The 71,474-nt window shown below is 36.5% G+C and overlaps 2 protein-coding genes across 2 annotated transcripts; one reads left to right on the forward strand and one right to left on the reverse strand.

Moving 5' to 3' along the window:
- Positions 1-3,050: 3,050 nt before the first annotated feature.
- Positions 3,051-33,186, forward strand: LOC140760563 (uncharacterized). Its single transcript, XM_073097567.1, has 11 exons — positions 3,051-3,436; positions 5,151-5,219; positions 8,937-9,029; positions 9,245-9,363; positions 12,605-12,800; positions 13,446-13,621; positions 17,932-18,061; positions 21,546-21,706; positions 22,376-22,467; positions 22,707-22,803; positions 32,648-33,186. Exons 1-11 carry the CDS (start codon positions 3,146-3,148, stop codon positions 32,691-32,693), a joined length of 1,470 nt encoding a protein of 489 aa, XP_072953668.1. The 5' UTR covers positions 3,051-3,145; the 3' UTR covers positions 32,694-33,186.
- Positions 33,187-43,014: 9,828 nt separating this feature from the next.
- LOC140760115 (calmodulin-like protein 6) lies at positions 43,015-43,975 on the reverse strand. Its single transcript, XM_073096941.1, has one exon. The coding sequence runs from the start codon at positions 43,916-43,918 to the stop codon at positions 43,244-43,246; it is 675 nt and encodes a 224-aa protein (XP_072953042.1). The 5' UTR covers positions 43,919-43,975; the 3' UTR covers positions 43,015-43,243.
- Positions 43,976-71,474: the final 27,499 nt, after the last annotated feature.

Below are 71,474 nucleotides of genomic sequence, written 5' to 3' on the forward strand. Positions count from 1 at the left end.
CTTTTGTCCTAGCATCTCTCTCAACTAGTTAGTCGGCCTCTACATCTCCCTCATTCTTCACCAACCAGTGCCACCTCTTCCGTTGGCAATGTCTCTTCTAGCTTCTAATCTTCCGCTTCCGTCGATCCCCTAGGCCTACTTCTCCCCATTTGTTTCTTTATCTTAACTGTCTCTTCCTTCTATACAGTTTTCATCTTTATCACTACCACAATTGTAAGCTAATCGTAGTCTTCAACTATCTATCACATTCATATCCGTAAGCCACCACCACCATCATCTATTCCTGAGCCACCTCTATCAACTACTTGGTCTTCACTCTATCATCACTTCCATCCATACCTAGGAATCCGTGCCTCCACCCATAGATCTCAAGTCCTGTGCATACTTGAATCTCAACCGCTATAAATCGGATCAAGCCGGTTCGTAACAAAGCACTAATACAAAAATAAACTACAAAATTGAATAATACAACTATTTACAATAGTAATAGAGCAAAAGATAAGATATTGTAAATCAATTCTGGCATTTTTACCGCAATAGCTTTGTATAACTAAGATCCATATATCTTCACTAGCTATCCTTCGCTATAAAGCAAAAAAAAGATAACCTTAAATCTAGATTAGCATGATTATTCTAAGCAACCATATAGAAAGTAAGCTATTCCGAGACATATAACTTATGCATAATTTCCCCATTAAACTGAATATATAAAGTAGATAGGAAATACAAATTCCATTATAAACTGCAAAACAGTGACACAAACACTATCACACTTTTTTATACTTTGCAAGTGAAAAAATAAAAGAGAAAAGGAAAAGGGAAAGCAAAGGAAAAGAGAAGATATCAAAAATTACAACCTATGTTTGATCACCCTCAACAAGCCCTACAATTACACAACCTACCCTTCTCCCCCACTACAGATCTCAACAAGTAGCACCGGCCATCTCCCCGTCATCCCCTCCGACGCACTCCCTTGCCCTCTCCTTCTCCTCTTCGGCAATGCCATTGCCTTCGCTAGCGACATCACTCTCCTGTCTAAAAGAAGTATCCAAAGCAAGAAGAAATTCATGCAACTATGTTGAACGATTGATTAAAACACTAACCCTCGACTTCAAAAAATAACTAAAGTTTTCTAGAATAGAAGAAGGGCACGAGAGAGAAGAGGAGAAGAAGAGAAGGCTAATGTTTATCACTTTTGTAGGTGGTGTTTTCCGTCTCCGATAAGGTCTTCTATATCTCCAATTAGTTTTCTATTAGGATGAGATACAGAGCAAAAGAGATAAAAGAAAGGAAGCTTGATGATCTCCGGTTTAGAAAAATATTAAACTTTGAGTAGATTTTATTTTTTACTCTAGTGTTACTATATTTTGGCTTAATATTGTGGTATTATTTTTCTACAACAGGTAATGCCAAATACTCATATAGTATATTTTTACTATGGAATTTAAAATATCATAAAATTACTTAAATATTATGGTATTTTGAGCATCCCAATAGGCCTTTAGTGTCCACATTTAGTGGCAATTTTTTGGCTAACCTCTACAGGAAGTCTATAATTGCTACAACTGTCATTGTAGCTAAGTGGCAGTAAGTCATTTTATTAGTGATAAGTTTCTGAAAACTGCCACTATAGGTGGCAAGATTACTATTATTTTTTTAATATTTTAAATCATACTTTCCACTCGAATAAAAGATTTATAATTAATAACTATTAGTATTACAGTAACAGACAACAAGCAAATAAACACACTAATGAATTTCAATACTTAATAGGATAACACATTGCTCATAGCATCTATATCCATCTCAAAACCACATATGTTCTAAGGTATGGTAATCCAAACTTTTGGTTAATATCTTTCAATAAATAAATAAAGTGGAAATACACAAAAGAAATGATAGAAAAGTTTTAGAGTTCAGTTTCTGGGTAAGGATGCCATTTAAATCCATTAGTCAATTGATGTAGTGTCAAATATGAGATCTAGTTAGCTAGGCATTTGGACTTAGCTCTTAGTCTCTAATTCAATAATCAAGAATAATTAAGTAATATCACCCTATACTTTAAAAAGCATCAAATCAGTCTCTATATTTATAACTAAAGTGAGAATATTAGTTTTTTTAATTAAATTAGTGCTAAAATAACTAAAATATCCTCATTGTATTTATTAGACAAGACATATAGATTTTTAAGATAATACCGTTAAATGGTCAAAATGGTAGTGATGCCTAATTAAATTTGACAGAAAAATTAACAATCTCTCTTTAGTCATAAATATATGGAATGGTTTAATAATTTTTAAAGCAAATAAGGGTGTGATTTTGGGTATAAGTACAAGAAGGTAAAACATATTTAATTCTTAAGTAATTAACAAATAATACCAAATATGATGGCTAGCAATGTTGTGTGCAACAACATTGATTGTGTAATGTCTCATAATATTTGCATTCAGAAGAAGTCTACATCCACCGGATAATAGAGCTTTCTCATAGATACCAAAATTATATAGCAAGGAATTTTATTAAGTTAGCTTTTGTTTTAATCAATGAGAGCATGAAGGCTACATCCGTTGGGTGGGTGATAAAGTTTTGTAACTCTACTCCTATTCTTTCTTTATAATTCTCGTTTAATATCATTCGTTAATTTAAATAATATTAAAAAAATATTTTATTATAATATATAAATTAATTTATAAATTAAATTACTAATGTCTTCTTCAGAGAAGGAGTAGAGTGGAAAAAAAATAATGGTGATAGTATTTTAGTAATTTAATCGATATTTATTTAATCAAAATAAAGTCAAGATGTTAAATTATAATTATAAAGAAAAATGAGAGTTTGGCTTATAAAATCGCTAAAAAATAAGTGTGAATTATAAAATAAGTAAAATATAGGTAGTGATTTGTAAAATACTCAATAAAAAAAAAGATAAAAAAGAAAGAAGGGTGAGGGATGCATGCCAAAATGGTCAATAGCTTAGAGGGTGTTAGTGTAATTATACCCACAAAATACTTAAACCCACATTTTTAATCCTCTCTTTGTGAACACCCCCAACGCTTCTGGTCCATAAGCTTCGTAACACCGAACACCTTCCATCACCACCAGCTCCACGGGCCACACCGCCCACAGTAGACAGAAAGAGAAGAGAATGGCGCTTGCCATCTCCTCCCTCTCCTTCGTCCCCTCCAACCCTTCTCCCCGAACCTTCGCCTACAAGCCCTCCACTCATCGCATCCATTTCCTCTCCTCCTCCCTTTTTCCCAATCACTCCCTCACCCTCCGCTACGCGAAGAGGAGGAAGAGCCGGAGGAGAGGCGGGGGCTTTGCTGGATTCTCAAGCGTCATCTCCGCGTCGGCCGACTACTACTCGACTCTTGGAGTTCCCAGGTCGGCGAGCAATAAGGAGATAAAGACCGCGTACCGCAAATTGGCTCGCCAGGTATTTGCCGCTTGTCCTCTTCGAAATATCCTTTATTTCTTCAAAGGTGCAAATTCTCTTGAGTTTTAGATGCTCTTCCGGTACTGCATTCGTAAATATCTGCGGCGACAATCTTGAATAGCCGTAATTATCTGAAGAGCTGTGAACATTACCAATGCGCCGGATTGCTTACGGAGGATATTTCTTATTTTACATACTGGACTCGTAAAATTTATAGAAGTTTTTCACTTTCTCTAGGCATGGCCGAGAGAAAACACCAAGCTTGCAAAAATTAAAAGTGTTCTTGTGATTGTTCAATGTAGGATCAAACTTAGACTTTTCCCAGAGTGAATTCCCATAGAGAGGGGCATTTCTCAATCACTTATACAGAGTACTCTTGTTGCCTTATCATCTTTGCTAAGGATTCTAGAAGCATGATATAAGGAATCTGACTTAGATTGCAGTGGCGGCTACTTTGATTACAATGTTGTTGATAAGTTAGTAACACAGGCTTAGTGTTGAAGGTATGAGGAGTCATGTAGTCTCAAGAGGGGTGGGCTTTTGCCATCCTTTGAATGGAGGATTTTCCATTTTATTAATGTCCTACGATAGGGCGATTGGTAAATTCCTATTAATCTCTCTTATTGCCTCTCTTTCCTTTGGATCTAAAGAGTTCCATACATTTGTATGTTCTCTTTCAAAAAAATCGATTATGTTTTGGAAATAACTAGATGTAATATGAATTGCATATTCATTATGTCAGGGAAGTTTTAATCCTTGAGATTCTTTCCTCATTTAAATATAACACATTATTTTAACTATATCGCCACTAAAAGATTATTACTTTTATCTATAGTTGTAAGTCATTAAAGAAACCAGTTCACATAGTCACAAATCCTGGTTCAGCCCTTGCTTGAAGGCATTGATTATGAAGAGGTTTACAAGATGAGAGGAGTAGCCAGGGTGGGTGATTTAGGAACTGGAACTAGGGAGGCAATGTTGATGAGTATGATATGGTAGAGCAATAGAGGGTGACTATATTTGTGTGCACTGGTCTGTCTTGTTGAGGAAAGCATTGATGAGAGGGTGTAGAAAGATGGTGGTGTTGTCAATGAAGTGAGAACCCAAAATAGAAATAAAGAGTTGGGTGAGAGGGCACATAAAAAGTTAAAAACCAAGTATATATAATTCTGGTTGCTACACTTTCTATTATATATTTGAAATTCACTTTTTTTTTTTCAAAAAATAGATTATTGATAGACACTTTTCGTTTATCATCTTGTTTTATAATTTATATTTAAATCTATTGGGATCCACCTTCATAGTTTCTTGACTAAAATTTTATGATGGCCGTCAAGCTACCTAACACTACTGTCCTCTTTCTGAGCTTGGAACTGGTACTAAGAAGATATAACATCAAGTGCACAGAAGCAAAGTTGGATGATTAGTGACTTGTTGTTTTTATTTGTTTTTTTTTTTAGATATAATAGAAGATGGACTGTTGAAGATCACCATCTTTATAAAGGAGGCCCATTATGGAGGGCATTATATGCAAAATTTTCTGTTATCTAATCGTGTCATCTCACTAAGCATTTTGAATGGTCAACGTTATTAAAACTAAAAGCGTCATGACCTAACAATGATTTCTTCATTTTTCATAGATCTCTAGATCTATGCTACATTCTTGCATGTTGGATTTGCAACAGCTTGCTGATTTTGTGTTTTATCTGTCCAGTATCACCCTGATGTCAATAAGCAACCTGGTGCAATTGATAAGTTCAAGGAGATAAGCACTGCATATGAGGTATCAGATTTATTCCATTAATTTCCTTCCTGCATAAGCTTAAAGATCCATGGGGCCTGGTGCATAAATAATATTAAAATTGCCAATTCTCTCCTATTACTGATTTAATATTCATGATTTGTGTACTACATTCGTGAATATTGCATGTCGCTGAGTTTAATATGTCATGGACATTCCCAAAATGTACAGAAGGCTTTGCAAATTAGTAAGTACTTGCAGATACAAATACCTTACTTTTTTAATTTGAAGCCAGTTTTCAACTAACTAATACAAGTAAATGAACTAATCATACTTACCAATTTATAGAGGAAAAAATGAGCTTATGTGGAAAATTTAATGTTTTTGAAGAATAGTTGTCTAGCTAAAACAGGAAATGATTGCTAGATTGAGTCTACTTATCAAATATAGTAAAAGCAAATAATTCATATTCATCATATTTAAGAATGATGAGCAACTATCTGTTTGGTAAGCAAAGATGTTTAGATTATTGTATGTTGCTCTATTTTTTATCAAAGGAGAGTTGGCGGCATCACAAAATAGAACATCAAGAGCTATGGACAATATCATACTTATTAAGTCATGGATCCCAAAATTAGTGGATTCTGGTCTAGACCTGAAACTAGTATGGTGACTAGTTTTAGTCTTGGATCGCCATATCGACTGAAACTAATTTTTTTGATATTCAAATCGAATAAAAAATGTATCTAATTGATGTCCTTAACTGCCATCTTTTTAAATTTTTAGTTTTTATTCTCTTTTCGTCACACACACTCTCCACCCACTCTCACACTTTACCAAGTTTATTTGACGGTCAATCTGGTGAGCCCCTCCAGTTACTCTATACTTCGGTAAACTCAGGTGAGTATTTTTTTTTTCTCATTTATCTTTTTTTTATCTACTTTTTAACTTCTCTTTCCTTCCCGTCGCTGCTGTTCTGCAATAGTATTATGCGAGTATAATTTTTTTTTTAAATTCAACGAAATTCATTATAGTTTTCAGTGGGTTTTTTAGTTTTTAGGCTTCATTTTTTTAATTTGCTATTATTGTTTATAAACTTTTCAAAATTTTTTTACATTTTAAATAATATTAAGAATTTTACGTAATTAAAAATAGTTTGATCTGATACGGGCAGCCGATATGGCTGATATGACCAATACAACCGATACTGCCGATATGTGTCATTTTTTCTAATGGTTGATTCCGAGTTTCAAAACTTTGTATTAAGTATGAAATTGGTAACAATTTGTTGGCTCAATGTGTGTTTGGTTCTAGGTTTTGCAAAAAATGAGTTTGCTATTGAAAGAAGGGAGGGTGTTGACCTAGAACACCATAAAGTGAGCCCAAATTAGGCCCAAGTAGAAAATTACAATATATGTAAAATACCTAAATTTACAACAAGAAAAATCTCAAATAACTTATTTTGTAAATTGACTTTACAAAATACAACAACATGAGTATAAGACTATCTAAGTAAATTTGTGTTCAATAATTTTGCTCATGCATGAACTCCTACTGGGTGGTAGTTAGTTTTGAGGTTATGAATTGACACCATAGCAGTCAATCCATTGACAAATAAGCCAATAAATAGACATCTTAATAAAATTAAAATTAATATGCATTGCCAGTTTATTATGTAGATAGTCAAAGATATTAGATAAGTCAAATTTACCTTGTTGCACTCATATGGAACCTGCAAATCACTAGATGAGTACTCTTCTTTGCAAAATTCCCAATAGTAAAAGTAAACTTGGCACTGATGGCTTTAAATCCAGAAGTTGGACCCTTTCCTAGAATGACTAGACAAGCTTCCTCTTCTTAACATATTTGATATGCACCAAATACTGAGTAATAATAATGGTGACCATATGAGTTTCTTCAGGCACATCATGAACCTTTCATTTAATTAAAACTTCAAATATTGAACAACTTACTTCAATTGACTTATTTTGTTGGCCCTTTATTACCAATCTCAAAATACCATCTTTTGTGGTTTCAACTGATCATTGTTCCATCTCTGGTAATTTAGTTTTAGACTATGGATTGAAGTATCGGCCGATCCCTAATCTAAAACGTCTGAGAAGGAAAGCTGATATAATTGATACGGTCAATATGTATTATTTTTTCAAGCAGTCGATCCTGATCTTGAAACCAATATTGGAACCTTGTTTTAGACCTCTCAATGACAATGGACTCAATAATGCCTGATTTTTGAATAAAATTTTCACATCATCATTTGAAATTTGTAAATCTGATCTTGCTCTTTCATCATTTAAAAGCTTAATTCTGAAAGAATCTTCATTAAGAGGACCTTGACGGGCTCTTCTAGCACTTGATTAATAGACCTCCTGATTAGGTTTCTTCATTCAGCTCTTCATATATTTCCTGGCTCACCAACACTGTACCATTGTAGTCCCAGCTATTCATTTGAGTATCTTGATGCTGAAATTCTTTTTAAGGCTGAAGAAGATTTTGATGATTTTCATATAGGAGTATCAAAAAAACATCTTTCTTCTCTAGAACTAACATGGGTTGAAGTCCTTTTCAAGCATTTTGTCATTGAACTATCCTTAGAGATGTTGAAGAAGATGATGGGTTCTTTACTTATACACATAATCTTTAGAAAATTTTCTTGGGCTGTAAATCGTAATTGTCCATTTTGACCAATAGTGTTCTGAAACCAAGTTCAAAATCAGTAAGTATTGCTGGTTTTCAGTCTTGAACAATGAATTTAGGCTTTAGTTTTGAATAAGTTTTGGCTGGAACTGTTCTATCTCAGATCAAACTTCAAAACACACTTCAAAGTGGAAAATTCTGAACTAATCTCAAGGGTACTAATTCGTCAGATTTTCTTGCATCATCTTTCTCGTTAGATCTATCTGGTCCTAAGTTAGGTGTTAGGTCTTAAGAGAAAAGGAGCAAATTTAGAAAAAATACACATCTTAAGAAGAAAGAATGTAAGTTTTGAACTTATCTGATATCTGACTACTAGATAAAATTAGAAATTCATGAGTTGAACAATTTGTTATTTCATCAAGTTGCCTTACTAATAAGCGAGGAGAGAAAATGATTTATCTCTTGGTTCCTTGGTACGTCCAATTTAACATTAGCCTGTTCCTCATAGGTGACAGCATCTGCTTGCAGTATCAGACAGATCTTTGAACTGCTGTGTTTCTAGATTGCAGAAAGATTGTTGAGAAGAGTTTTGTTATTTACCTTTTATATGCAGTTTTTTGATATGGTACCCAAGTCTTTATTTGATTGTCAAGCTACTAATGAGTTTGTGAATCCTGTTTCTTTAGTTGTGTCTCTTTTATATTAACAAATCTGACTAGGTAGAATGTTGTCGAGATCTTACTACTTGCTTTAGCATTACATACCAGAAAATTTGCATTTCTTCATTTGTATCATTTGTATTTTGTAATCAAGAAGGAATAAAGGGTTTATCAGGTTGCAAACAAGGAAGATTAAGTCATCAAAGAAGGATATGTCAGTTATATTTTGAAATTTATAATTTCAGCTCCTGAACATGGATAGTTGGATACAGATGTGAGATATGAGATTGACATAGTACAGGCATACCAATACAGGAATTTCTTAAACCAAGGATGTGATAAGGAATAATCATATGATAGATCATTTTTGGGATGACTTAGATTTTCTGTTATGTGGAATGTGATATGCCCTTTCTTAATCTGAGTTAGATCATTACTTTGTCAGGTTCTGTCAGATGATAAAAAGAGGGCTTTGTATGATCAGTATGGTGAAGCTGGTGTCAAGAGCACAGCAGGGGGTTCAGCTGGAGCATATACAGTAAGTCGGTAACTAAGACATCAGCTGTGATATTTTTATCTCGTTACATCATCTTTTAGCAAGGTCATACTTGATGGCTACTGAATGGCTACCTTTCTAAAGTTAATTGTCAAATATTCGTAGACTGTTGAAGCAACAATACTTGGTGTTTAAATTTGCATTGTGATATTTACTAGCTATTCTCTACTTGATGTTTTTATGACTTCTATTTGCAGACTAATCCATTTGATCTATTTGAGACTTTCTTCGGTGCAAGCATGGGTAACTTTTCTGGTATGGACCAAAGTGCTTTTAGGACTCGCAAACGAGCTGCTGTAAAGGGTGAAGATATACGGTTAGTTGCATAGAATCAACTAATTTTCATTAGAGATGTTGATTAAATCAACTTATTTGAAACTCACAAGGAGTCAGGCTTGGTTTGAAATATCCTCTGCTGCAGTCTTTCTGATGTAGAATGAATGTGAATAACATGATTTCATGGTCAAAATTCAGTCTAATACTGCATCAAAATGGTTTATCTTGTGCTTGCATCCCCACAGCTTCCAAGTTCTAAATACTTATAACTTGTATGCATTTAATCATCTATTAGTGCATATCATATATTTGCTTATCAAACAATTTTGCATGGAATATGTTGTCACTAATGAGTATTCCGTGATATATTTCTTTTTCTTGTGTAGTATATGTAATTTTTCTCTTACAATCAAGTAAATTTTCTGGTCAGCAAATTCTTTCAATTCTTCGGCTTAGTGAAGTATTAGTTGTGCTTCGTTGGAGTTAATAGAACAGGAGAAATGCTTGAACGGCAAGGGCCTATCAATTTAACAGGAGTAAACTAATTAGTCAGCAAATATGTATTGAAATCCTAGATCTTATTTCAGATGGCAGAGCCAGAAAATTAGGCTATCAGTTTGTTTCTTGTGCCAGAAGAGGATGGCAAGAATACTAGATTATGTGTAGTTATTGAGATACCCCCAATCCCACCATGTGACCCCAACACGTGAAGTTTCCCTCATGTGAGATACTATTGGGGTAGTTTAGGACTAACCACATCAGCATCATAACCAAGCATAACAAGAGCTGGTGGGGTCCTCAGAAATAAGAGTATATGCTGAAACAAGATACAAAACAGGAGTATACACCCCTTTATACATCACTACTCCAAAAGAAGTAAAACAAGTTCTAATATCTCACTAGATGAAATTGCCACAAAATGCTCCTTTCTGCAACCATAGTCATCTGTATTATTTATTAAACAAATGGGGAGGCTAACACTTGCCAAGTGGCAATTATCTCTTGCATAATAAGATATAAGAACAAGCACATCATCATATAAACAGTATATAGGTGATTATGAAACAACCTCTGTATAATTGGACTTAATTGATGACAATATATTTCCACAAGCCATCCTTGACTCTAGGTCCACCGACTCGTCAACCATACTCATCCATGAAAAACACCTCCAAGAGAGGGTAAAACATAGCGGTAACATTGCATATCCATATTTGACGAACCATTGACTAAAGACCTTAATCGTAAGCCTATCACCACAAACACTACAACTACTGAGCGCCGATGCAAGTGTTCACAACATTAAGCCACTGGCTTTGCAAAGGCGTTCTCACCTTTTGCCAATCGGGTATCATTAGATCTTCGTTATCTTACCCTTATACATCCAATTTTATTACCAGAAGGGTTTAACTCTTGTCTACGACAGTAATTGCCCATCTAAGCTTGCTGAACAAAATGCTTAATTGTCTCAAATCCATAGACTAGGATTTCAAGCATGGGTTCCAATATATAATTCTAGTATATAATTTCTCCCTCTCCTTGACCTGGCTAGAGAGGTATAGTATATTGTCGAAATATAGAGGTTGCATCCCTTTTGGTCATGCATATGGTGCTAGTAGCATGTTATTATGTGAGCATGTTAATGAATTCAATAGGTATAACAGAAGTATCATCATAGGATATGTAAAATCATCATACGAAGATATGATATAATAAACACACAGTTATCATAGGCAAGTAAGGCAAATTGACATGCTGTGTAGTGATCTAGAGGGCCTACAATATTGCTCATGAGATATTTTATACGATACAAGTCTAATCACTGTTGGAATAATAATTAGTTGTCGGGGAATATAGTCTGCTTCCTTGAAATTGCTAGTTCCCTAGTGGCGATGAGGCTTCGAACTTATCACAGACCCCTTTCGGGGTCAGTGTTGACTTGAGGGAGATCCATAACAAAGCCTTATAGTGCTACCTACTCAAGGATTTATATTTTAGCAAAATTATATGGTCCAAAGTAGGAAAATAGCATGTTTCAACAAATCGTGGGCCAACCTGAACTAAAAATAGGTCTTAGGTCAACCCAAGATCGGGTTAAAACCCAATCTGCAAGGGCTCAGGTTAGGCTTTTCCCTGTCGGCCGCATAGGCTAAGGTTGGCCCATCATGCGGATCGAACCCACCATGCATGCGCCAATGTGCAAGTCCGCTCGGTCAACAGGTCGGTCCTTATGCCCATGTGGCACCCTGCTCGGGTGGGCCGATCCCGCCCCACTCGAAATTGGCCAAGGTCCCTAGCCCACAAGGGCTAGGTCACAACGCATAGTAGATTCCATAACACCTTCCCACATTTTGTGCCCAAAACCTACTGTCGATTGGGGATATGGGGATGCCAGTGACCATTGGTTGGCGACCAAGTATGCGGGCAAGAGGGAAGGTAGGGGAAAATGAGGGGAAGGTCCCAAGGTTCTGGCAAGGTCAACAACGAGAGATAATGGAAGGTGAATTAGCGATAGGAGAGCACCAAGGTGGGACTAGTTGGATGCTGACAATCAAAGAGGCATCCAAGCCTAATCACGGCACCTCGGCAAGTTGCTCGCCGACAAAGGTCACCAACAAAAACCCACCGACCTATTTTGCCGTAGAAGCACAAAGGTGATGAATGGCTGAAAAGTTAATCACACCACCAAAACCAAATTAGAGGTTGAAGGTAGAGGGCTCATTGGGAATTCACTTGCGAGGTTCGTACTGATGGCAACACGGATGGAAGAGAGGTTGGTGTTTTCTATAAATGGTAGGGGTGGAGTTGAGGAACGAGTAAAGGAGAGGGGTGGTCATAGCTCGTGACCCAACCCCCACTATCTCTCTCACTTTCTTTTTCCTTTTGGACGTTACAGTTGTAGATCTGAAACATGGGAGCCAAAGAGAATGTTGTTGTTTCAGAAGTATTTTCATTTGGGTGAATGTAGCAGCTTTTGCTCAATTTGTATATGCTTTCATCCTTTTATTGACAAAGTTTCTGATCTTTCAAGTTATCTTGCAGCATGAATGAAGCAAGTTTGACATGAGATATGATCCATTATGTTGCAAATTACATCTCTTTATTTGTTGAACACCTGCGTCATAGATACTCTTATTTATGTATATGTATGTCATGGGTTTTCTTTGAATCCAATTATTACTGCACTTCCAATTTATATTATATTACATTAAGGAACTTACTGTTGGTTTCCATTCGAAAGTTTATTGGAGTTGTTAAGTGATACCAAAGTCTGTCCTCAGATATGACGTGATGTTGGAGTTTTCAGAGGCTATCTTTGGAGCAGAAAAGGAAATTGTATTGTCTCACTTGGAAACATGTGACACGTGCTCTGGTACCGGATCAAAGATGGGCTCTAAGATGAGAGTATGCTCAACTTGTGGTGGGCGAGGTCAAGTAATGCGAACTGAGCAAACACCTTTTGGTTTATTTTCTCAGGTACCTGACAAAAATCTCTTATCTTCAAATGATCTTTAAGACTCAAATTATTAAAGAAGGAAAAATCAGTATTTTGGAAAAAAAATCCAGATAGATTTGGCATTCTACGAGAGATTAATGGGTTGAAGATTATAACTAGCGATATGTAAATCATATGAAGAAGACATTACAAGAAAAGGCTTCAACATATTTTGTGAAATTATTGTATTAGAAAGAACATTTAGACATCTCAGGGTTTATAAAAGTGTACTCAGTTGCACTTTGATGTAATATTTCAACTTCCCATTGCCTCAAGAAATGGTGATAATTGAGCTGCTTGAAATTGGCTTTTTTATCCTGGTTTCATCCTCATTTGTTACAAATGTCTTTACTTTCTGGTAATTCTATAATCAAATTTGATATATTTTACTCATATCTTAGAAGCTGAAGCTTTTAAAATTTCTAGTTGAATTTAACCATAATCTTATGACAAATTTATTTAAAGCTACTTGTAAGATCATTATATTGCATGACTGTATGTAGTTTTGTCTCTCATCTCTACACTATCCTTTTGTAATTATTATCTATTCAATCCAATTTGTAAAATGATCTGTGAATCTATAAATGCTAATATAATATGTATATTTTATTGTTTCTGATAAATAGGTTTCGATTTGTCCAACTTGCGGAGGAGAAGGAGAAATTATTTCTGAGTATTGCCGAAAGTGTTCTGGAGAAGGGCGTATTCGTGTTAGAAAGGATATTAAAGTGAAGATTCCTCCTGGAGTTAGCAAAGGTAGTACTCTTCGCGTACGTGGTGAAGGTGATGCAGGACCAAAAGGGTATGTAGGATATGTTTTATAGGTTCTAGTTTATATATAATAATACTTTTTTTAAGTATTTGATTCTATAACATGCGTGTCTTAATACCTAATAAAATTGTGATGAATCTTTGGATGTGAGGCTACTAAAATAATAGGTTTAACTTTTTAAATGGTAAATTATAAATTACCCCCATGTAATTATGCTCAAAGTCAAATTTCTCCTTGCAACTTCCATTTGTATCGTTTTGAACCCCTCTGTTCCAAATTAGTATATAAAATTGAACGGATGTTAATGGAGCCATCAAGTTTCCGTAATACCCTGTGATATTAATTATCCCATAGCGTTAGCAATCAGATCTTATACCCATAATCATGTATATGTGAGATACATGCTAGATAAGGTCTGTGGCTATCTTTTTTAGGAGGAAGATAGAGGAGGGAGAAAAACTCAGAAAAGGCAGTTTGTTGTAGGTGTGAAGGAGGAGCAATGGTGAGTAAATGTTGGTTTCATTAATGGAAGAAGCGCAATTTTGTCATTCTGAGGCCCATTTTAGCAAGAAAATCATTCTGCTAAGAGCTTTCTGAAAATTTCTGAATTTCGATGAAAAATATGACAATTTCACACTAGTTTGGATTACGTGCAGCCAAAGTGATACAAATGAGATTTTAGGGTGTTGTTTGATTTTGGACATAATCACAAGGGATAAATTTATAATTTACCCTTTCTTTAACAAGTACCATTGTGCAAACCTTGGCATCTAAAGTTGCATGCCTTGGTCTTAACTCTTATGTTCCATGGGAACTCCTTCGGTAAGAGTGATGAATCCCAAGCTACATGTCCACAGCTAGCATGTGTTTCCTTGTCGATAATTCACATATTCTCATGGTAGTTTCCAACTTCTTTGCTGACTACTCCAAGTTTAACTTACCTGGAAAAGTTAATACACAAATTGGTCAATAAATAGTTAAGTACTTAGTCATTCCTCTTTTGTGTTATTTACTCTTTAGTTTGCATGACTGACACTATACATTAGATTGTGAAGTAAGATATCTTATTATTCACTTATATAAAGTGATTACTATCAGAGCAGCAGGTAAGTAGGCTACTCAATTCTGAAGAAACTTTGTTTCTTTGTTACCCAGAAGGTATTCAAGAGCCAGTAGCTTTAAACTTTAATGGATTTGTTATATACTATTTTTATTACAATAGGATTAGGATCTGCTATCTAAGTATCTCCTATTAAAAAGTGTTACAATATAAAGTATAAATACTATCGTTCTCTAATAGTTTATGACCTCGTTTACTTTAAGAATAAGGTTAATTATAGAATTGGTATTCATCTTTATTGTTCCTAAAATGGGATTTTTATTCTAAGAATAAATATCCTATATTCACTTATATTATAGAGTAAAAATGTAATAATTATCTTTGATATTATAAAGTAAAAGAGAAGATAGAAAAAAATGTGTTTTGTTTTGTATGAAATTACTATTAATATCTTTTGATTTAATATAAAGTAGGTTGATGAGATAGATATCATTGGTAAATTAGTAATTAGGTTAATGTGTGGTATAAGATGCAATTTTGATAAATAGTATTTGTATTTTAAAGTAGCGTTTTTATGATGTTTAGCTGTTATTATGGAATAATGAGTTGTATTTCAGGATAAGAAAAAAAAATTATTCCGAAAATGAATGGGAGCTAAGTTTTTAGAGTAGTTGCCGAGTTAACATGATATTAGAGCATGAATTCCTAAGTTTGAATCCCGCTAGGTCTATATTGTCAATTAAGTCAAATCCACTTTTTAGGCTTATTAAACATATCTCAAGTTCAAAAGTGAGAGAGTTGAAATATAAAATATTAAAATTACTATTCTCTAATAGCTTAAGTTTTTGAGATAGTTGGCTAGTTAACAAACAACAATTGAATCCAAGTAAAACGTACATGTCAATCAAGTTATTTATCCAAGTTTTAATTCAAAGTCAGTAACATCCCTTGCACTCTTTAGATTATCGCATAGATACCTATGCTAGTACAAGAAGGTTTTCCATGTATCTTTATCGAGATAGGGATTGGTCTCCTGAAAAACTGATACATATCGGGCGCCCATGTTGGATTGAACTATTTTTAATTATATAAAATTCTAATATTATTTAAAAATATAGGAAAATTTATAAACAAATATAAATTTTTTTAAAAAATGACCGAAATATAAAAAAAATAATTATTCACATATAAACCCTAAAAATTAAAAAAGTATTTACTTGCTTAAATTCATGATGAATTTTGAGCTGGATCTAGTAAATTCCTGCGCTCGTCATCATCGTTATCATCATAAATTTGTAAGTAGTGTTGCCTAAGGCCTAGTTTTGCAAAAAGATATCGAACTAGTCATATCAAATAATTGCCCTATTTGTTGTGTGACTTGTGTCTGCGGAGGATAATAATCTTTCTCTTAATTGCTCTCTAATCTTTCTAACCCTGCAATAAAGAAGGTAATAGAGAGAGAAGAGAGGCACAATGTAAAAGAAATGTTCTCTGTTCTACAATGCATAATAGTGAACATCACTATTCAGCATTGCAAATTGCAAGAATAGTGAAGGAACTGCAGCAAGAGAGAGGGAGAGAGTGGAAAAACCGAAAGAATAAAAAAAAAATCAGTATTCTGTAGTGCTTTTTAGTGAAAGAAAATAAAAAATGGAAAAACAAACTTCTGCTGCTTTTACAGTGAAGAAGAAGAGGAGAGCAGAGAGAGAAGAAATGCAAGAAAAAAATTTCTGCTTTTGTAGTAAAGAAGAGAAGAGAGAGAGAGAGAGAGAAAGGAAAAAGATTTACATAGCTGAGGTCGCCGGGGTTCGCTGGAGCCAGATCTGTGTCAACAGCACCCTGATTTATGCCAGAGAAGAACTGGTGCTTTGCTTGGGAGAGAAAGAGAAAGAGAAAGAGAAAGAGAGAAAAATGTGAGAGGAAGAAGATGGATACATCGATTATATGATGTCCTTGAGTCAGATGGGGGTTCAGATTGGGATCAACTGATTGTTGGAACTATGAATACAATTATGTCATCTAGCCACCTTAATCAATTTATTTAAGTTTTCTCTGTCTGTCATTCTAGGTTATTGTGTGAAATCTTCAAAACTTTTAATTCTGTGATACTACATCATGAAAATCATATGTTAAATAACAAAACCATATTAAACCCTATTTCAGACAATTTAGTTGTATGCTCATGCGGTGTTTCAAGTTTCCAAATAATTCCACTAATGGCACAATGTCCTCTCTTGTAGATTGACTAATCTATCCTAACTGAACAAGTTGGATCAATATTCATGTGATTGCAGAAAACACAAATGAATGACTAGTTAGATTCGTCCATATAGTTGTAATATAATCTCATTGTCACATGATATCTTATTCCAGTTGCTAGGCGCCTAAAAAGAGATATCTGTGATATCTAATTGGATCACTTTCTAACTCCAGGCAACATTTATGTCACTGATTAATGCATATGTCCACATAAATTGATCATCTAGAGATTTACATTTTTTATTTTGTAATATAACCAGGTGTCTATTCTCTTACTGGCATGTCAGCTCAACTTAAAACTTAATATCTGAAAATTTTATTTAATTTAACAATTCAGCAATGGGTAAATTCTATGCCCTACTTCCTTGGGTGACGTCAAAATTTTGAACCCTAAACATGTGACATATATCACTCTTGATGTTTTGCCATATCATTGTTATACCCTACGTTCTGATATCATTAGGTGGAGCACCCAGAAGGCCAGAACATGCAATGCACTCCCCACATGCCAGGATGGCACATGGGGAGTGATTGGCAGGTCATGGGTTGCTATTTGCATACAAGCTACATAAGGCAACTTGGCTGATGGAATGATCTAAATTCTTTGTTGTAGTTAAGGCTCATGAAAACTAGGAGAAACCCTCTGGAATGTCCTCTGTACATTAGAAATAGTTTAGAGAGGGAAGAAAATGACAACTTTTAATTTTTAACAACTGTTGCCTAATGAGAAAATATTCAAATGGTTTATTTGGACTATGCGCAGAAGAAAGCAGTGTACATGAACAATAGAAAGTGCTCATCTTTTTATTTTTGATTTGGTTTCGTCCAGCTCCATTAATTTATGTACTTTAAGGTGATTATAATTGATGAGTTCTAAAACATGTGCCTCCATTATGTTGTCATTGTAGCTCTATTAACTTTTTATTTATTATCTTCTTTTGGCATAACTGAGAAGCTACCAATGTTATTATTCCTGCTTTTTAGCTATCTAATAGTTATAGCTGTTCCTTTTAATTACTAGGGGACCTCCTGGAGATCTTTATGTATGCCTTGATATAGAGGAGATACCAGAGATACAAAGAGATGGAATCAACCTGTGTTCGACTGTTTCAATAAGTTATATAGAAGCCATTCTGGGGGCTATAGTAAAGGTGAAACTTAGAGCTTGTTAACAACTTTTTGATAAATAGTTCACAATCATTTCTGCAACAACATATTTGTCTACTTTGGGTTAATGTTTATTGAAGCATTCCTTTTCTAGCATGATTTGTGTTAACTACCATGCAGTACAACAATTTCAGTTATATGATCAAGAGACCTTCTATAAGAGTCTGTTAAGATTTAAATTCAGTTGATAAAACTTGTAGGTTGAAGCATAAATGTAATGCTCAACCCTTTCTTGGTATTAACTGATGTGCGGTTGCATTTCTGAAATTGCATAAGTTCTATACTTTGACCTCTTGATCCTCTTGCAAAAATAAGTGTACTTCTTACTGCTGACCTTTTTTATTGTTATGTATTTATATATGCTCTTTTGTTCACAAGTGCATGGCTTTGGTTTGCGTGTAATAGATCTTCACATAAGGGGTGCTCAATTATAATTATTGTAACAAATTATGCGGAGATTGAAGTAGAAACATAAAGCAACCAGCCAGTAAACCTTTTCCAGTTAAGCGCTATGTACTACAAGAAGGCCATGAGAAGAAGGGAATTGCTGGCTATGGATATTACTCCTTTGGGGGATCGAGAATGGTCATCTAAGAACATCTTCATTAGGATAGTTACAATGAGAGCCATCTCATATATACAACTCAAGATAGGTAGTTGCATGCGAAAGAAACCTGCTGTTACTGCTAACAAGGATTACTGTAGATGACATGCATTGGACCAGCTGGTGTTGCTGTTTGGGACTCTAGAGCTCATTGTCTGATAGTGAGATACATGCCTTAGAGCCCATGTGCCACGTGGTGTATTCTGTCCCTGCACATGCTAGAGCCTTGTTCGGACATGCAGAGGCTTAGAGTACCTGTAGAGTTTCAGGTGTTATGCCTGTGCTGACCGGTGTACTGTTTTGCCCGATACTTAAATTCTCATCTTCTAATGCATGGTAACTCAAAATCCAATCAATTTCCCAATTAAATTTTCATTAGGATCAGCAAGTTGGTTTGGTTGTGGTTATTTGCAAAAGTTTAATATATGGGCCCGCAAGTCATTAACAAATAGAAATGTTGTTCTTGCTGCTCTTCCTTGAGCTTTGTCATGCCATTTCTCTAGGTTTACATATATTTCTGTAGTAAAAGGTGATCTAGGCTCTAGATGCACATAGTTCTAGATCCTTCATGGACTAATAGAATTTAGATTGTAGATTTCTTGCAGTGGCTTCAAACACAGCGACACTTGTGATATTCCTTCTTTGTTTGATAATTGGAGGAACAACTTTCAAATAAAATAGTGCAACAGGATGGAGCAAAGTTTCCATGCATACATCAGAGGTTCGAGATTTTACAGAGGTCAATTAGTAGTTTGGACATGATCTCTTCTAACATGTAATCATCAGATACTCTGTAAAAATGACATAAAATTATATTACTTATGAATAACTATTCTGGGAAAAGTCAGTGTTGTTACCTGGGATGCTGCAACATCAGGTTTTTTTATCAAATAATATGATACCATAATAGCTATTACTCGAATATTTCACGGGAGGAAGGGGTTTTGTACGAGTGCATGTCCAGTAATGTATGTTAATTCTTTGAAAACAAGAAAGGTCAGTTTCTCAATGAGTCAATATATACTTTGACTCAATCATTTTGGATGACACATTTGATAGATTTAGTGGCGCTTATAATAAATTTATAAACTAGAGAAATGGAAGAAGGTAAAATTCATTATGTTTTCTTTGTGATGTTCTCCAGAAGCCTCTTAATTTGTTGTTGGAGGAACTTAAAATTGAACAATGGAGGATACAAACTATTGAAATCCAGAAGTTTGGAAGGGTTAAGCCTTTGGATTGGTATGTAAAATAATCTTGCAGTGCGTGTCAATCTTCCCTGTTATTTAAAGTCTAGAAATTTTCTACTGAAGATCACTTCCAATTTTTCTTCCCAATCCAGTATCCATAATTCTTGTAAGTTGTAACCTTTCTCAAGTAAAAATGTTGGAGTTGATTTTAATAGGTCACTTCCTTGGAGATAATGAAGCAACAAATAGCAAAAGTGTAACTTGAAAAGCTCAATGCTTGATAATGGACTTAAGTTATCTGCTGAATGATGGTACTTCCTGGATATTCTTTGGTCAAAAGTCAAAACCAAGATTCCATGTTGACTCTAAGTTATCTCTTTATAAATCATATTTGCATTTGTTCTAGTAAACCCGAAATATGGCTACTGTTAAGTAATTCTTCCGCAAAAATGAATAAGGATAATATGTTATATAGAACGGGACTAGCAACTTTACACTAAAACCTTGGGAAAAGTTTCCAAACATGTTTTTTCCCATTGATTGCACCTGACAATTGTAAAATACTACTCCTTAGGTTGAGGGAGAAAAAAGACAATAACTTTTTTCATTTCCCAAGACACATCCGGTGGATAAAAAGATGGTAAAAGATTTACCATGAACTTTGTAGTCTAAGTGTGAAGTTTCTAATCATAATTATATATGGACATACTCTTAAGTGATTCTTCCAGCAAGAAAGGAAGTTATATAGATGCATGTAAGCTAATAAGTAATAACTATTACACTCTAGCTTACTACATGCCAAGTGAATAAATCATAATAATTTTTAATGGGCTTTTCTATCAATAAGAAATGCAACCTGAAAAGTTACCTTGAGAAAAGTGTAGAAGTGTGGTTGGACTTTAAGGTGCAACTAAGTTGTTCAGCTTTGGATGTCCATCAACTAGGCTAATAGCATTATGATCTTCAGTAATGAGTAGAGAAGGAAGAGAAGCATGATAATATTAAAGGATGATGAAGTCATAGGGCTAACAACAGAAACTACAGCAAATGTATAATCTGCTAATATAGTAAGCTTATCCAGTATAATCTTGAGCAAGGTTACAATTACTGGTTCTAATCTGGTCTTGTTAGATTTACTTTTTGGCTGTGTTAATATTTCAAACTTATCGCAAAAGTGTAAATATGCGAAAATTAGAAACAATCTAGAAAATGAATATCTAGGAGATGAAGGTTTCACATTATCTACTTAGTACATTACTCTATCTTTAATTTTATCCCTAGAAGGTGAAAGAGCAAGCATGCCTTAATTGAATACTTTAATGAGTGTTGATTATTGAGCACTTTTACTTGTTAAGTCTGGAAAAAAGGGACTAAAGTTTATATTAAATTTCAGCCTAGAGGCTCTAAACCTATCCGTTTTTCATTAAAATTAACTTTAGTTTACATCTACTAGAACATCCATTTTATGTGTAGAACAGGCCTATGCTGCTCCAATATTATAGAGGCTGATCAATCAAGACCAATTGCTAGACAAATTACTTACTATCAGTTCATTTAAAAAGTAGAGACTTAACTGCTATCATGATCACTGTTTTTCCCATATGTGATCTGTCATCTATGTGCTACTATTATGCTGAAATCCTATTTCTTAATGTAAAATATTGTATTAAGTAGGTGAAAACAGTTGATGGGTCTACAGAGCTTCAAATACCTTCGGGCACCCAACCAGGTGATGTGGTGGTTTTAGCAAAGCGAGGGGTTCCTAAGTTGAATAACCCATCAATACGTGGCGATCATTTATTCACTATCAAAGTCACTATACCAAACCGCATCAGGTGAAAATTATAGTTTTGCATATGGGCTATTTTCCATGTAGATTTTCTATGAAAGAAGGGAATGAGAAATGCAATACCTGTTTCTTTGTTTTAACTTCAGGAGACTGCATTTTAGAAATAAAAAAAAAAGATCTCCACATAATAACTCAGTTTAACATTAAATGGTCACTTAATTGTAGGATTGATTTTGGTTATGGAATGTTGTTGATCTTAAAAGTTCTAGAAGCAGTTATGAACAAAGATTGGCACATAAAAATATGACTTTCCAGTTTCAGAGAAAAAGTATTTCAATGTAAACCTCTTTTTGGGACAGTCCTTCACAAAGATGTCTACTTGGGAATACTAGTGTACATAATAAGACATATACTTTCATGTTATGAATTGTCGAAGCTTGTTTATTATATGTAAACACACTTATTGTGGTAAATTTGAAGAGCTTTTGTTGGTTGAATAACTACTTTTTGATATTCAATTTGATCCTTGATTTGGTTGATATATTAGGTTCAATCTCATGTTGTCTATTTATGTCCTTTCAATTTATTAGTGTTATGATATATTAAGTTCAATCTCATGTATATGGGAGCCTTGGGCACTCAGAAAACCTGTTTGTTCACTCACTATTCACTACCATATTTTGCATTCCTCATTCTAATATTTGTTCTTTCATAGTGGACATGAGCGTGACTTGCTTGAAGAACTTGCTTCTCTAAGAAATGGTAGCATCAGCCGTGCACGTCCCCGTAGTAGTACCCAACCACAGGGTAAGCTTATAGCATTTCAAGTACACACAATTGGTTCTTTCTGCAGGTACTTAGGAGTATTGAATACTTAAATGGTTATAATGGTTGGTTGTAATTTATTTGCATTTGTTGTACTTGCGTCTATTTGAAATCATTAATTCAATATTTCTTGTCAAATTAACTTCAAAACTTATTGAGTTATGAAATATCATGTGATTCATGTCTTATTTAAAAGCTAACGAGTATAATTCTGATTGCAGCCAAAAGAATGGAGAGTCCACAAATTGTTGAGCCTGAAGATTCAGATCAAAATGGTGGGCAGACAGACTTCTGGCAGCAACTAAAAGATTTTGCTGGGTAAGTCTTAATATCTATATTTCCACGAATAATATTTTACCAAGTATATAAGTGGCTTCTTATGATGAATATATTGACTTGAATAGGCAAAGAACTAAATCCAAGATTTTACCTATGAAGTTTTAGCCTTTTAGGAAATTGTAGATGCATTGTCGAAGTATACATGTGACTTGACTGCATTCTAGACATGGATTTCTTACCATATAAGTATTTCTTATCTTAAAGGTAAGAAATCCATTTTATGAGAATTCTTGTTTGTCTCCACGGAGCAAGCTAGAATATCTCAATATTATGTGGGTTGGAGTCAAACTGAAGTTTGTCAAGTGCCTCTTATTGAGTCAAATATTGGACAATTTAGAATCAAGAGCTAGCCTAGGGTTTTGTTTTTAGCCGAGGCTTTTCAAATTACTTGATTAAGGTAAGTGTAGGTGGTTGTACCGAACATCCAAAAGAGTTTATTTTGGAAGTACATCTCGCCTTCTGTACTTGGCTTTTACGGAAGGTGCTTTATTTTGTGTGTATCCAAGAGAAATGGAAGAGATGCTGGATCTTTGTCTCTTTTATGTGTTGCTATATACTTATATCTTGTATATCTATTATATTGTAAGACAGTAAAATCTGTTTTACACAGTACTAGAGCTGGAGGATGAGATGGCAGATCTATCATCTCTATAAGCTATAATACCATCGGAATAAATCAGCTGATGCTGCTGTGGTCTGGTTTAATCTTGTCACAGAACTTCTTTGAATTGGTTCAACTTGCACTCAAAGGTTCTCTTTCTTGTCAGGCAGCAAATTACTTTTTCAGAGAAAAAGAAAGAAGGGAAATGAGTGAGAGGAACAAGATAAGGAATTAGATCCAAGGATAGGACATCGCATATGCTGTAGATTGTAAATTTGACTGATTAATAATATCAACACTCTTACAAGGTTGCAGTTGTTCCACAATTTTTCCAAATGCAACATTTAACTTTATTATGAGGGCATCACTTTGTGTGGTAGTAAGGCTTTCCCCTTGCATCCAAGAGGTCATGGTTTCTAGTCTTAATAAGTGAGAGTAAGACTGCATGTATGTTATCTCCCTAGACCTTGCATAGTTGAGAGCCTTGTGCACTGGGATTCTTTTTAACCTTTAGGTTTATTCTAACTTTAATTAAAAAGTCTAGTGAATGTTGTATTGAAAGATGAAAAGTCTATGCCTGGTGTTGTTATGCAAGGTTGCTAGAGTATTCTTTTTAAAGTTTGATCTTCATACAATATAAAACACCTCTGGTATTTGTTAAATTCATTACATGATTTGGGGTTTTTGCATGTAACCCTTAATATTCCTTTATTTCCATGTATATCCTTACTAAATATCTTATTTGCATGTATACTTGTTAAAAACCTTTGTTTTTGCACGGATACCCTTATGTTACTATTTTAATATCTAGAAGTTAAATTTTGAATTATGTATACCTTTAGCTATTAATGTGAGTATATAATAAACCATCTTGCAGAACCTGCTTCATATGGTAAACCTACACACTTTCTATTTGTCTTTCATGCATTTTTTTTCCTTGTCTAGTTATACATGTTAAATCAAATTTCCGTCTTCTCACCCATTAAGATGGAGATTTTATTGTGTGAATACATATCTTTTTGAACATTAAAGCAATCAAATTTATATCACATAAGAAACAATTACAATGTCGACACTCCATATCCATCTGGGGGAGTCGTTTACTTTTGGCATTATGTTCTTTGCTCCATCTTATTCCCTATATTATCATAGGTTAGTCTCAAATTCAAGGTATCCCCCTGAAATTTGATTTGATTCTGCGGGGATCAGGTGGGCCAAATAAAATATGAACCACACTGAAACCCGTTTTACTTAAGATTAATGGGTTTCAGTGTGGTGGGTAAGCACAAACACAACTCAAACTTGATCCAACCTGTTCTCACTTTTATCTTCATCCCCTCCAGTGGCTTGGATTCCAGCCGACTTTTTTTGCCACCAATCTCTTCTCCAGTCTCTCTTTTGTCTTCCTTTAGCCCTCTCTCTCCCCGCTCTGCTTACCCTCATTCGGGCGCTATCATTATTTCCTTTTCTGCCTCTCTCTACACTCTCATTATAATTCTCGGCAGTGTATCGGCGGCTTTAAATCCTTGGAAGGTGCTTTAATAGAGAAAAGGGGATGTTAATCACCATTTTTGGTTTTTGGAAGGAAAATAGCTTACCAAAACGCTGGTACAGTTAAGTTGGAGAGAAGTAGTGATATACTACCGGGGTTTATCTGAAGTGCAACAAATCAAAATTCAAGGGGGTACCTTAAGTAGTGCCTGTCCCTGTTATCTTTGACATAAATAACTATTTTTGGTGAATTAACTTATATATAGTTTTTAAACAATACGATTTGGAACTGACCTAGACCTGAGTAAATGAGTTGAATATGAAGTATATCATTTTTGACTAGGTTAGCTAATTGAATGACCTGGTTGGTCTAAAAGAACTTAGTATGGAACTGGCTTACTAATTTACATTTGTTTGAAATTCATCTCTGGAACATATTCTATTCCGCCCCATATTTTCTTGGCCAATGTAGAACCTAATTTGTTTCAAGTTGCAATATTTAAGACCTCCAAATGGGGATAATTTTACCTACACAAATTTTAGTTTTATGGGTTTGAATTTGCACCTCCATATTCTGATTGCCTTCTGAGAACAATTTTTCGTTTTAGTGTGGCTGAGAGGACAAACCATACTTGTTTTCTTTTATTCAGCATTTGCAAAGCACATCAATTTGTAGAGAAAGGCTTCAATTAGAGTGGTTGATTTTAGAGGGACCATCATTTGATGATTCATTTCTCAATTCAAGTAGGATATAATCATCTTATGTATGATACCTTTTTTAAGAAACCAATAGAACCAGAGAGAAAAGAAGATTATGCTGTTCAGAAGTGCAAGAGAAGCATGGATTCTGGAGGTGATTCTATAGCAACTCCAGCACAAATTTGATAACAATGTGTCCATCTGAAGTGTGTCTCAAATGTCAGAAGATAGTTATACATTTTATTCTGCGTATTTTGTGACAAAATTGATGAATGAGATCATTTCCAGATTTAAAATCTCAGATATGCATGTTAATTTTTTTAATTACATCACCTTCTTGTTGGTTCTTTTTTTGAATTTTCTATTAAGTAATAGTAGTACATGAAAGTTGCTGGTTGATACTTCCTATAGAGGTTTCCAATTGAACAGGCCTTACTGTTTCTCCTTGTACTCATTATGGCCATTGAAAGTATGATTATATATGTGATGTATAATAGATAGGTATAACTGCTATATTAAGTTATTAACACAAGCAAGGCAAGATCGAGATAACATCCATTTCCTAATACTAGGGGCCCAGCGCATTACATTCTGGAACATATACAGAAAAACGCCAGTCATATCAGACATAACCTATCCCTTCACCATATAAGACCAAGAGAATTGATAGCAAATGAAAAAATACCAAATAAAAGTGTTGCATCAGTGAGGCTAGTTTTGGATGGAACTATAAAGAAATGAGGATGACGGAGAAAGCATAGTGTGTTAGTAGGTATTGGAAAGAGTAACAGCATTGCAGCTAGACTGGAGACTGAAAGGAAAGTGCCTTCTTCAAGCATCGAGTTTTACACACTATGCACACATAATATGCTTTCAATGCTTTATTGAGGAAGGCATCAACTTTTAAAGTCTTTTCATAGCTATGGAAAGCAGAAGAGTTCTTTGGGAACCTATGTTGTTTATATCCAGAAAAGTTAGGCAATAAAGTAACCAGTTATCGGGCTATAGTGAGCTATATTCCCAAAGAAATACACTTAATAAGGAGCAGCTTTCTGTGCTATATGCTGTTGACTTAAGATATCATTTTATGTACCTTCTCTATTTTATTCTTATTCCTTTCCTTTGACAATCTGGTCTCAATTCTGGTATCAAATTAGATAAGATTGTTTTGTTCTTTATCTAGTTTAATTAATGGAAGTTGTTAATATTCTTCTGAAATTTTCCTGAAGATCCCGATATAAGTTCGTCTGGATTATATTTTATGTTTTGGTAGATTAGCTCTGATTCAGAAGCTCTTTGATGGACTGCTGGGGACCTCTCAATTGCTCAATGAGCCTCAGATTGAGTTTATGAGTACTTCTGAAAGTGTCATAATTGTGAGTTCAGGTTAATTTGACCAACTCCTTCTCTGATTGCTTTTTGTCCACAAGATTTTCCCAAGCCAGGATGAGCATGGAGTGTTGTGTTACGTAGATTGACAGCTAGTGTAAAACTTTTCTCAAGAAAACTGTGAAATTGGATCCAATCATATTATCCTAAAAGGGGGTAGAAACACATTTTACATTTTCATTCAGGAAGAATCAACATTAGAGATTACACTGACAATTTCTTTCAGAGTTCCCAAACCTTTTCAGAGCAAACAGATTTTTTGTAAACACATCATATCTCTACACCTAGCAAATGAACAACTTGAATGATGCAATTTTGTACTTTAACTGAAATAGGAAGAAAAGAAAAATTCTTATGACAATGATCTATTTCAATAGTTGTTAAATGCGAAGCCTTATTCAAGGTTATACTAAGGTGTAAGGGTTGAAAATTATGAAGTATGGATGCGGATACGAAATATAGGGATACGGCAATGCAGATTTGGGCATACTTCAAATTCTTAAAAGACAGGATACAAATACAACAAAGATATGTTAATAAATTAATTAATAAAAAATATTTATAAATCTATTGTCAACATCAAAGCATTTGTAGACTAAAATATTTCTTCTACTAGCCTATACTAATATATTTCTAACATCAAAAGATTTTATACAAAATTTACAGCCTATACCAAGGTTTAAAAAATTGGGATCGGGATCGGCCTCCCGAAAAAACAATACGTATCTACCATATCGACCAAATCCGCTGCTCAGATCGGATTTGACTATTTTTAATTACATAAAGTTTTAAATATTATTTAAAATTATAGAAAATTTTCTAATTTATTTTGAAAAAATGATAAAATAAGAATTACTCACATATGAAGCCTAAAAACTAAAAAATTACTAACTTATTTAAAATTGCTGCAGGGAGTGGAAGAAACGAAAAGAAAAAAAACTCTGCCATAGTGAAGGAGAGAGAGAAGAAAAAACTATAGTGAAGTAAAGAGAAAAGAGAGAAAGAAATCAAATAAAAAAAATCACATAGTCGAGGTCCTCGGAGTTGGATCTGCGTTGGTGGAGTGTGCCCGAGCTAGATTTCTACGTCGGAGAAGCAATAGCTATGGTTGTGAGAGAAAGAGGTAGAGAGGGGAAATAATGAAAGAGAGAGAGAGTTAAAGATGATCGGCTGATCCAACCTGATCCTAATCTCAATTCGGCCAATTCTTCGAATCGTGGCCTATACTAACATATTTCTAACATCAAAACATTTTATACAAACCCTATGGCCTATTCTTACAAATTTCTCTTACCGCAACCAACTTCAAGGAAAAAAAGAAGAAAATAATTGAAAAGAAACAAAAGCTTTTGTATCTTGCCAAAATGAAAGAGAAAAAAGAAAGGGAAAAATATATCTTTCCTCAAGAAGGAAACGAGGGTTGTCATCACGTATCATCGTGTTCGTCTTTGTCGTCGTCATCATCATTAGAGAGAGGAAATAGTGGTGTTGTCGTCAATGTCATCATCAATGGAGAGAGGAAGTCACTCGACATCGAGATAGAAAGAAACAAGTCGTCGAGCAAAGGAGATCCCCGTCGAGAGAGGAAGGCATGCCTTGTCATCAACAGAGAAAGACCGATGCAACGATAGGGCACATTGGGAGAGGAATGAGGGGAATAGGGTTTATAGCTCTTTCCTCTCACTTAAACGTAATCAATAGCTTCTTTTCACCCAATATAACTGATAACCAAATACAAACCGTATGCATTGTGTATCTATGCATATCCAAGCTATATTTAGCAATTAAAATGATTTATTTTTAATCTAAATATTTCTGATACATATTGGATATGGGTACTCCACCTGTTTTGGAGTATCCGTGCTTTCTAGGTTGAGAACCTTTAATGTAGGAGAAAGTAGGTTCTATGATCTGACGGTGGACCTTCTGGTAGAGATAAACGAAGAGACTGAGAGAAGGTAGAATATAAGAAAACAAGAGAGAAAGAGTAATATATTAGAGAGGGGAGAGATAATTTATTTGGGGAAGACTTGCTGAATCAACTCCGTGGAGTTGCTGACTTGACTGAGGGTCAATCCAGGCTTTGGAGATGAGGCCTTTTGGTGGAAACCAAGTCAATTTTGGGCCACCAAACTCTGCACTGATGAGAAGGACTGAAGACTGGAAATTCTCTTCAATAACTGGACCATGGCCATGGCGTCGGGTAGGAAGTCAATGATTTCGACGAGGCCCTTCCCTTTAAACCGAATAGCCAGATTAATTAGAGGTCATCCCCTACCTCCGGATCCTTTGACGGACACCAAAGAAGTGTTTTGTTTGCCTTGTGGGGCCCAAAAGAAACTTGTTTTCATAAATTCATCATCAGTTCATTCATGTTTGAGCCTCTGATAGCCTTTTATAGGAAAACTCTAACTTACAACAAACTTTTAACTAATAGGACTCTTTAGGTAACTTAAATGAACCCTAATCTAGACTATTTAGGATTCCTTCACAAATTATAATAAAATATTCATTAGCACTATTCACTGCGACAGTACCAAACACTACAGCCATGGATAATATGATGCTACAGTTATTCAGTAAACAAGTAAAAATAAAACTAATAATCCTAAGTCAAACTATATAAATGACTAGACTTTTGTCCATTCGTTTCGCTGCTCGTACCTCGACCTCAAGATCATCCCGATAGTTGCTAAATCTTGAATCAGCGCCGTATAATCTTTGGAATCTGATGGTGTATGTCAAATTGAGTTCTTCTCATGATCAATAGTAGCAATAATGAAACCACTACTCATAGATTAATGGGCATGGATTTTTGGAGGATCTGATAAACATTAAAAGTAGGAGAATTTGTTGACTTGTAGAATGGATTTTAGTATTGACACTTCTCCAGATCAGAAAAAAATATGATAATTCACACCATGATCTTCTTTTACTTTATTAATCCTATGGCTTCAATGAGATTGCTTTCAAATTTCTCTTGAGGAAGATCTTCAGCCATAAAATTTTCAATAGGGGATCTTCTGGCGCACAAACTTCTACTTTTGGAGTCAGATATGGAATAACTGTCTGTAGATCTTGAGAAGGCACTTGATGAGTACTAACTATTAAGGGATGAAAATGATGATGTAATTTTATGATGCATCCCAATAGATGGCTTGCAATTCTTGGGTCAACAAACATTACATACAGCAGCCTTACTTTGTTCGAACACGTCTGTAATAATGTCATTGATTTTAAGGTATCTCTCATAAATATTTTCTCACCTATGCCTATGATTTTGTGGAAAATTTGAGCCATCAGCAAGAAAAAAAATGAAGGTGAAGCAAGGAAAAGGGAGGATCAAGGAAGAGACCCAGTAGATAAGTTTAATATATTCAATCTAATACCAAACTTATGTAGAACAAAGTAGGGGTCTTATGATCTTGTGGACCTTCTGATTGAGATGAATAAGGAGACGAGAAAAGGTAGAAGATGGAGAGAGAGAGAGAGAGTAATATTTTAGGGAGGAAGATAATAAATAGGGAGAAAGAAGGAAATAAGATGACACAGCCAAAAAAAATGTTTTTCATAAATGATCACCTGTTCATTCATATTTGATCCTTTCATAGCCTTTTATAGAAAAGAAACCCTAACGAGCCCAACCTAAACTGAACTTTTAATCTAATAGGATTCTTGAGATAACTTAAACAAGCCCTAATTTAGACTATTCATTGCTACTGTACCTATGCTACAATACTGCAAATAGTAATCTTCTACAATAAAATGTGGCCATAATTCAAAAAAATAAAATAAAATAAAACTAATAACGGGAAATGTAGAACTCTATAAAATCCATTAGACTTTCGTCCTCCAGCAATATTGAGGAAACTGATGCGTTGATAGTTGTTGTAATGCCAGATTCTTACAGTCTAGAGAGAAGGAGAAGTCTGATGGGACTTCATCTTCCCACAAATTGTTTCAGGATTGTAGGTCACCAGCCTTCTTAATCTACAGAATACATATTTTTGTTGTGAATTTTCTTTCATATACTCCTTGGGAATAGGCTTGTTTTGCCATCTATTGAAAAAGTTTGCCAACCCAATTAATGATCACACTGTCCATCATATTATATATTTCCAAGACACTTACGCATCAACAATGAAGTCAATGAAGAAATATATGGTATTAAATGACATATGGCGCACGTGTCTTTATTTTCTTATATATATATTATTTGCGGAGAGAAGTACTCAGAAGAGTAAGTTGACTTGCATAATTGAATGAATCAGCTTGCTGATCAGATGAATTTACTGAAAATCAGGTTCTTGGTAATTGTACTGCATTGGCGTCTTGGTATGTTTATTTATCATATTAAATTGTCATTCTAAATTTCTAATATTAATTGTTGTCTAAATATCGGGAATTCTAACTTTGGGATGATTTGCAAGATAATTCCCTTTATAATCTCTCATTGAACATGGACCAAAACCCAACTTGCTAGCCAGGGCTGTTTTGTCTTTACAGTGTACAATTTTTATGCTTACTGGCGTTTTTGTAAGCATTATACACTTTTCATGCACAACACATGTTTCTGCAAGCAGAAGAATGCACTTTTATAAATAATGTGAAAGCAAGCAGTATGAACTTTTTGTTTGTGCAATAATATGTGCAGTGTATAGTTGTCTAACATATGATTATAGTTCTGGTGATTATAAAGTAAGGTTAACTTGCAAATTATTCTCTAATTTTGGATTACCGAATGGATTTCTGTTGTTGTTTTGCCTTGTACTTGTTAATATATAAGAGCTACTGAAATCTTCTAATCATGAAATAAGCTTGACAACATGCCAATGAAGAATTACATTAGCAATTGTTGACTAAATCCAGATTAAGGCAGTGAATTTAAGATACTGAAGATTTCGAAGTCCCCTCCTTAGCTAGAAAAATCTGTCTTCCTGCTGCCGAGTAAATGACTAGTAGAAAATGTCATTTTATTTGGCTGCTATGGAACTTGGATAGAGATATGGGATATGAAGAGGATAAAATACAGATTCATCCATATGGCAAATTTTGAAAAATAAGTATACAATACGCGTATGATACATAGCTCCTATATGTATATTTTAGGGTTTCAGGTTTAGAAAACCTGCGTATTTGCATTTTCTCAATTGAGGAATTATATATTGTTACATAGGATAGTTTATATAAGGAGATCTCCAATTTTTCCATTAAAAGAACTATTCATAACAAATGTCTCATATATTATATAGCATATTACCTAATAAGATATAAGATAAATAAGCAAATTCAATCTATAAATCAAAAGAAATTGACTTGATATAAATCCTAAAATAAACAAGCGAACTCAAGTTCTTCGCAAAGAGAACTTCTGTATATGATCAGAAATAAAAGGTAGTAGTCTTCTTATGTTTGAGTCATATTGATAGGAATCCCAGTGTTTCAATAAGTATATAGGAAAGAGAAGTATCCACAACATTAATTATATTTTTTAAAAATTGAATGCTTTATGGTTGATTGGCTTTCTATATTTGCTACATATTTTCACAAAAGAAACACAATATTTCTTTACTTATATTGATGTTTATTTGATGTTTTATGTTTTGCTATTGATTGACAAGTAAGATTCTGCAAAATTTTCAGGTCGGTTGCCAATGGAGCAGTCAAATGGCTGAAAGACAATCTTTAGGTGTTATTTCTTCACACTGTATATATGATATTTTTCATGGGCCACAGCGTATATCGTTGCGCTTTTTTTGAAGCTTCCGGGAGCCAGACATTTTACCAAGAAACTTTGCACACAGGAGGATTGTATTCAAGAGTTAATGGATCAGAGGCCTCTCAAGCTATTCTTTTTCAGCCATCATTTTTTTTCCTGATTCCTGTAAAGTTACTCTCCATGGTCAATATTGGCAGAAAAAAAAATGGAACTGTAAACTTCTTTTAGCAGCTAACAGAAGATGTTACAAGATATAAGTTTGTTAAACCTGAGGTTCATCTCTTCGTAATTCGGTTCTTTGATGCTCCAGAAGATACATACTATTTGATGTAGAATTCACCGATATTCTGATATAGATAGCTCTTCATATACTATGTTTTAAAAGGAATTGTAGATCTTTCTCATAATATATTGACAGTTTTAATAGGAAAGACTTACAGGAGTGTACTTTTTTCCTCTTCAATATGTTCCGATACCACAAATCATTTTTTAGCTCTGCTGTCATCCTAGTTAACAAATATGTAACAAGAATGAACAGCAGAGAAGATAATAGTTTTGTTGGTTTTATCTCTCATTGATGAAGATTACATTATAAGCCCTACTATTGGTAAGCATAGCACATTGAGCAGAAATTACGAGTGTTTTAAGAGGGGTTGCACGTATTAATCAAATATCATATTCTGCATTCAAGTTTGGCTTGATATGGATTTAGTTTGTCTGACATGAATCAAATTTTCGTCCATTTCTGAATACCTTATCGAGGATATAGATAGAAGATGTTATATGAATCTATGTATCGTGTGATGAAGTGCACCTCAATGCATCAGGCTTGCTATGTCCAGCAGCTATGTCACTTGGATGGCTAGGCTTGAAATAAAAGGCTGGCTTTAGAGTAAATGAGAAGTCCCTAATGAACTGTGTTGGCTTGTGTAGTGACTGTAAATGATGTGTTGACGCTTAGAGAAGTGTTTTTTTAGAGTTATTTGTCTTATAAATAAATATCTTTTTGAAGGTTATATTAGAGTTAATTAGATAATTATAGTAGAAGTATTATATTGTACCCAATGTGGGGACGGTAGGTATCTTGGATTTGAGCATTTTATATAAGAGTTATTTGATGAACATGGACTATCTTCATTCTCTTGTACCATGGCGACATGAGGTAAATGAAGACATAACAAATGAGAGAAATATTGAATTTCAATCACTTTACAAATTGGAAAACTTACCTTGTAATTGAGTGTCAGTAAACTCCTAGAGTGTCGCCAATCAAATTGTGGATATTCTAGTGATGAATTTAATGAAATTTATTTTTCGACACAGGGAAAGGAGACCATGTTTGGATTTTGATACCTTGGAGATCACATTATTAGAGTTTCATGAATGTCTACAATTTGAGATGGTTCTTAGTGTCAATGAAAGTTCTTTGACAATAAGGAGACACTAGAAAACTAATGTGTAAAGTTGGTGGCAATAATACCATGGCTATGCTCTGGCATGGTGAGATAAAGTTCAAGAACTTAAACTTTGCAAAGACTAATGAAGTTTACTCAAATGATTTTTTTTCGCAATTTAGCAACATTAATTAAGATTCAAAAAGTGTGAGTGACTGCACCGAGGGGTTTTACAAACTCCTGACGTGTAATGATCTTGTCAAAAATTAGGAGCAACTTGTCTTGAGATATATTGATGGACTAAAGATGTCAATCCTTGATGTAGTTGTAGTGTAACAATTGTATATGTTGCACAATGCATATCAACTAGTTTGTATAGGCAAGATTCATTGTGGCTTCATAGAGTAAAGAATTAGTTGAAAAACAAAAAAGAAAAAAAAATATTTTGAGTCAGAACTGAAATAAATATGTATGAAATTATTTTAAAAGATTCAAGAAAATAATTACCTTAAATTTTTAAGTGTGAAAGTCGCAAATTTAATTATCTTTGTGCATATATTATAAGTCGGTTTGATTTTTAGATTGATCATATATTGACCTATGTTAACATATTAGTACATGATTAGATTTTATTTTAATTAAGTACTTAAAATCATACATAATAGAAAAGTTCTTGATTTTCAAATGCTCTAATTGAGTTGGATGTCTTTAATTAGAGCCCAATATGTTTTTATTTAAATTAGAGAAATTTTTTGGAACATATGAAATTGACAAAATTGAAAAGTTTCAAATCTCGTATTGACTTTTACTCGACATATTTAGATTTGTGATTTTGATATGAACCGATTTGAATAGCAAAAAATTACTGAAACTAATTGGAATAGCTTTGTAACTCCCAATCTACAAATTTAGTATTTAGCTCTTCATGGAATTCATGGTTTACATATATCAAATTAGCTTGATCATTTCAATAGTGGTCTTTGGATAAATTTTAGTTTAGAATGTGTGAGAGTGATTTGGGATGATCTATCTGTTGGATCTCTCTAAAATATAGATATGTTTTTTTTTTAACGAAAGCTTTCCAACAAATCCAAGATGTCAAAAATCAACTAGATAGATTTTGAGATATCAATCAAATAGAGGTCATGAGTTGGAAGTGACAAATCAACACGAGGGTGATCTCGAGATGTCTTGAGGGGATTTTGTGGATAGAGGCACGAACTTTTAGGTATAGGATGTAGGTGATAGGCCACAAGAAAGGATAGTGGTGGTGGCTTACGAATGTGGATGTAATAGATGGTTGAAAGCTAGATTGGCCTTTAATGGTGGTATCAGGTGATCTGCACTAGCTAAGGAGGTTAGCCACGCCACTAAGGGCATCGACGGCAAGGAGAAAGTTGAAAACTTCACGTCCAATCCATCGCAAATTTAATTGAATGCGCACCTGTAATTGGTTATATTTTTTAGGCATTATGTAGGAAGTTAGATCCAAGCTCTTAAAGTCAAGTTGGTCTAGTCAAGTTAGGATTTGATTAATTGTAAGAGTTGGCTCAAGCCTATTCAAGTTGGCTAGTTGAGTAGGGTTAGGTAGCCAGAAAGTCGGTTGGACCTAAGCTCATCAAGCTAGGCTAAGTTGATTATGGAGCCGCTATAAATTATGTGATGCGCCTCTAATCATATTATCTTGGATTATTAAATTAATTTGCAAGGTCATCTTTTTCTTTCTTGTTTTACTAAGGAAACCCTAGCCAGCATCTGGGCCAACCATCGTTGCCTACCTCCTCTCTTCGTTGGCGCCTCTCGAACCTAAGAGATAGCCCATTCTTCTTATCTATCCTTTCCTATTTATTCGATACCTACACTTATTCCTCCCACCATCTCCACCAAATCGCCCTATCTAGGTTGAGCACCCCTACACCCTAGTCAGCCTCCACTCCATCACTTATTCCAGTAGATTCATCCACCATCTTAAGCCTACCAAACCTCTAAAATTATTTGCCGATTCAACCCTTGAATTTCAAGGGCACCATTAGCCTTGAAGGTTTGTGATAAACCTAGCTTTCACTTCGGAGATCGGATCTCATATTCGAAGTTATCGTTGGGTTTGTGTGGATCGAGGGAACTAACAGACACTTTCGGATCATCGATCGAAGGAGGCTCTATCAATTGATATTAGAGTTAGTTGACCTTAGACCACCATTAATGGCTAACACTAGATCCATGGCTATGAAGATCAGATGGAGGACATAACTACAACATTAGATCTAATCCTTCTTGGATTAATAGAGAAGATACATGTGGATCGTGAGGCACGCAGAGCATCTCTAGAGGCAGATCGGGTAGCGCAAGAGTGGATAATGAAGATCTTAGCCGACGCTATAGGAGTAAGAATCACTACATAGAGCCCTTCTTCTATAGCCACCACCGTGGTAACCTCAACCAAGGGCCATGGTGGAGATCATCCTCAACTAGCTAAAGATCCCTTGCTGTTCATGTCATCAGGGTTAAGGGAGAAGGAAGGTGAGTTGTCCATGCTGAATCCACCACTAACCATCCAAACACCTTTAGCCCCTTCATACCAAAACACAGAGCCTTTACTGCCCCAACCTATATAGCCACGACAACAATAGTGGACTACAAGGTTTGATCAATGTCAGACGTGAGAATCAAATCGGTTTGCATCGTTGTGACAAAGAAGATGATTGGGCTGAACCAATCGAGTGCGAGCTATGCCAAGACCAAATGGAAAGAAAGAGGATACAACACATGGAGCATTAGCAATACCTCAACGAACCAGTTCAAAACTATATCCAGTAGAACCTATTGTAGTTTATAACTAGCTACTTCAAAGGAAGAGCATATCAATTGAAGAGGCCTCAGCCACCAGTAGCTTCGCCTGAGGTCATGAAAGAGGAGATATCATGGTGGTTTCAAAGTTAGACCAAACAATCTTGGATAATGGAAGAATATATGGAACCTACTATCGAGATCGAAGTAGCAACCAGCGATGGCATGAGGCTAAAGGATGAGAAGACAAGGGTGAGCTCAACTTTGCGTACAATGGAGGTACTATCTCGACCACTAGAGGTAGAGGAGATGCTGGTAATGGAGTTTGCAAAATTGGAGGCTTCACTCAACCTCAAGTTGGGTGAAATCATGTAGAGGCAAAAGTCCGAGTGTCACCAATCTGGCCTGATTGAATTAATCAATTATTTGTATCCAATTTTTTCTTACTTTTCAAATCTAAGGAGAGCCAACTTGGTAAGACCTGATGTGATCCAATTGGGGTTCAAGTAGGGGAACTTGGACTCCTTAAGACAAAGAAACATGATCTAATTCAGTGGTCTAGAACATGATTGCGAATGGGCTAAGTCTATGTTGCCACACCAAATTGAGATTGTAGAAATTAAAAATGTATCAGGGCGGATTGGACCCAAACCAAATCTAAGGTGAGGAAGTTTAGAAGGATGAAGCGTGTGCTGCTTGAGAGTGGACACGAGTGAGGAGTGGGCTCAACTCAACCAAGCTGAAACGAGGAGATAATGTGTTGCATTGGTTATTATTCAAATATCAACGAAATAAGGTAAGGAGCAATTTTTCGTTTGAGCAAAAGCAAGGCATTATACATTTGACATCCAGACTAGGATATGAGTAGGCCCTAAATTCAATCAATAATTCTGATGTTGGTATAAATTTTTCTGATGCGAATAGGTGCTCCCCACTTCAATCAGTCGACTAGAAAGAGAAGGGCTTGGATAAAGATTTTATGGGCAGTGAATGATTTCCATTCTAAAAGCAGGTTCCTCATCCATTTCCTTGACCCCAACGGAAAAAATCGGATAAGAATGAGGTATGAGCGCAATTTTAGACTACTGTGAAAGCGAGCCAGTAGCTGGAGGACCTGAAAGTAGGCCGGCTAAATGAGGGAGAGCTAAGCTAGAAGATAAGAAGCCTATGTCTTTTAAAGATGGATAGAGGGGTGGGATCCTATGTGATAGTTGTCATTCCAGTACATAGAAAGACGATGGGAGTCATTCATAGGTTGAGTAATGCATTTCATCGGAATACATCCTATCTTGAACCTTTGTAGTCTTATGCATAGTCAGTACTATAGCCACAATCATAGCTACTAATAAAATTAGACTCAGAACCAAAAATCAGACAGAAAAGTAGGTATAAATTAAATTGCCCAATGTTTCTAAATTAGTCCCACTTTGGAACTTCCATAACATTGGCGCGATTCAGTTTGAATAACGGATCCTGACGTGATACATCTTCGTAATGAAAATGGAGTGGAAAGATCATGATGAGTTGGCTTTTCCGCTTTTTTTTTTTTTAGAATGAGCACCAACTAACTTACAGAAGGAAAGCTAGGCCAGGCAGATGCACTAACTGAAAGATGTGCAATAGCCTGAGAGTGCTGAACTTCGCTTGGGTCAGCTCCGAAGCTACACTTTATAAGGTTGCAAGGTGTGGGGTTGAACCTAAACTAAATCCCAAAGGCAAGGAGGTCTAAGGAGGTCAAGATAGTGCAACTTGAAGACAGACCTAGGTACTAAGAGATGAAGCCCATCATACTATACCAAGATGACCTCATCAATTGGATGGATTAATTATATCACATTTTAAGTGGGTCCTCAAACTAGAGGAGGGGCTATCTAAGGGAGCCCAAAGGGATTAAGCTTGGGATTGAGGTGGTCATCCCGACTAGTACTGAGCCATCACTACTCAAGCTACATAGGATCAAACCTGGCTAACTGCCTCAAATGAAGGAAATGAGAACTAAAATTGAAGCAGTTTGGTTAGAACCTAGTGTGGACCTTAAAGTCTAGTGGGCTAGCCAAATCGGAGTGAAGTGGTTGGGGTATAAACCCATATAGACTCAAGCAGTGAACCAACTCGAGGGAGTGGCAAGCAACGACGATATTGGGAAACCAAGGGGCTTAGGTGGCTCTGGGATCGCATGGGGCGGCAACCTTTTGATCACGCCATTGATATGTAAAAAGAGATTAATTCCACCTAAGGAGCAGCAAAGAGGGAGCAGTGATACCGACAATGGATTATTTTTCCTAACTCGAGTTGCAACTTTTGTACCTAAGAAGTTGACCACTCAGAGTGGGAAAAACACTTCATCACTGGCTCAAAGTATCGCTAGGCGACAATGACCAAAGATGGAGAAGGATAGGGAGAGCTTGTTGTTTTCATAACTAGGTGTTTTTTTTCCAATTTGAGTTGCCAACTAGGACACCTGATGGGTTGGTAGCTCAAACTGAGAACAACATCCGATCACGGAAGCTCACAACAAACTTAATGATCGTAAAGGAGATTGAATGCTTATTCCAATTTAAACTGCCAACCTTCTATAGGATGTGTATGATAGCCAAGTTAGGATAACATTCAATTATTGGTGTATGGACCATCATAAAGCGGGGGAGAAAGAGCAAACTCCAACTCCTCGTCGGGGCCGACATTACATCAAGGTGTGGTCCTCCAACCTTTGGAGAGCCCAGAACTAGAAGGTGAAAACATCCACTTCACACCTTGAAAACAAGTTCATGAAAGCATGGGTGGTCTGATCCGCACCAACTAAGGAGGCTAGCCATGCCACCAAGGGCATCGAAGGTGAGGAGGAAGCGGGAAAACTTCATGTCCAACCCAATCACAAATTTAATTGAATACTCATCTATGATTGGTTGTAGCTTTTAGGCATTACATATGAAGTCAGTCCGAGCTTTTAAAGTCAGGTTGGTCTAGTCAAGTTAGGATTTGATTAGCTGTAAGAGTTGACTCAAGCTTATTTGTGATGCGAACCGGGTCAGATCGGATCACATCATGAGGACATTGAATTCAATGGATCAAGTTTAGTTATCTTAATTGTTATACTTATGTAGTTTAGTTAGAATCTACGTAGGTTAAAGTTTATTTAATTAGCTAAGTTTGTTAACTTCTACGCAGTTTTTAAAAAAATATTCTGCAGATATTTATCAGTTGACCGAATATTATAAGACTATTTAGAGAAGATCGAAGATGTCTTGATCTACAACCTTTGTATTCAAGGTTTCCCCAAATTAGGACTCCATCTATGGCATAATTAAAAAAACATTTCGAGAATGATAAAGAAGGTTGATTTAGCTAAGTCATGTTTATCTCTAGGTCATATTTATCTTTAATGTAAATCCTTGAGAAAAGCCTAATTAAGTTATGTAAGCTATTAAAGCAAGTTCAATTAAATCATGTAAACATCTAAGACAAATTTAATTAAGTCATATAAGCATATAAGGGTCATAGTATGAGTCCAAAGCAAATCCTAGTTTAAATAGTATAAGCCTTTAGGGCTAAGTCCGAGTAAAGATCCTATGGGAGTTGATTCATAACTGAGGTGCTTACTGAAAAGAGATGATCTTCTTAAGAAAAGTTAATTATGCGGTTCGTATTTAAAAGGTTTACTTAAGCACTACACTATTGGCATGTTAGAAGAGATCGTAAGTAGGTCTTATTTTCATCAATTGGTAAAAGAAGATTGATCGTCTCTATGCGAGAGGGGTTAAAAATGTGTCTTGGTGTGTTTGTCTATACCATTTTCTTACTTTTACTCAAATTTAAGTTTTCTAATCTTATTCATATTCTTATTCATTGATTTGAATTTAGTTTTCATAATTAGAATAGTATTTGAATTTTCATCTCCTACTCGATTTTAATTTTTAAAGTTTAATTCTTAATCAGTTTTCTAGACTTAGTAAGATTCATTTTTCTAAACTAAATTGGTTTGGTTTTTTTACTTTTAATTTTGACTTGAACTCTATTTTCTATATTTCTAACCTAATTGGTCTAGGAATCATATCTCTTTGAAATTTTAAATTATCATATCACAAAGAAAATTATGTAATCGTGCTAACCCTAAACTCCTCTCTTCCACTCATCTTCGCGGTGTGCTGCCTCTTTCTTCTTCTTTCTTTCCTTCTCCATCTTGCCGACTTACTAACTATTTATGTCCTATACCCTTAAATTGGATTTAAAGAAGTACTAATATTTAATAAATATTACTTGTGGTTATTTTTTCTTAATACAAGTGTAGACTATATATAATATACTGCACTACATGGTTACAAAGAGAAATTCTTCCCCATAATACCTTAACATCCCTGCAGGAAAAAAAAATGGCAGTCTTTGGGGAGAGAGAGAGAGAGAGAGAGAGAGTTAACGGTTACCAAAGTGACAAATTAATAGGTTTTGTCATATCAAGGGGCAAACTAGTAATTTTCTGTTATTATTAAATTAAAATAATTTGAATGTATAAAGTGAGAAGAGATAGTACTAGAAATAGTACCAGAATGAGCCAAAATGGTTGTTTAGCTACTGTACCAGTATAAAAAGACTCATTATAACAGAAGTCAAGTTTTATTCCAACGTGACTAAAGGCTAGATTATTTGTTTATTGATTTAGAGTTATTAATTATATTTTTTTATATTATTTGTTTGGAAAGTTAATATCTATTATACTATATAGTGGATTATGATTTCAAATTTGGATTGTGACCCTTTACTGTCTAGAATATGGACTTTGGTGCCAATTAATGAGGCCAGTAAAAATCCATTTCCTTCTCAAAATCTTTTTGAAAATAATCAAGGGGTGAAAGGAAAGAGGCATCAATTCCTCTTAAAGTTAAAGCAAAGACAAACAAGTTATGCTTGAATGAGTCCTCCACTTTGCTTCAAAGACAGAGATTGCAATATTCCCATATACAAAATGTTAAGGGCTGACCTTTTCTTATCTTCATAGACAAGCCAAGATCAATCAAGGAGAAGGGCTGTGGCTTATTGGACCAGGCATTTAATATTTGATTCTTGGCAGTCAATGTTTGTCTTGGAGGAAGCAAGCAATCCATGCCTTTATATTTTGATGGCAAGTGTTAATGCATTAAAAGGAGACTGTTTTCAGAGTCAGTTTTCTATTGAGAGGACAATCAACTAAACAGTTTGAAAACGTATTTTGAAGCAATGCTTCATCTAATAACGAAAACATTTAGTTAGAGAAGACTTTGTTTTTCACATCTTACAATATCATTAATCTATTTTGACCAAAACTCACCTTCATTGTTTAATCTAATTCCTCCCTAATTTAGCCGTTTTTTAAATACAATAACACTATCCAGCTTTAGTCTCGTTTTATTTTTATTTTTAGAGAAAATTATATTTTACCTCCGTACGGTTATACATAAATTGACCAAAATCTCTACTATTTTATATAAAAATATGACAGAAATATATGTATGTTCAAAATATTTATTATATTTTTATCATCTAAAATTTAATTGATAATATTTTAAAATGTATTAAAAAGTTTATTCAACTATCTATAACTTTATCTGTACTTTAAATGCATCTTATAGATCCATCAAAATGATAAAGAAAATAATAGTTTTAGTTTGAATATAAGGGAGTAAAGTGATACTAATAAAACTATAAAAGGATGAAGTAAATTTAGACTTAACTATAGTGGGTAAAATATAGTTTCTTCTTATTTTTATTTTAAGAGAAATAGAAACTTGACGGTATTAAATGGGTGCGGCCGGCCACTTGTAATTGAATTCAGAAATGTTTAGCTACCTTATTTAACCACCTATACCACACTCTCATTATATATTGATTAATAGCATACTTGGATTTATAACTAATTTGAACCTAAAACTCCATCAGGCATCAGTGATATGAAGGAGAAAAGTAAACTTCTTATATTGAAAAGATTCATACACAAAATGAACAGAAATAAGGACAGTTTTATTACGTGTATCTGAGAAAGAGGGCTATCTAATTACTTATCAATTAGTTTTTATTGAGAAAATCTCAGACATAATAACATTTAAATTCATATGAACCCATTTATCACAAAAAAAGAAGAAGTGAAACACACATAACCCCTATCGTCCTCAACAAGCTTACATATTAACAGGAGAAGAAGATATGTTTACAAGCTGGAGATCAAGCTGGGAATTGAAATGAAACAAAATAACACCATGCAAGAAGTAAAAAAGAAAAAGATTAAAAGAAGAAGAAGGAGAAGAAGAGTTGTTAGCTTGTCATGATACCCACATCGATCTCTATTTTCGAGGTAATTATTTTATCATGTCAAAAGACCTTTCCACCCTTCAACACCATCATCTTCTTAAACTCCTCAAAGTTGACCTTTCCATCCCCATCCTTATCCACCTTCCTTATCATCTCATGGCAATCCTCCACCAACCCTCCTTGCTTCAACCCCAGTGATCTCAATACCAACCCCAACTCCTCGGCAGTGATCAGCCCATCTCCATTGTCATCAAACACATCAAAGGCTTCCTTCAAATGCATCTCGTCACCCTCCTCCTCTCCTTCTTGCCTCCCACTGCTAAACAACTCGTAGAGCTCGCGGAACTCCTCGAGATCGATGAGCCCGTCGCCGTTGGAGTCGACCTTCTCCATCATCCTCGTGACCTCGGCGCTCGTGGTGGAGAGCCCGAGCCTCTTCAACGATTCCTCGAGCTCCGCCGAGGTGACGAAGCCGTCGCCGTCGCGATCGAAGGTGGAGAAGACCGTCTCAAGATGGAGCTCGTTGGCTGTCGCTGTGGAGACCGCTTTATCCTTGCTCTCTTTCTTTGAGGTCTTGGGATCTAGTTTTGTCTTGCTACGCGTGAGAGGGCAGAGGGAGAGGAGGGAGGAAACCCATGCAAGAAGCTTCGAGGGAGATAGGAAGAGAAAGAGGAGGTAGGAATTGATGACGAGGCCGCAAGTGAAGAAGATGGCAAACAAGATGAGAGGTGTCATGGTGAGTGTTAGAGAGGGAGACAGCGAAGAAGAAGAACAAGAAGAAGAAGAAGTTGTTTAGAAGAAACATATGGTGGTTAGACGATGGATTAATAAAGAGGGCAACGGGAAAGGGATGGTAAAACGCGTGCTGGTCCCACAAAAACCGCGTGAAACTATAATAACGGTCAATTATGTGGCCAGCACACTATAGAAAAAGAGTATAAAGAAATAATAGTATAGTAAAGACCATGGATATTTTATAACATCGTTTTAAAAATTTTAAATACTACCCATGATTAGGACACCCTAGATGTCTTAAATATAAATAATTTTATTAATCTAGAGGGTGTATGTGAGTAATAGAAAAAAACTCTGGAAGGTATATTTAAAAAATAGTGTTAGTTTAGGAGGTTTAAATAAAATTATTTAAAAAAAATTAAAAATAAAATAACTCCTTATTTATTCAAGAAATTATAATTAAATATGGGATCTTATGTTGTGATAATAAACTGCGATAAATGAGTCATCTTTATCATAATTTACATATAATTAATTACACTTAAATTCTAACATCAAATGATATCTTACCCTCAACTTTTATCACTTTTTTCTCTCTAAAATTAGAGTAAAATGACTTCCAACGCATAACTAACACCAAGGATCTTATGTGGAAAATGGGTGTCTGGATATAATTATCTAATATTCTTATGACTACTTAAGATAATACTTTATTCTTATCTAGAAGGCCAGGGTAGGACTAATAGACCTCAGTCCATCGATTCTAACGCGTTGAAAGACTTTTGTCAAGCATCCACTTTCCCTTCCAATTAGAGAAACGCTAAAGCAAATAAGGAATAATAAAGATGAGAAGAGAGAATAACGATACGAGAAGAAAGTTCCTCGGTCCACAATCTCGGACTGCATTCCAAAATCATCGCCGAGAGTCTTTGGTGGCTACTTTAGAAAGAGAGGCAATCTTCTAGCGTGCAGCAAAACTTCTTATTGAGAGAATAATCTTCTTTTGTTTGTGTTGAGTTTTAAGAAGAGAAAAGAATGAGAGAAAAATATAGTCTCTAACAGTCATTTTTTCCTCTCCAAAATTAGTGAGAAAGTGAGAGAAAAAAGAAAGGAAAAAAAAAACTTATACTCCTTTTAATTTTTAACATTTCAAATATAACGCAATTTTTTAAATTTTTTTAGATTCTATTAACAAATTTAAAGAAGAATAGATATATAGCTTATGCGGGATATTGTAGGTTGGGGATAATACAGCTCGTATAGGTTAATTTTGTTGATTTATTTTAATAATCAAATATCATATATATGTTATAACGGTAAACATGTTATTTCTTCTCTTATTTTCTTATTAAACTATACAAAATAAACATATTTTTATTCTTCTTCTATCAATTATATCTAAATAAAATGAGAGAGTTATTTTCTCTTATCTTCTTTCTATCTCATTTTCTTTCAATCCTACTCTCTCTTATTCTCTACCTCCTCTCCCGGTCTCTATGGATTTTTCTTCTCTTCTCTCCCAAAAGAATAAACGAATCAGAACTAAATTCTCCTATTAGAAAAACGTATACGTTCATAGTTTTAGGAAAGAATATTGGTTTCTAGAAGAAAATATTATCCACATTTTGTAATTTTTAACATAGCTGAAACCTATTTGTTTAGGACAGAATTGCTGCCTTTTGGGAGAGTATAAAGTTTATATTTTAAGCTTAAGTTCCAGTTTTGTCACATATATAACTTGGCAAATGGCTTCAAATTATTATTATTTTTATGTCCTTCATACTTAAGGACTGACGTCTATTATAAGAAATTCAAAAGGTGAAGTATCTTTGGATGGGACACTCAGGGCCGGCTTATAACGGCAGGAGGCCCTAGACGAAAATATCAATTGAATGGGGCCCTTATAATAATACTTCATCTTACAATAGTTATAAGATGACATGGACCGGCCATCTTACAATAGTTATAGGATGATATGGACCGGCATATTCAAGCTCTAATACCAAATAATATGCTTCGATCCTAGGGGTATATTTATTGGCTTGCGGTGGCGACACACATAGTAGCGGAGCTCCCTCCCTTACAATCAGACCCCTCTACTTAGGGGTGAAACTAGTCGGATAAAGCCCGACCCAACTCACTACCCGATCTAGGTCGGATCGGATTGGATACGGATAAAAGAATCTTATCTGATCCTGATTTAAATACGGATATGGATAGGAATGTAGTAAAATGTTCGGATTCACATATGGATACGGATAATCTATTAAGAAAACATCCGGATTAGGATATAGATATAGGTATAATTAATATTATTGGATACATATTTAAATAACGGATATCCGTTTATCCACTTATATAAATATCCAACTCAACTAATTCTAAACACCCTAACCCTATCCTCTCCATCTCTCCCGCCACCCCAACTCTAAAATCTCGCCTTGCCATCAACCATCACTGATCATCAATCACTAAGCTCCACCCCCTCCAATCTCTCCTTGAGCTCGGTGTCACTAAACTCCAATTCCTCTAGTCCCTCCTCGAGTTCATCGTCAGTAAGCTCCGCCTCCTCCAGTCCTCGCTCCTCGAGCTTATTATCACCTTTAGCTCTTCCTCTTTTGATCCTCCCTCCTCGAGTAATTGTTCATCTATTCACAGTGTTACTGTAGTTATTCACCAATCTTTTATTTTGGTCATTATAAGTTTGATTCATAATACAAGATGTAATTGTTATGGTTGAATTTCCAAGTGTAAAATCTTCTTAAGTTTTTTATTCTTCTTTCTTTTTGGCTAATTAATGTTGACCTTGATATGATTCACTAGTGGTATCTAAATCTCTTTGTTGTAGCTGAAGTTGGCCAATTATGGCAGAATTTGTGTTTGTTAATGAGTAACTTGCTAACTTATTAGTATTATGTATGATTATGACATGGAGTACGGCAGCTTCCATGCAAGTAATCTTTAGCCACCATCACTTGCATAGAATAGAAGAAAATTGTGCCACTTGTAACGAGGGACTTCTAATTGTATTAGTGTTTGTGTCTAGTAGTTAGTAGTAACATAAATGCGAGCAAAGAGAAGATTGGAAAATGGAAGGCCATAACCTATTTAAGATTTGATATGTATCCATTTAAGATTTGATCCGTATTAAAAAATTATCAGTATCCATTTAGTTAGGATATGATTTTAATTTTTTTAATCCGTCAAAAATATGGTTTTAATTTGTCTTATCCGTAAAAAAATATGGTTTTAATTTTTCTTATCCATCAAAAATATTGTTTTAATTTTTTCTATCCATTAAAAATCCATATTCGAATCCATATTCGTACCAAAAATATGAATCCGAATTTGGATTGAGTACTATCCGATTCATATTCGACCCATTTTCACCCATACCTCCACCATCTCTTTCACAAGGTGGAGGGTTATTAAGGTGTACACCATTACCAAGGGAGCCCTTGCTGCCCACTTTAGCAATAAGGTGTTCTGAAACAGCAGACAATTGCCACCAATCGCAAATCGACGAATCGAAGATTTGGAAGAATACGATGATTTGGTGCCTCAATGGCCCTATCATAGAGTCGTGTCTTCCTCTTAGGGTTTTCACCAGCCAAATCGACCATCTCCTCGCCCTAAACACACCTTTGGAAAAGCCTTGGATGTATCATTAGTCCAACCGACTCGAACCAACCTGCACGCACACCCACAATCCCAAGCAAAACTTCTTGTGTTTGGGTCTTGCCCAAGTCTAGACATGGCAAGCCGTAGTCCAACACTTACTAGGGAGCTTACCACTCTAATCATCCCACTATGAGGTTTGGATGCACTTTCTTCGACACATAATGCATCAAAGCACTTGGACACTATTTGTATCCAAACCGATCGCACCCATGCCTACCAAATTCACTAGTTGAGTTCAAGCTTAGTCCCCCATCTCCATTGAGTTGAGTACTGCTCTAATGCTTCCTAGGATGGTGTCAACCACTCTTAGCCTAAGGACGCAACCACACATACTCAAGATGCTTAGATTAGTTGTGATCTATCCCATTGAGCTCACTTTAGATCTAGACCTTGGTTGGCTCTTAGATACATTAGGTTCGAGTCGGGTTACACTTTCATTTTGGGTCATAACCGAGAATACTTCCATTGGTGGACTCCACCATGATATTCAAGCGGAAGTGAGTGATTCGACCATACTCACCTGTAGACAATTCCAACACGGCTAGAATTTGATGGAGGAAAATCTCTAAAAGCTATAGAAGGTGTTGAGACTACCATAGACACCTTGAGAACAAGGTGGTCAGAAGCATGGTGGAATGATATTATTCAGGTTTGGCAGGGTCACATTGAGGATATCAGGTTTACTGGGTCAAATCTATTTATCTTAGTTGATTTTTGGAGGACTATCTGGCCTGTGGTTCGGACGTTTAAACCTCTAGTAGTCCTTTAGAAATCAACTAAGATAAACCCCTAATGTGACCCCATCAGGTTTAGAACACATCGTAAGATTATAATTTTTTATTGAAAATAAAAGGAAATTAATAAGTTTTAAAAAAAAAATTAAAGTCCTATATCCTTCAGCAGGATAACCCGATGATTAGGCCTAAATTTACTTCACCTCATATTATTTTATCTGTGTCAATTTACTCCATTGCAGCCTAGACTAAATTGCAACTATTAAACCTTTTTCAATATATCAAACTAAATTACTGATCAAATTTGAAGATCCCCATTAGAGAAAAATTTATAAAGATTGAATGAGCTTTCCGGACCATCTAAAATATAATACAAATTAGATTTTATATAATAAAGATATATCAAATGCTTTGAGCAGATAGATACTTTTATTATGTCTTTGTCATCCAAAATATAATTGATATTATTTTACATATGTTGAAAAGCTTATTCAATCATTTACAACTTTGTCTAAAAAAAGTATCTTCAAATTCAACCTGGTATGGTCAAATATGATCGAAAAAAAGAAAAAATCAGCTTTTCCTAATTTAATAATAAATATGTATGGTCTATCACGTTCAAGCTTTTCCTAATCTACATAGAAAAAAAGAAGAAAACTTTGTGTGGTGGAATTCGAGTTCCTATTTAGTTTCAAATCATAAGTCCCATTAGCTGCTTTGTCTCTGGATTCCAAAGTTGCTTATAGCTTAGTGGTTTGCATGAGACTATAATTACCTAAGCAGAGGGTAGGGTTTAACGATGTTATACCTTCTCTTTTTTCTCCTTCCTCCTCTTTAGTATCATTATTGATTCTCGAAGACCCATTCTCATCTATCATATTAATCGAATAGAATGCTACATTGCCATCGAAATATTTTCTAACAAATGACGACAGAGTAAAAAGGAAAAATAAAATAAAAAAGGGGTTAAATATAGTTTACTTTCCGCTCAAAATTATTTTACCTCCCTATACTTTAAAAAAATTCAATCCGATCGCTATACTTATAACTATATTGAGACTATTAATTTCTTTTAAAATTTAACAGAGTATTATAGCTATTTTGGTATTTTTATTGCATTACTTAAAATCTGTATGTCTTCTTTAACAAACATGATAGGGGCATCTTGATCATTTTGACATCTACCGGTTTTATTTACTAGACTATTTAAAGTATAAGGGGTAAAGTGATTTTGACATAACGACATGAGAGGTAAATGCATTTAAAAGAAGAAGAGGAAAGCCCGATCATGCGAAGGCCCAAAGCCTGGTTGGGCCCAAAATTGTTTCAAACTCGTTTACACCCCTAGACTTCCCTACCAACCCTTTACCTTATGTGGCTGTGTCCCCTCTTCTCGAAGCTGGAAACCACACCCAACGCTTGAATCGAGAGCAATGGCAGCTGCTTGCACTGGAGCAATCGCGGTCTTCTCCTCCTCTGCTCACTCGTGTTCCCGCCCTCACTTAAGGAATCCGTGCAGCTTCGATTTCAATCCCGTAAGCCGCTCTTTCCTAAGATTTTCTAAGAGAAATATGACGACAAGCGTATCCTTCTCCTTGAAGCGCGACGAGCAATCAGAGGAAACCAGCAACGATTCGCTCCTCTCTTCGGTCAGCATCCAGTTCTCCTTTTCCTTCTTTAAAATTCCTTTTTCTTTTCTTTTCAGTTTGTGGTATATGTTTATGTTCATAGTTTTCTGGTGAATTTCTTGATGATTTACTGTGAAGCTATGAAAGAAATCACCGGGAACGTTCCCAGAAAGAAGGGAAAACCTATTTGGGTGTCTGAATTTGTCACATCTATATTCATATATACTTATTGATTCAATGTCTGTGCTTGGAATTTGACTTGGACCCATCTAAAATAATGGGGGAGTTACTGCATATGGGTTCAATATCGGGATATATTTGTTCGCCTACAATCTTTAATTTTTTTCGTGCACTTTTGTAAGGTTAGATCATTTTTGGTTTTGAAACCAGATTGGTCAAGTTTGCAGCTTATAATTTATGATTTCAATGAGAACATAGTCAATGAAGTATTAATCCAAGCTATACACTTGAGCGTAAATAATTTCATTCTAGAAGAATCATTTAATATTGCTTCTTTATCATGTATGTTAGATGATCAAAAGCAATCTCTTCTTGCAACTTAGACATCTAATAATAATTTTCATTGAGACTCTTTGAATTCCTGCAATTGCCTTTGCTCTGTGCTTTCACTTTATCTGGCCTCTCCACCATACTCGCATTTCATTCGTAACTAATAGTGAGCGATAGTTAAATGATAGTGTGTTTAGATATATAGTCAATTGTTTTATATGATTTTGGAGATCCCTTTAGCAGCAAGGGAAAGTCAGTGAGCATTGGTAAGAGGATAGTAACCAAGGCTGGTGAGGAAAGAAGAAGGTCGGATATTTGGGATCCATGTGATTGGATGGAAGACAAGAGGGAGGACGAAGACAAGATGAAGATATTTTTATGTTCTTTAAAGATTTATGAGATTTAACCCTGAATGGAACATATATAAGTAAAATGGACCTTTTAAGCAGTAGATTTTGCCTTGATTGTGAAGAACCAATCCCAAGATGGAGAGAAAGAAGTACTCTCAACTTTTTTCATCCTGAGGTGGATTTTTTTCGAATCTCAAGATGTACTTAGTGGAAACTAACTGCTGAACTTTTTTATCCAACTCGTTTAGGAATATAGTCCACATACATACAAGTTTCAGGTGCCATATATTTAAAGCCTAATTTTTATGTCCTTGAAGAAACTCAAAATTCGAGGTTGCAAATTGTCTTGTTTTGCACTTAATCAAGTTTTTGATGATTCCAAATGAATCATGATGGCAGTATGGCACTGTAAGACAGATATGTTCTAGAAAAAGTGCAAGCAACTGTCCTCTTTGCCATTTTTGGTCTTCCTTTCCTTTCTAAGGTTTCCTTCCAAATAAAATTATGCACCTTTGCTCACCAGTTTTTCCTTCTTCATAGGTAGATCCAAGTGGATTGAGCATAGAATTAAATAACTAGCTGCTTAAATTCTTGGGATATTTTTTTTTGATTGTCATTCAGTTTTGCTTGCAATAGATCACTCGAAGCCTCAACGAATATTTGTCAACTTACAATATCCTACTGTAGAAGGGGGGGGGGGGGGGGGGGGGGGGGATGGTTTATATTCTTGATTCTTTACCTGTGTCATTCTATTTATTGCATATTCTTTCATTTCTATCATATCTACAATATTTTTGTGGTGTTTGACTAATGTATAAAACCTCTTTAGCAATTAGTGTAAGAATGTATATGGTATATGTCTCCTCCTTTAGACTTTGTATTATGGGATTCGAATCCACTAAGACACCATAATTTTTACAAGGACCACATATGAGCATGCCCATATGCACTTGCTTACGTAGGTACTTTGTGTTGCTCACCTATAACATGCTTGTGAGCCTTAGTCTAGTATTGTTCAACATGTACACGTTTGCCTCTCTTGCTGAGAGTGATATGTTCACACTGCACATATCTTTCAATGGAATTCTCATGCCTCCTTAGTTTACTATTTCTATGATGCAACAGCTAATAATTTTCTTTTATTTGAGCATCATATTCCATACTGTTGGTGAAAGATACGGTAGTGAATAATTATAGGGATGAATCTTGTGCATCTCCCTCATTTCCACCTACTTATTGCAAATTTGCAATTAACTGATTTCCTAGCTAAATAATATAAGGACCGTAAGCTTTGATTTTTGAGTTCAGGAAACAATTTTCCAGTTGTAGTCTGATCTTTTAATACTCTTTTTCTTAAGAATCTTCTGTTGCTCACCCAGCCTTTAGTTTTGTGCAAGAAATTTTTTCGCTCTGTTTCTTATATGAGTCCTTTTTGAGGTTAAAACAGGATGATACAAGTTACTTATGGAAATTAGCAGCTGGATCAGTTGGTGGTGCATCAGCAGTAAAGTACGGAAGCATATTATTTCCGGATATAACAAGACCCAATATATTGCAAGCTCTCTTAATGGTGTCCCTACCAGTGCTAGTCGCTGTTCTGATTTTAATCAAGGAGAGTATCATAGAGAGCCCAAACGATGAACTTTTGTAGCAACATTTCACAAACTCAGTCTGCTGATTGTGGCCTATGATAAAAGGTTGTTTTCTGATATATCTGCAATCTGCATATAGCTTAGTTTAGTCTTTGTTTACTGCCGCAAGTTTGCAAACTTAAAGTTACATTCCTGTGATTCATTTGGTATAAATCCTTGACGTTGTGGTCCTCCCAGCTAACTTTCAGGTTTTTATTACATCATACGTGACATACATGCTAGGGTTTTCTTTTCTCTATATCCATTTTTTAGCTCTAGTCAAAATAATGCCCAATAACTGAGCATGTATTACTTTAGATCAGGTATACCTGCAGAGCTTCTGCTCAAGACACTAAATTTCTGGGTAAATTGGGTTTTCCTTTATTTGCAAACCCCTCAAAGTTATTTAATTGTGTATATCAATCTCCAAAATTGGTATTTGACCTTCTGACCTTTTGCTTTGTATTCTCTATGCCCTTGCTCTTAAATCGTAGGGATGATGCGATAACTTGAGACTCTTATAAGGATGTTTCTTTTTCTCTTTTGAGTTTGAAATGATTCAAATTTTTATTGTTGCTTATGTAAAACGTAACGTGGCGGTATCCAAGTAAAACATATAGATTTGAATAGTATGCACACAAATATCAATTTTGGAGGATATACATGCAACAAGGTACTTTAGAGTAAGTATGTGCGAAGAAAAATTGTTAAAGCAATAAAGTTATTCCCCTGTAAGTCTTTTTGCCCTAATATTAATAGTGGCAAAGCCAGTGTTCAAAAACTCGTTGAGTCAAGTCAAGATTTAGCGGAGTTGACTTGACTCGGTGAGATTTAGAGTGAACTCATCGATAAACTTGGATAGCTTATAACTCGGTCAAACTCGGTGAGTTTAGCAAAACTCGGACCAAGTCAAGTTACTCAACAAGTTATGTTTAGTGATGATTTCTCCTGCTTTATGACCTTTTATGAAGGATGATATATATTATGTAAAAGAAAGGGTGTATTATCTTCAAGATAACAAAATCATTCTCACATCTTTGATTATATTGAGTTATCTTCATTGATTGATAGACATGAGCGATCTAATTAGCTAGCTATATATTTATACATACATACATGTGTATATATATAATATCATATATTAAAATAATATTGAGTTTTTGTGTTCAAAACTCAACGAGTATCAAATCTAGTTTGACTCCACAATCTAGTTTGACTCCACTCAGCTGATTTTTGAGGCGAGTAGTATTTTTGAGTTTTTGAACACTGGGTGAAGCCCTAAGTGGATTATCTAAATCATCTAACCCGTTTATTATATTTAACACGTCATTTGGTATCTCTAAACAGGAAAATGTTTATTTCAAAGGTTCATTATACATGATGACAGATAAATAATTCTAATTGAAAGAGCATATATATACTTTAACCTTTACTTGATTTTATTTTCTTGTGATTCAATGCAAAGATACTACCATTAGTTATGTGGACCAAAAAATACGTTTCAGATATGTATATTTGTGGATATCTCTTTTGGATATATGTGTTGCTTACCATTTAGTTCTGTTTCTCAATTATATCATGCGAATTTGGCTAATGTGCAGCAGTGTGTCTTTCCTTTTGGATTTATTGAAACCTGTATCCCCATTATAATTCTTGTTGTTCCTATTAGCAAGATATTAATTATTCATGCTAATCCAAGTCAGTGTTAATTATTTTTTGAATTGCTTTTCGATATCATAATTTTAGCTAAAAAGGATGACAAGGTTATCTCACAGAGCTTTCAGGTTTTTTTTTTATTTATAAAAAAGAGCTATATTCAGCTATTTTTAAAGGTTCCCAGATGGACAACTATCCATCTCGACCAAGGCGTACAACTCTGGTGGCATTGGGTCCCCCTCTTGGATCGATCCGGTTTGGGTTACACCCAAGCTCTTTCGCGCTGCCCAATCAGTAGCCCTATTTCCTGACCTGCATACATATCTTATGGTGCACTCAGCTAGTTTGGCTAAGGTGGCCTTACATTCCCGTACAATGCACTGGACCTGCCATGGGCAAGGCCCCTCCTCTCTCAATATCTTCACTAGTTGTTCTAAGTCCGATTCCACCTCCACAAACTGATCCTCGCTCAGTAAGCTTAAACCCATTTGCATTGCCTAAGCCTCCGCATGAAGTGGTGACACTGCTGGTGTGGGCTCCCACCGGACCATCACCACTCCTCCCTTATCATCCCGAACGATAGCTCCAGCTCCCGCATGGCACGCACCCAAGCGAAAAGCTCCGTCAACGTTCACCTTCACCCGTCCTCTCCAAGGCCGGCGCCACCCGACCTTCTCCTACGTCACCTTTGCTGGTTCGACGTTCCTGGGCGAGTTGTATTCCTAGGTCAGGAGCTGAGCTCGTCTGGCCACTACGCTGGCTGCCTCCCCCCGCTCACCAAAAACTACTCGGTTTCGCTGTTTCTAGATGCCCCAGCACATGGCTGCTATCAGCGCCCGGATGCCGTCGTTACCCTTCCTGCACCTTCCCCAATCCGTAGAGATCCACTGCGATCCAACCAAGCTTCCCATCTCCTCTAGCTTCGGTTGCACCTAGCCTAATATGGTCCATATCTCTTTGCTGTATCGACACCCATAGAACAAATGTTCTATAGTTTCAATGAACAGCCTATAGAGACTGCATTTGTCGTCTCCGTCGATCCGTAACGCATGCAACATTCCTTTGGTCGGCAGTCTACCCCTCAGGAGCTTCCAACAGAACAGCCTAACGCGTGGTGCCACGTTCAGCTTCCAAAGCTCTTCCCAGCCTTGCCAGTTATCATCTTCAATAGGCCTTAGAAAGTGATATATGGCAGCCGCCTTGGGGGTCCCCAATGGGTGTGGCCACTAGATCCAGGTATCCTTTGATTCCATATCCCCCAGTGTTATGGATGCCATCTCTATAGCCAGCTCAACACCTACTGCCTCCACCATGTTATGCCCATTGCCCGCCCTCCTCTTCAGGAGCTCAGCTACCGATAGATCCAGACTTAGGAGATTCGGGTGTATGATTCGCGGCTACCACCTCCATGGCACGGCGGAGTTCCATGGATCATCTGCTGCGCTCGAGTCAGTCCCATCACCCATTAGTTTTCGGCAACCCATCTTAATGACATCTGCAGTCCTGGTTATGCCCCGCTAGATCCACGACGCATCCCGCCATTTCCCTTGTCTCCAAGGGTGCAGTTCACCATATTTCCCTTTCATGATTCGGATCCATAACACATCTTCACCATTTAAGATGCGAAGTACATGCTTGCCAAGCAAACTGCTCCTAGTTTCTTTTAGTCTGCTCACACCAAGGCCTCCTACCATCTTCGGCTGTGTCACCTTTTCCCAGCTTACCAGGTGTAGACCTTTATTTTCCCCTCTGCTCCAAAGAAAAGCTCTCGCCACCTTATTGATCTTTTCCAGCACCGTATCTGGCACCCAAGTGCAACTCAACCAGAAATTCGGGATAGCTAGCAAGGCACCTCTAAGGAGAGTGAGCCTGCTGGCAAAGGACAGGTTGTTGCGTTTCCACCCAGCCAGTTTCCTCGTTATGTGCTCCACCAGCCAACTATGGTCCCGGATGCTCACCCTCCTTCCTAATATAGGTACACCAAGGTACCTAAACGGCATCTTGGCCCCCGGTAGTCCCAACAAATTGCAAATGTTGGCAGCTTCCCGTGCCTCCATCCACTCTAGCAGGAACAGCTCCGACTTCGCGACGTTCACCTTTTGGTTGGTGACGCTGGAGTAGACCTAAAGGCATTCCTGAATGACTCTAACATTCTGTACTGAGGCTTCCACAGTGACTAGTAAGTCATCCGCGTAGAGGAGGTGTGATAGGTGAACCTCTCCGACACGATAACCCTGCAGTAGCCCGCTCTCCATGCGATCCTTCAGTAGGCTGGACAGTATCTAAGACACTAGTATGAATAGATATGGGGAAAGGGGGTCCCACTGTCGTAGCCCACAGTGGGGAGCTATCCATCGTGACGGTGATCCGTTCACTAGGATGGCGTACCTCGGAGACTTGATACAGGCACTGATCCACCGGCACCATTTGGTTGGAAAACCCATGGCTTCCAATACCCCCAGCACTGCCTTCCAGTTAACTCGGTCGTATGCCTTCTCCATGTCAAGTTTGAGCATCATCGTCGGCTGCATATGCTTGGCACTGACCATCGAATGTGCAATCTCCTGGGCCGCCAAAATATTATTGTAGATATTTCGGCCTCTGATAAAGGCCGCCTGCTCTTTGTCCACCAGCTGCGGCAAGAGACCCCGCAGTCTTCCGACCAACACTTTGGCTATAATTTTATACGCCACATTGCATAGGGAGATCGGTCGAAAATCTCTCACCGTGGCCGGATTCTCCACCTTCGGTATCAGGGTGATATAGGTATGCCCCCACTGCCGAGGGAGTCTTTCGTGCTGGAAAAAGTGTTTGACCGCGTCGCATAGGTTGTCCCCTACCTCCTGCCAGTACAGCGAGTAGACTTCCACCGGTATGCCATCTGGACCCGGCGCCTTGCCCGTCGGCATACTGCGTAGGGCTTCCATGATCTTGGCGTTGTCAACTGGTTTCAACAGGTTCACACGATCATTCGCTGAAATTTCAGGCAGCTCCAGCCCTTCCGGTAAGGTCCAGGCATCATCGTTTGTTGGTCCCCACAGCTCCTCATAGTGGTCGAGGAACCTCTTCTCTATCTTTTCGTGACCCTATATCCATATCCCCTCGTCCAACAAGAGTCGTTGGATTTTGTTTCTTCTACCCCTCAACGTCGCCGTAAGGTGGAAAAAATAGGTATTTCGATCCCCCTCTTGCACCCATCTCAGACGCGACCTTTGTAACCATTTTAAGTTTATTTGTCTACTTAGTGCAGCCTTCCTATTATAGCAGCATCTCAACTTGGAGCGGCCCACATCGTCCAGAGCACCACCAGCGTCAAGTTCCTCCAGTTCCTTGATCTTCGACTTCACTGAGTGCAGCTGGGTCTCTAAGTGGCCTAGAGCCAATCTGCACCATCCTTTAAGCTGCCGCTGCATGGTCGCCATTTTGTGTGTGAAGCCATGCATGGGGTTCCCATGCACGTCTCCCCTCCAAACCTCCTCCATAATGTGCCTGCAGCCATCATATTCTGTCCAGTACAATTCAAATCGAAAAGGCCGCCTTCTATTGTCCACCTCCCTCGGCACCATGACTAGTAGTGGTGCATGGTCCGAAGCAGATATGTCTAGGTGTACCACACGGCTCCGTGGGTACCTCCGTACCTATTTCGGGTTCGCCAACGCTCGGTCTAATCTGACCCAGACTCTCTTGTCCCCGAGTTGGTTGTTACACCAGGTGAATGGCAATCCTTCGAACCCCAGATCACAGACTCCGGCATCCTCTACAAATTTTGCGAACGCGGAGGACTTTGGCCCAAGCGTAACCCGGGCAAAACTTCTTTTTTCGTCCGTGGAGAGTATCGCATTGAAGTCTCCAGCGACTACCCACGGCAGGCCTAGGAACCCTAAACCCACCAATTCATGCCACAGTACGATCTGCTGCTCCAACGGATTACTCGCATATACTACGGTCATCAGCCAAGTCTCACCTTCCACTAAGGAGATCACCATGTGCGCCACATATCGCGACACCGCCAGCACGTCCACGTAACCAACCGCAATCTTCCACAACAATATCAGTCCTCCTGATACCCCTTTGACCGGCATAGAAAAGGAGGACCAGCTTCTTCCCAACGCCCGTGCAACCACCTTTGCTTTCGCCCAATCTGCATGTGTTTCCAACAAAAATACAAAATCCAGTCTGTGTTCTTTGTTCAGATCGCGACATCTGTCGAGTACCTCCTTCTTCAGGGCTCCTCGACAATTCCAAAAAATTGCTCTAAAAATTAGACAAGATATACGATCACGCCAGTCTACCACGCTTCGCGACGGATCTCTCCTGGTCCATTCTGGCTGTCTCACCCGTTTCCATGGCTTGTGCACTGAGGCCATTGCTGTTCGCAATGCAGACCAAGGCCCATTGGTCTTCACTCGGCCCTTCCAGATCCATAGGCACCTGCCTATTATCCAGTGGGTTCATCAACGCCTCTTTAAGCCTTCTTAAAGCTGTGCTATAGCCTTTTGACGATTCCCTCCTCTCCGCAGGTGGCCTCGTTCTGGTAGCCACAACACCATCTTTGCAGATTTCCTCTGGGTATTTCTGTGTTTTGCCTCCGCGATGTTCTTTCCTTGTTGCTATGAAGGTTGGCTTCCTACTACGTTCAACCCCCATCCCGAGCCTAATTGCAGTCCCATTGATGCTGACATAATCCCGGTCGTGCACCACCTTCTCGCTGCAATCCAGGTCTGTCAGGCCGTCTTGCTCAGATGGGACAACTTCGTCCATCACCTGACACGTCTTCCTCTCCACTTGCACTGCCTTCCCTTTATCCCCCTTGCTCTGTTTCGGACCGCCAATTAAAGGGGTTTCATCAAAGGTCGTGTCCATCACCTTCTCTTCTTTGGTGCTACACGTCGGGTGCCCCAAGCTATGCTTAGTTTCCAAGGCCTTCTCTTTCCCTTTAACCAACGTCCTCTTATCAGTATAGAGGCTCGAGCTCTCCGTCTGTTGGCCCATTTTCCTGACCTGACTTGTAGCCCTATGTAAAGTCTGGATACGTTCTGCCAAGTTCTCCTTCCTAGTGCACCCCTTGCTCGGTGTTTCCATACTCTTCCAATGCTGGCTTCCTAAGCTTAGCTTAATTGTCTCTGGAACCACTTTTCTAGACCATGATTTCCCTCTTTCGGCCTTCGCCTCTCTCACCTGCTCAATGAGGTATCTCCCTCCCTCTCTTTTCTTTTCTCTCTTTCTGGCTCGAGTTTGCTGGAACCAAGCTGCTAGTGAGAGGTCGACCACTCACTGGTTATTAGTGATCGATCCCCTCCCCACTGGCTTAGCTCCCCACTCTCTTTCTTCTTCTTCTCTTCTCTTTCTTCTTTTTCTCCTCATTTTCTTCTTCTACTTATTCCTCGTTCTCCCCTTCTTAAGCAACAATAATAGGTGAGTCCAGCACTATAGTAGTGGAATTTTATTTTCTTTTATTTTAGTTAATGCAAAATAGATTATTTAGACAGTTAATTATTTTAGTATATTTTATTAATATGATTATTAGCTAAATATAATTAATATAATTAGTATAATTAATGATTAATTATAAGGTTAAATATATTTTACCCCTATGTACTTATGCCTAAAATCACTTTACCCCTATTGTACTTCAAAAAGTTTAAAACTAGTCTCCATGCCTACAACTAAAGTAAAATTGTTAGTTTTTCTATCAAAGTTTATGGAGTGCACCGAATGACCAAAATGTCTTATCGTGTTTATTAGGCAAAATAGATAGGTTTTTATCTAATTTTTTAATCCATATTTGTCTTATTCTTAGATGTGACATAACTATTAAACTTATTAAAATTCTTGGTTTAATAAAACTTACTATATAGTTGGCATAATCTAGAAAGTAAGATAAGAAAACATGCGGGTATTTTTTGAAGAGAAAGAAATGCTTATATAAGAGGGAAGAATATTTTTATCCATAACAAAATAAAAATGGAGGGAAGAAATGCTTATATAAGAGGGAAGAATATTTTTGAAATTGTTTTGGTGTGTTCTCTATTAATTTAGATGGAAAAAATAATAGTTTCACTTTAGTTATAAGGATAACAACTAGTTTGAAACTTTTTGAAGTACATGGAATAAAATGATATTAGGCATAACTATAGGGAGTAAGATGTATTTAACCCTTAATTATATTATAAATAATTACACATAAATATATTTATTAATTTTATGTAGTTATATTATTAGATTGTTACATAGCTTTATCAGTTATAATAATGAGATTTATGGTATACATAATATATATATAATTCTAGCAACTTATTATATACTATTATGTATAGAATGTGATAGCAGGCTTATATTTATTTTATTAATTATTTTATATAATTAAGTAAAAACTATTTTATTTGTAGTTGTTAATTAGTTAAGCAAGAGCAAAAATCACAAAATAATTATAATTAGATATTTTTTGTTTGCTTGTATTTGTATTATATACATTTAGCCTTTTTTGTTTTCATATTAAAAGATATTAACTATTATATGCTTACTCTATAATTAGCAAACTAGGGCTCTTAATAAATAAATATAAGTAATAATAGTATATTGATATTTTATCATGAAAAAACTTAGACACGCGTATGTGTTTAAATCCTAGATAATGATTCCAACCATTTGATTAAGTAAATATGCGTAATAAATATCAAAGAGTAAAACAAAGATGAACACCAAGAATTTTATATAAAAAACTCAAAGAGGAAAAAAAACTATGGATCCAAATTTGGATGAAAATTAATCATTAAACTTATAGCAGTTACAACACTGACTTACAAAATAACTCGTCCATCCCCACGACTTAGTTTCACTCAGTCTTACTTGTTAGAACCCGTGATTCATCACTTCCCGTGATTGATCTTTAATCTTAATAGCCTTCGAGATTGATCTTTCGTCTAGATGACCCTTAAGACGAAAGCTTAGTACATTGAAGAAGAGACGGACCTTGTTGATATAAGAACATTGTAACTCTAATAATTTCTTTTCAAAAGTAATCACCAACTCTCCTTAGGGTTAAGGCATCCCAATCCTTATATACGTTAATGAAATAAGGACAAATCCAAGCCAAAATAGAACTCACATAACTTAAAAAATTGCATGTGACGTGGGCACATTTGAACGCGGCCCGAGTGCGTTCGAACGGCTAAAATACCACCTTTGTATGTGTGAACGCTTGAATCCGTGTTAGAATGCGGTGGCTTATCTTCTCTAAAACATGAAAATTATCAGTTCGAATCTTATCAAAACTTGTAGATTTGCTCATGAATATGTATAAAAGTATTTAGATTATTTTGTATATATTTGCCAACACTGAAAACCTAACAAATTTCCCCTTTCGCAATTTGGGACAAAATATCTCGTTTTATAAGAATTACAAAGGATCCTGAATGAGCATTCATCATAAGTTTGAAAGATATAACACCTCAAGCCTACAAAAGTTACATACCAATCCAATATCAAGTGAAAATAACTTGAAATAAAGTGATCATAGAAATTAATATGAAGTAAGATCATACAAACAGTAAACAATAAATACATATGATCTAAACTTCAAATAACATCTAAGCAAATCACACAAAAGTAACATAATATTCAGAACTAGTAGAGTTAAAAGAAAATGCATAGAAAATATACGAAACTCTCCCCCTAAACTCCTAAAACCCTAGACAACCCTTCAGACAACTCGACTCTTCTTCTTTTTTGGCTCAAATTGACAAAGGCTACTCGAGTGTTGGAGAAAAATTCTGGTTCAAGAAAAACCAAATGAGATCAAGAAGTCACGCCATAATTATGATTCTACCATGTTCAATCCTTAAAAGATCATGAAATTGAAACTCTAACGTGAAGAAAATAAACACAAATCATACCTTACGAAAAAGTGAATGAATCCCGAAGTTTGATCCTCAAAAACTTTAGAATTCTTTTTAAATTTTGTTAGGAAAAAATTCTAAAAAATCCTAAATATTTTTGGAGATGCATTTCTAAAATTTCAAAGATAAATTCAAGATATAAGTATGTCAATCAAATGAAATAAGTCATACAAATCAATTAAGCTATCAAGAGCATATTATATTCAACTCTAATGCATCACACACAAATTAAAGATCAATCTTGATTGATTATAACAAAATGCATATGCAAGCTGAACATAGATAATATTAAACAATCTTCTTAAATAAGTTTTCCTATTAAACAATAAAGCAACCATAAAGAGGGTGTTTTCTGTGTCTCGACAATACCTGATACCTCCCCAGCCAGGGTTAGGGGTGGAGGATATTATTATACTTATATATTAGGGCTCACACTTGAAGTCGCAATCTGTTGATCATAGACAACCAGGCAACTGTTTTGCTTGGCAATAGGCGATTTATTATCCATCAACGAGAGTTATCCCCATTAGAGTATTTAAGATAGAGAGAGAATGGTAGGATGACGTAGACCTAGTGATATCCGATGATGCAGGTTGAGGGCGTCTATAAGCGACGGCTCATAATTTTTGCACGGTGGTGTGATGATCTAGAGCCGAGGGCTCAGATGGTAGTATCAATGTGTGATACTGACCTATATGATAGGCTTACGACTGAGGTTTTTAGTTTGCGGTGGCGGACAATCGATCATATTATTCATCGAGTGATAGGCTGATGATTTTACCACTAGGGTCTACCCTCCCTTGGGCCTATGTGTGTGGTTGGGTGTGAGTATTGATGTGGCCTATGGACGTAGCTCTGCATGAGCCTATGTTACAGACTTGGTAGTCTGAGATGATGTATATCATGTGGTATAGTGTTGACATGGCCTATGGGCGGGCAAAGCTCGGTGTTAGCTTGAGTTTGAGGACTTGATAGTTCGGATTAATGCATGGTAGGCTATTGATTGCTAATGCATGTGCGCATTAGATAAACATATTGAGTATAAGATACTAATACATTGATTTGATCATGATGCGTATATTCATATTTACTTATTATTGCTTCATTGATTGTACTATTTTTAAACTATAGTAGTGGATACTTGCTGGGCTTTATGCTCACCACTTTTGTGGAAATATTTTCAGATCTGCAGATGGCCCCAAGCCCGTGGAAGATCTAGCAGAGACTAGTTTCCAGTTTATTTTTATTTAATTTATTAATGTGAATTAAGCTAGATGGATTATACGGGGCATGAGCAATTGTGATGTGAACAGAGTCAGATTAGATTACACCAAAGAAAAATTAGGCTCAATGGATTGAGTTTAGTTATCTTATCTGCTTATTTACTTTAATTAGAGTCTTATTAGATTAGAACTTTTTAGTTAACTAATTTAGTTCTGCGCAGTTTTAGGAAAATATTCAAAAGATATTTTACAGATGTCCGAATAATATCGAACTTGTTAGAGAAAATCGGTGACGTCCTCATCTATAACTTTCTTATTCAAGGTTACTCCACATTCGGTCTCCATCTATGATAGAATGAAGAAACATTCTAAAAAAAATAAAGAAGGCTGATTTAGCCAAGTCATGTTTATCTCTAGGTCATGATTATCTCTTATGTAAACACTTAAGGTAAGTCTAGTTAAGTCATATAAGCCATTGAGGCAAATTCAATTAAGTCATGTAAGCCTCTAAGTCAAGTCCTAGTTCGAGTCGTATAAGCCTCTAGAGTTAGTCTAAGGCAAATCCTAGTTCGAGTCGTATAAGCCTTTAGGGCTAGCCCGAGTAGGACTCATTGTACCTCACCTCTATATATAGAGAGGCAGGACTTTTTTGTTATTCATCCAATAACCCAAGTATATCCAAGCATTAAGAATTAATTGAGTTTAGTTATGTTCTTATTACTGCATTTACTGTTTTTATCATAATTGTTAGATCGTCTTTATTTTCCTAGGAGTAGATCTAAGTTAGAAACCCAAATTTTACCTCCAACACATAGCCACTATCACCTCCGGCAGTCACCCTACTTTACGGCCATCCATTACTACCCTTGGCTGTCTGCCACCCTTTGACGACTGCCACAATATCAGATATTTACCATTTTGCCTCGTTCTGATCTATCTCCACTCTTTTATTTTTAACTTTTCATCTCGACCTCTGATTGAGGTGAAACTAGAGTTATTAGAATCCTAACTCATGAGCTACACTACCTAAATTTTTATAATTTTCTTAAGTCTAAATTGGTCTAGATTTGGTTTGTAACATTGGTATCACAACTGATGTTCCTCGGACAACGGTGAACATGTGATCCAAAGCTAACCCAGGAGAGATCACGACCATGGAGGACCAAGAACTCGTCTACATCCTTGCGGAGGTTTCCTCAGCACAACCAACAATAGTCGACGATAAGCTGTCAGCATGGGCGAAGGCAATTTTTAAAGAATTTTTCAACAATGTCGCTAGATCCGTCGAGAAGAGCTCTAAAAGGATTGAGAAGGTTCTCCAAGCCTTGATGGGTAGCTATCCAGGCTAGTTACCACCGCCCTATGCCACCACTGCCTTCATCCACCATGGAACAGGCACCACCTCCACCTTCAAGTACTAATAATGGTGAAACCGTGAAGACCATCCAAACCGCGGCAACCATCCTTTCTCCGGTTGCAGTAGAGCACCCTCTATCCTTGCAGATCGAGCCCTCCATCGTAGCAACACTAGAGCAGCCCCAGCAACGATCGTGATGTCGTCTTCCCTACCCGTGGTGGAAGCTAGGGCCAAAAACTCTAAGTTTCCATTGATGGTGATCCCAACACTTTCGGTCCAAGCCACCACCGTCAACAATTTCCTTAGACCAGCTGCACCCAAGCCATGACCTAAACTACATGTGTAACGCCCCAATACCGCCACATGGCTCTCACGGGGCTTACCCATCACGTGAGGGTCACATAGGGATTTAGAAGCTCGACAACACACCATCAAAACAAGGAATCCAAATAATTTAAGCAGAAAACAGAGAAGGGTCTCCAGGCCACAACAAATCCATTCCTAATACAATAGAAGGGTATACCTCCCCGACGAGAGTACATGATCAAAGTAGCTACTACGTTTTATAAGTTCAAAATAAAATATGAAACTAAAAAAGGGGCTATCGCCTTACTAGCTAGCAGCTACCAAGCCTCTCGCCAGGGGGTAAGTCAATCTACATCTAATGTCAACACAAAATAAGCCTAATGCTCAACAAGTGGTACTATCCCTAGTTATTCATCAACAATAATTATCACATCCGACTCAAAACAAGATACAAGAAAGTGTATCATATAGGATGATATGCATTGTAACATGGAGTATATATGTCAATAACTTGTAAGCATGGTCCAATAGGATTACCGTTAATTTATCCATTCTTTATGTATGGTACGCCTCCTAACACAGGCCCTTAAGGGAGGGTAGACCATAGCGGTAAAATCACTTGCCCATAACCTGGTGAACAGCATGATCGATCATCCACCCTACAAACTAAGGACCCCAATCGAAAGCCCACACTAAAGTTGGTACCGCACATCGGGACGACCCCTCCGAGCCCGTGGCTCCACATCATTGCACCATAGTGCGAAAATCTCATAAGCCGTCACTCACGGACGCCTTTACCCTACGTCATTGAATACCGCTAGGTCTACTTCATCCTACTCTTATTTTCTAATTTAAGCACCCTTAAGGAATGGATTTTCATCAATCGATAGTAAATCACCCATCGCTCGGTGAAATGGCTGCCTGATTGTCTCAAATCCATATATTGAGACCTTAGGTATAGGCCCTATTATATATAATCCCCCGTTCCTAACCCTAGCTAGGGAGGTGCCGGGTACTACCGAGATGTAGAATTATCTCCTTTCGGGTCGTGTACGTGTGTAGGTGTCATGACAAGGTAATTAAGTTTAGCATAATAGGATAGTAAACATGGTTACCTAAGCATACGACGCATCATATTAAATAAATAACAAATTATATCAAGAAACGTACTAATTAGACAAGTTTTCCTATAATGCAAGATTAGCATGTCATATATGCTTATGCTATCAGATTAAATAATAAATCAAGAGTGGATAGAGCACTTGCCTAGATTCACTAAAAGGTCCCTAGAAAAGAGCATTCCCCACCTAATCACAGTCGGCCCTGGGCTAAGTGCTTATCATATCTGCGATAGGATCACTAAGTCAACACCAAAATCTTAAAAAAATTTACTAGGAACAGAAAATGGGGACAAGTAGTATTAAATGCTGTGGATTAAGATAAAAGGAAAAGAAAACCCGATTCAATCCCTACTCTGCCCCAAAATATAAGGCAAAGCCTAAGAAAGAAAAGGGGCTCAAAAGAGCATGTCGGTCTGGGCCAAGCCCAGCCCGAGACGGGCACAACGCACTCGAGTTAACCCGAGGCAAGTGCCCCCTGGCTGGCCCAGCCCGAGGATGGCACAACAAGCTCGGCGAGCTAGTCAAGCCCAGCCTGTGGTAGGCGCGCTCGAGCACACCTGCCACACGGGGGCTTGACCTGCCCTACCTGAGCTCGACACGCTCGGGCTGGCGGGAGCTGCTTGAGGCAGTCACGCCTCGAGCATGCCTATAGCACTCAGGCTAGGTTATACCCAGCCCGAGCTGAGAGGGGAGGTACCACCTCCCCTCCCCCCTCAAGTCGCCACCCCCTATCATATGGGAAGCACCAAGGATAGTGGCCCACTACCGCCACCTTGCTGGGGAAGGAGGGGCATTGACGACACATAGCCTGAAACACCGTGTCGTCATGGGATAGAAAAGAAAGGATGCGATGGAAGGAGAAGACTCACCAACGATGACAAGGACTACACTGGCCCAACCACGATAGCGATGATCACGGTGACATTCGAAAAGGGAGGAAGGAAAGAAATGACACCGACCTCTCCTCGAGGAGGGGAGAAAATAGGGGGGAAAAGAGAGAGAGAGAGAGGGAGGGGACTCTGTTTGAGGTCGCCCACCCTCCCCCCACACACCGATGGTGGCGTATGCAGGGTGCAGGGAATGGCTAGGCTTGCCCTTCTCCCCTCACCTTGGCCTGACAAAGGGGTGCCTTTGTTAGGCCAAGACTTGCCAAGGGAGGGGATGTGAGGGTTGGCACGTGCTCCGCATGTGCCCCAATTTTTTTTGGGTATATTATAGCATGTGCTAAGACCTTGGCTCGAGCCACCCGTAGTTAGGACAGACTATAGCTCAAAATGGTGAGCCCTAAAGTAGAACCCACCACGGGCCCCTCCTCATGGTAGATGAGATCCAGACGAAGATCGAGGACATAAACTTCGAGAGTGAACGAAGGTTTGGAAACCACTATGGACACCTTGAGGACAAAGTGGTCGGAAGTGTGGTGGATTGATGCAAAATTGGTCAGATTGGAGCATAGTTATCTTATCTGCTTATTTGCTTTAGTTGGAGTCTTATTAGGTTAGAATTTGTTACTTAACTAATTCAGCTCTACACAATTTTGGGAAAATATTCAAAAGATATTCCACAAACGTCTGAATGATATCAAACCAGTTGCTTTAATTGGAGTCTTATTTGCTTTAATTGGAGTCTTATTAGGTTAGAATTTGTTAGTTAACTAATTCAGCTCTGCATAATTTTAAGAAAATATTTAAAGGATATTCCACAAAAATCTGTATAATATCAAACAAGTTGAAGAAAATCGGTGACATCCTCATCTATAACTTTCTTATTCAAGGTTACTCCAGATTTGGACTCTATCTATGGCAGAATGAAGAACCATTTCGAGAAGGATAAGAAAGGCTAATTTAGCTAAGTCATGTTTATCTCTTATGTAAGCACTTAAGGTAAATCTAGTTAAATCATGTAAGCCACTGAGGCAAATTTAATTAAGTCATATAAGCTTCTAAGGCAAGTCTAGTTTGAGTCGTATAAGCCTTTAGAGTTAGTATAAGGCAAGTCCTAGTTTGAGTCATATAAGCCTTTAGAGCTAGTCCGAGTATGACTCATTGTACCCCACCTCTATATATAGAGGGAAAGGGCTTTTTGTTATTCATCCAATAATCGAAGTATATCTAAGCATTAAGAATTATTTGAGTTTAGTTATTTTCTTATTACCGTATTTACTATTTTATCATAGTTGTTAGATCGTCTTTATTTTCCTAGGAGTAGATCTAAGTTAGAAACCCAAATTCTACCTTCAACACATAGCCGCTGTCCACTACTACCCTTGGCCGTCAACACATAGCTACCTTCAACACATAGCTATCACCTCTAGTAGTCGCCCTACTTTACGGCTGTTCACTACTACCCTTGGCCGTCCATCATCCTCTAACGACCGCCACAACGTCGGATATTTATCGTTCTGCCTTGTTCTGACCTATCTCCACTGTTTTACTTTAACTCTTCATCCTAAACTCCGATTTAGGTGAAACTACAACCATTAGAACCCTGAATCATAAGACTACTACCATCTAAATTTTTATAATTTTCTTAATTCCAGATCAGTTTAGATCTGGTTTGTAACAAATTGCTTCTATTTATAATTTTTGTGTATTTTGGGGCTTATTGTGGCCTATGCTATTATGGACTTCCTTCTCTTTTGTATTATTTGTGAAAATATGGGCTTTTCTCTTGTTTATTATGTTGAAACATTGGCCAATAGGTCACGTGGCTTAGCGTCATTGAGGTTTTTACCTTTTGAATTCATAAAGTAATTGAATAACTTGGAAAATGGCGGTTGGTAAGTTCTTATAGTGGAGCTACGCTGTTAAATCAAATATTTTGCTAGCTAATTATTTTTTTAGCATCGTGGAACTAGGTGTGCGACTGTGTTAGAAAGAAAGAGTTCGACATGTTGTCGTTCTTCCTTCATGTGTGGTGACTCATGTAGAAAATGACATAAAGCTGCATACTGAGGTCTAATCGTTGTTAAAAGGAATTAACAATATTAGCATTTACTAAACTTTATGTGTCATTATTAGGAGTTTCTCGATAGGGTATAGACCCTATTATGTTTTCAGTCTATTCTAATAATTAAGCAGATCTAAATTACCTTACGTTACTATAGTGAATGATTGTGGTTCGATGAGTAATTTAGCACTCAAATTTTTGAGTTTTGATGTAGAGATGTTAATCATTCTAGTCAGTATTGGCAATTGACCCTTATTATACCTTAATGTGTTTAGTTCTTTAGTTTGGAGGTTTAGTGAGTATCTCAATTGTTGAGTTGTGCAACTTATCCATTGTGAGATGAGTTGGTCAGAGCGAAAATTAGAAGTAGACTGACTGCCAGCATGATTGTCACTTGTTTGATATTTCATGGTGCACCATATTTATTTTGACAATGTTTTTTAAGTTATTTTCTTTCATTTTTATTTCAAAAAAAATATTGTATATTCTCACGGATTGGCTTTTATGACAAGTGACTAAGTGGGTGCATTAGGTTTACCAAAATAGCTTAGATGTTGGCTAAGAGTGAGTTATTGACATGTAGAGGAGATCACTTTGGCGTAGGGCTTGCACCGGTTACCTGTCACCTACCCATTAATGAGTGTGTTCATTACCTTAGTTTTCAAAAGGTTTAGTTGCGTGATGATAAATGTCTAGACGTTAATTAAGTTTCTTTTACCGCCTTTATTTACTAATAAGTATGTTAGAGGAGTTGAGTTCAAGATGTCAAGTATTAAATTAGGATTGCATAAATTCTACCGATAAGTGAAAGCTAACTCGTGATAAATTCAGAGTTATGGATGTTATTAGTTCTCTTGTTACTGAATATCCGAACTCTTGATTGTTGCCTCAAGTAAAATTTCTAGGTATTACATCACGATGTTGTGTATTTGAGATGTCAGAACTTCTGCAAAATAAAATATGAGGGAGTGCAATTCAAGCTTATAGTCAATGTCTTTTTTTAATTAAATTTATGTTTGTGCTATTGGCTAATAAGAATGTTAGTGGAGATTGCTTCTTGTTGTTGAATTACTCCTTGGTTAATTCAAAGGGAATTGGCTTAAGTTGTGGACTATTCTTCCGTCAGCATTTGGATTTGATGATTATAGAGTTATTAAATAATTAGAAGCAGCGTGACGTGGGTATTATCTAATGTCAATTCTTAGTCGGCACTTGTGATAATCATTAATTTGATTAGTGAGGTTTGAATCTCAATTGGTGGATGACTGATAACTAATCATGATTGGACGGAGTAATTAAACTCTTAAAGTTCTTTGTAATTAGTAAAATAGTCATGGGGTGAATGAGGAATGATATCAGGAGTGTGATCTTTCTTTTAAAGGTTTAGTTATTTGGGAGTTATGTGGTTGCGAGTGAATATCCAGTTTGTTAGTGGTGAAAAGAGTTACCTTACGATTTCTGTGGAGCTAATAACTTATAGTAGTTGGCATGAAGATCTTATTGGAGAATTGATACATTTAGATTACTAGTTTCATGAATACTTGACTTATTGGAGTATCATTTGATGGAATTATAAGCATTGAGAAATGATGATATACGAAAGACTTAATAGAAAATTGTTTCATTTAGATTGCTAATTTTGAGAATACATAAATTATTGGAGTATTATTAGATAGAACAATGAGAGTGCAGAAATGATTCAAAGGATGATTTATGCAAGTCCTTTCCTTGGGCGAAGTGAGACTCTATGAGCTTAGTGTTTGTTGTCGGTCTTGTCATAATGTAAGTTTATCATTTGATTATTAGCGTGTGCGCTCTATCTTAATTCATTGATGTGGTATGAATCTTCCTTTGTAGAAAGTTTAGTAGATAGTTATTTAAAAGATTCAAATTATTGATGACATGTTGTTAGTAAATTAATGTGTTGGTAGACAGATAGATAAAAACAAGCTAGAAAGTGGAAATAAATGTTTGCAAATTATTGGATCACTTCGATCTAGAAGAGGTGTATATTTTGATCTTGTCAGGATGAGTTTGATGACTTTTAGTTTTGGTTGATACCGAGTGACTACGATTCCTTATGGTGTCTAGTTGGTTTGGTACTCTGGAATCGTAGATTTTATCCATAGTCAATGATAAGATACACTTTGTTAGTAGAGTTTGAGGAGTTGGATCTAATGTCTAAAGTTAGTCTAAGGATTGGTGGTGTAGTATCCCAAGCTAGGGCATGCACTATAATGACCAGTTGTGGGCAACTTTCAGTTTTGGTCTTATTTCGAGGAGTTTTTGATACGATCTCCCCTTAGGCTAAGGTTCAATCTCTTCAAATTCTCTGATCCGAACTAGATCTAGCATGGAACTTTATAATAAGATCTTGAAATATGCCGCCATTGGATCGATGTGAAATTTGGATATGTTGTAGCCCCAGAAAAGAGCTTCCAACAAATCAAGTTTTAGGCGAATCGGATGTGGGGATCTCGAGATATTGTCCGATTAGTAGACGAATGTCAAG

The sequence above is a fragment of the Typha angustifolia genome, chromosome 5, assembly GCF_048772165.1.
Source record: "Typha angustifolia cultivar Huaian chromosome 5, ASM4877216v1, whole genome shotgun sequence".
NCBI lineage: Eukaryota > Viridiplantae > Streptophyta > Magnoliopsida > Poales > Typhaceae > Typha > Typha angustifolia.

Bases quoted from the DNA above. Each gene is read 5' to 3' on its own strand.
- LOC140760563 (XM_073097567.1), top strand. From the start codon at position 3,146: ATGGCGCTTGCCATCTCCTCCCTCTCCTTCGTCCCCTCCAACCCTTCT. The intron at 13,622-17,931 runs GTATGTAGGATA...TTTAATTACTAG, and splicing joins GGTGATGCAGGACCAAAAGG to GGGACCTCCTGGAGATCTTT. The intron at 18,062-21,545 runs GTGAAACTTAGA...TGTATTAAGTAG, and splicing joins TTCTGGGGGCTATAGTAAAG to GTGAAAACAGTTGATGGGTC.
- LOC140760115 (XM_073096941.1), bottom strand. From the start codon at position 43,918: ATGACACCTCTCATCTTGTTTGCCATCTTCTTCACTTGCGGCCTCGTC.